The 72,089-nt window shown below is 35.3% G+C and overlaps 1 long non-coding RNA gene across 1 annotated transcript; it reads left to right on the forward strand.

Annotated features, from left to right (window-relative positions):
* Positions 1-25,515: 25,515 nt before the first annotated feature.
* LOC141278946 (uncharacterized) lies at positions 25,516-47,482 on the forward strand. Its single transcript, XR_012332433.1, has 3 exons — positions 25,516-25,621; positions 40,165-40,268; positions 47,431-47,482. It is a non-coding gene; the product is annotated as an uncharacterized lncRNA (long non-coding RNA).
* The last annotated feature ends 24,607 nt before the right edge of the window (positions 47,483-72,089 follow it).

Consider the following 72,089-nt stretch of genomic DNA (forward strand, 5'->3'; position numbering starts at 1 on the left):
TTAGCCTCCATGTGTTTGTATTTTGTACAGATCTTTTCCTGTAATTGATATCTAGTCTCATAGCGTTGTGGTCGGAAAAGATACTTGATGCAATTTCGATTTTCTTAAATTTAGCTGGGCTTGATTTGTGACCCAAGATATGATCTATCCTGGAGAATGTTCCATGAGCACTGGAGAAAAATGTGTATTCTGTTGTTTTTGGATTGAATGTCCTATAAATATCAATTAAGTCCATCTAGTTTAATATATCATTTAAAGCTTGTGTTTCCTTATTTATTTCCATTTTGGATGATCTTTCCATTGGTGAAAGTGGGGTGTTAAAGTCCCCTACTATGAATGTGTTACTGTCGATCTCCCCTTTTATGGCTGTTAGTATTTACCTTATGTATTGTGGTGCTCCTATGTTGGGTGCATAAATATTTACAATTGTTATATCTTCTTCTTGGATTGATCCCTTGATCATTATGTAGTGTCCTTCTTTGTCTCTTCTAATAGTCTTTATTTTAAAGTCTATTTTGTCTGATATCAGAATTTCTACTCCAGCTTTCTTTTGGTTTCCATTTGCATGAAATATCTTTTTCCATCCCCTTACTTTCAGTATGTATGTGTCTCTAGGTCTGAAGTGGGTCTCTTGTAGACAGCAAATATATAGGTCTTGTTTTTGTATCCATTCAGCCAATCTGTGTCTTTTGGTGGGAGCATTTAGTCCATTTATATTTAAGGTAATTTTTGATATGTATGTTCCTATTCCCATTTTCTTAATTGTTTTGGCTTCATTATTGTAGGTCTTTTCCTTCTCTTGTGTTCTTGCCTAGAGAAGTTCCTTTAGCAGTTGTTGTAGAGCAGGTTTGGTGGTGCTGAACTCTCTCAGCTTTTGCTTGTCTGTAAAGGTTTTAATTTCTCCATCAAATCTGAATGTGATCCTTGCTGGGTAGAGTAATCTTGGTTGCAGGTTTTTCTCCTTCATCACTTTAAATATGTTTTGCCAGTCCCTCCTGGCTTGCAGAGTTTCTGCTGAAAGATCAGCTGTTAACCTTATGGGGATTCCCTTGTATGTTATTTGTTGTTTTTCCCTTGCTGCTGTTAATATGTTTTCTTTGTATTTAATTTTTGACAGTTTGATTAATATGTGTCTTGGCATATTTCTCCTTGTATTTATCCTGTATGGGACTCTCTATGCTTCCTGGACTTGATTAACGATTTCCTTTCCCATATTAGGGAAGTTTTCAACTATAATCTCGTCAAATATTTTCTCAGTCCCTTTCTTTTTCTCTTCTTCTTCTGGATCCCCTATAATTCGAATGTTGCTGTGTTTAATATTGTCCCAGAGGTTTCTGAGACTCTCCTCAGTTCTTTTCATTCTTTTTTCTTTATTCTGCTCTGCAGTGGTTATTTCCACTATTTTATCTTCCAGGTCACTTATCCGTTCTTCTGCCTCAGTTATTCTGCTATTGATCCCATCTAGAGTATTTTTAATTTCATTTATTGTGTTGTTCATCATTGTTTGTTTCATCTTTAGTTCTTCTAGGTCCTTGTTAAATGTTTCTTGCATTTTGTCTATTCTATTTCCAAGATTTTGGATCATCTTTACTATCATGATTCTGAATTCTTTTTCAGGTAGACTGCCAATTTCCTCTTCGTTTGTTAAGTCTGGTGGGTTTTTACCTTGCTCCTTCATCTGCTGTGTGTTTTTCTGTCTTCTCATTTTGCTTATCTTACTGTGTTTGGGGTCTCCTTTTTGCAGGCTGCATGTTCGTAGTTCCCATTGTTTTTGCTGTCTGTCCCCAGTGGCTAAGGTTGGTTCAGTGGGCTGTGTAGGCTTCCTGGTGGAGGGGACTAGTGGCTGTGTTCTGGTGGATGAGGCAGGATCTTGTCTTTCTGGTGGGCAGGTCCACGTCTGGTGGTGTGTTTTGGAGTGTCTCTGGTCTTATTATTTTAGGCAGCTTCTCTGCTAATGGGTGGGATTGTGTTCCTGTATTGCTAGTTGTTTGGCATAGGATGTTCAGCACTGTAGCCTGCTGGTCGTTGACTGAAGATGGGTGCTGTTGTTGAGGTGGAGATCTGTGGGAGATTTTCACTGTTTGTTATTATGTGGACCTGGGAGGTCTCTTGTGGACCAGTGTCCTGAAGTTGTCTCTCCCACCTCAGAGGCAGAGCAGTGACTCCTGGCTGCAGCACCAAGAGCCTTTCATCCACACGGCTCAGAATAAAAGGGAGAAAAAGTAGAAAGAATGAATTAGTAGAAGTACAAAGAAAGAAAGAAAGAAGGGAGGGAGGGAGGAAGGAAGGAAGGAAGGAGGGAAGGAAGGAAAAAAAGAAAGGAAGAAGATAAAGTAAAATAAAATAAAGTAAGATAAAATATAATAAAGTTATTAAAGTAAAAAAAATAATTATTAAGGGAAAAAAGAGAAAATGGACAGATAGAACACTAGGACCAAATGATGGAAGCAAAGCTATACAGACAAAATCTCACATAGAAGCATACACATTCACCCTCACCAAAAAAGGAAAAGGGGAAAAAGCATAAATCTTGCTCTCAAAGTCCACCTCCTCAGTTTGTGATGATTCGTTGTCTAAAGGAGGGAAGGAAGGAAAGAAAGAACGAAGATAAAGTAAAATAAAGTTATTAAAATAAAAAGTAATTATTAAGAAAAAGAATTTAAAAAAAAACAGAGAGATAGAACCCTCGGACAAATGGTAGAAGCAAATCTATACAGAAAAAATCGCACATGGAAGCATACACATACACACTCACAAAAAAAGGAAAAGGGGGAAAAATCATAAATCTTGCTCTCAAAGTCCACCTCCTTAATTTGGGATGATTCGTTGTCTATTCATGTATTCCACAGATGCAGGGTACATCAAATTGATTGTGGAGCTTTAATCCGCTGTTTCTGAGGCTGCTGGGAGAGATTTCCCTTTCTCTTCTTTGTTCTCACAGCTCCCAGGGGCTCAGCTTTGGGTTTGGCCCCGCCTCTGCATGTAGGTCACAGGAGGGCGTCTGTTGTTCGCTCAGACAGGACGGGGTTAAAGGAGCAGCTGATTCGGGGGCTCTGGCTCACTCAGGCCAGGGGGAGGGAGGGGCACAGAGTGCAGGGCGGGCCTGCGGAGGCAGAGGCCGGCGTGACGTTGCACCAGCCTGAGGCGTGCCATGCGTTCTCCCGGTGAAGTTGTCCCTGGATCCTGGGACCCTGGCAGTGGTGGGCTGCACAGGCTCTCCGGAAGGGGGGTGTGGATAGTGACCTGTTCTCGCACACAGGCTTCTTTGTGGCAGCAGCAGCAGCCTTAGCGTCTCATGCCCGTCTCTTGGGTCTGCGCTTTTAGCCGTGGCTCGCGCCCGTCTCTGGAGCTCCTTTAAGCAGCGCTCTTAATCCCCTCTCCTCACACACCAGGAAACAAAGAGGGAAGAAAAAGTCTCTTACCTCTTTGGCAGCTCCAGACTTTTCCCCAGACTCCCTCCCGGCCAGCCATGGCGCACTAACCCCCTGCAGGCTGTGTTCACACTGCCAGCCCCAGTCCTCTCCCTGCTTCTGACCGAAGCCCAAGCCTCAGCTCCCAGCCCCAACCACCCTGGCGGGTGAGCAGACAAGCCTCTCGGGCTTCTGAGTGCCGGTTGGCACCGATCCTCTGTGCGGGAATCTCTCTGCTTTGCCCCCCGCATCCCTGTTGCTGTGCTCTCCTCTGTGGCTCCGAAGCTTTCCCCCTCTGCCACCTGCAGTCTCCGCCCACGAAGGGGCTTCCTAGTGTGTGGAAACCTTTCCTCCTTCTGAGCTCCCTCCCACTGGTGCAAGTCGCATCCCTATCCTTTTGTCTCTGTTTATTCTTTTTACTTTTGCCCTACCCAGGTACGTGGGGCTTTTCTTGCTTTTGGGAGGTCTGAAGTCTTCTGCCAGCATTCAGTAGGTGTTCTGTAGGAGCTGTTACACGCGTAGATGCACTTCTGGTGGATCCCCAGGGAGGAAGTTGATCTCTGCATCCTACTCCTCCGCCATCTTCCCGAAAGTCTCAGTATCACTCATCTTATATCAATGTAAGGATAGAATAGTGTTTACATATATTTTATGCTTTCATAACATACATTTTTCTTAGTTTTTTAACTATTTCTAGGCTATGCAATTCATCTGCAAGTCTTTCAAATTGTTGTAAATGTCCACAAAATTTTTCAATTCATTTATTGGAAGAAAGTCCATGTGTAAGTAGGCCTGTGCAGTTCAAACCTATGTTGTTCAAGGATCAACTGTATGCACATTTCTGTTAGAAACGTATCTAGAATCAGGGAACATATAAATGCATCTCAGTTAGAAATAGACATACAAGAGTAATTGCTGAGTCATAGGATGTAAGTATACTGAACTTTAGTTAATACTACTAAAGAATTTTCTGAAGAGTGTATTACCAATTTTCATGCACTACTGCAGTGGCAAAGTGGTCTGTATGTTCAATAGCCTCATCACTACATGGCTGTCATTCTTTTTCACTTAGCTCTTTTGATGAGTGTAATCAGTTTTCATTTTTCATTTTCCTAACAACTAATAAAATAGAAAAAATTAGGTATATGCATACATATACTTGGATATCCTCATTTTTGGAGGCATTTTCCTTTGGGTTGCCACCGTATTGATAAGTAAGTGTTTTCTATATAATCTGTATTTGAGTGTCAGGTGAGGTATAATAATTCCAGATATCTGCTTCAACTCTGTGGCTTGCATTTTCACTTATATAAAGATGACTTTTGGTAATCAAAGTTCCTAATTCTATGTGACCTAATTTATAAATGGTTTCCTTTATGTGTCTTGTTTGTTTGTTTTTTTCTTTAAATACCTACCAAAGTTTGTAAAAATAGTTTCCTATGATTACTTATGAAAGCATTGGTATTTTGCCTCTCATATATGTATAAAATTTATTTGAAATGAATTTTTGAATATGAGGTGAGATAGGAAGTAAGGATCTATATTTTCTATGTGCATAAAAGATAGCTACTATTTTTGAAAAGACCCTATTTTCTCAAAATGGTATCCAATTTTTTATAAATCAGGTTATCTGTGAGTCTGTTTCCGGACTCTGGATTTGGTTCTGCTGGTCTGTATATCTATACTTGTGTTGATAGCATAATAAAATTATTTAGTTTTCTCATAATCTTGGTAAGTGATAATGTACATCATCTGGCTATTTTTAATTTTCTCAAGAATCCCTTTATATTTTCTTTTTTCATTATAATATAAATTAAAATAATTTTGTCCATTAATACACTTACCACATAACCATGGAAAAATCTGGTGGAATTTTGTTTGGAATTGTGTTGATGAATATGGGGAAATTATTATCTTTAAAATATTGAATCTTCGGGCTTCCCTGGTGGTGCAGTGGTTGAGAGTCCGCCTGCCGATGCAGGGGACATGGGTGTGTGCCTCGGTCTGGGAAGATCCCACATGCCACGGAGCAGCTAGGCCCATGAGCCTTGGCCACTGAGCCTGCGCGTCTGGAGCCTGTACTCCACAATGGGAGAGGCCACAACAGTGAGAGGCCCACATACCACAAAAAAAAAAAAAAGAAAAAGAATCTTCAAATTGAACATTCATTTATTTAGAACTTCTTTAATAAATTCAAATAATTTTCTGTACATTTTAGAATAAAGTGTACAATATTACTCTATTTCTAGGCATTTGCAGGGTTTTGATGTTATTATAAATGGAAATCATTTAAATTGATTTACTAGTTGCTCTTTTGTACCGTTATGGCTGATTTTGATTATTGATATTGTATCTAGTGACCTTACTAAATTAACTTATTTTTTTTAAAGCAAGTTTTATTTTATATTGGAGAATAGTTGATTAACAATGTTGTGTTAGTTTCAGGTGTACAGCAAAGTGATTCAGTTATACATATAGCTATTCTTTTTCAAATTCTTTTCCCATTTAGTGTATTAGAGAATATTGGGCAGTTTCCTGTGCTATACAGTAGGTCCAGGTTGGTTATCTATTTTAAGTACAGTAGTATGTATATGTAAATCCCAAACTCCCATTTTATCCCCTGCTCCCATCTTTCCCCTTTGGTAACCATAAGTTTCTTTTCTGAGTCTATGAGTCTGTTCCTGTTTTGTGAACAAATTTCTCTGTATCACTGTTTTTTAGATTCCACATATAAACAATATCATATGATATTCATCTTTCTCTGTCTGACTTACTTCACTTAGTATGATAATCTCTAGGTCCATCCATGTTGCTGCAAATGGCATTATTTTATTCATTTTTATGGCTAATATTCCACTGTGTATGTATACCACCTCTTCTTTATGCATTCATCTGTCAAAGGACATTTAGGTTGCTTCCATTTCTTGGCTATTGTAAACAGCACTGCAGTGAATATTGGGGTACATGAATTCTTTTGAACCATGGTTTTCTCCAGGTATATGCCCAGGCGTGAAATTGCTGGATCATATGGTAGCTCTATTTTTAGCTTTTTAAGAAACCTCCATACTATTCTCCATAGTTGCTATACCAATTTACATTTCCTCTCCATTTTTTTAAGTGATCTGTTGGTTGTTTACAAGCATATTGTCTAGCCTCCACGTGTTTGTGATTTTTATAATTTTCTTTTTTATAGTTGATTTCTAATCTCATAGCATTGTAGTTAGAAAAGATGCTTGATATTATTTCAATTTTCTTAAATTTACCAAGGCTCACTTTGTGGCCCAAGATGTGATCTATCCTGGAGAATGTTCCAGGTGCACTTGAGAAGGATATGTATTCTGCTGCTTTTGGATGGAATGCTCTATAAATATCAGTTAAGCCCATCTGGCCTAGTGTGTCATTTAAGACCTGTGTTTCCTTGTTGATTTTCTGTCTGTATGATCTGGCCATTCATGAAAGTGGGGTATTAAAGTCCCACACAGTTATTGTGTTACTGTTGATTTCTCCTTTTGTGGCTGTTAGTATTTGCCTTATATATTGAGTTGCTTTTATGTTGGGTGCATATATATTTACAATTGTTATATCTTCTTCTTGGATTGATCCCTTGATCTTTATGTAGTGTCCTTCTATGTCTCTTGTAATGGTCTTTATTTTTTAGTCTAATATGAGTATTGAGTATTGCTACTTCAGCTTTCTTTTGATTCCAATTTGCATGGAATACCTTTTTCCATCCCCTCACTTTCAGTCTGTATGTGTCCCTAGGTCTGAAGTGGTTCTCTTGTAGACAGCATGTATATGGGTCTTGCTTTTGTATCCATTCAGCCTGTCTGTGTCTTTTGGTTGGAGCATTCAACCCATTTATGTTTAAGGTAATTATCGATATTTGTGTTCTTATTGCCATTTTGTTCATTGTTTTGGATTTGTTATTGTAGGTCTTTTTTCTTCACTTCCTGTTTTGTTCTCTTCTCTTGTTATTTGATGAGTAACGTTAGTGTTGTTTGGATTGCTTTTTCTTTTTTGTTTATGTATTTATTGTAGATTATTTGTGGTTACCATGAGGTTTTGATATAATAGTCTATGTATAAATAATATTGTTTTAAGTTGCTGGTCTTTTAATTCCAAATGCATTTCCAATACCCTGCATTTGTACCCTCCTCTTCTCGCAGTTGCTGGCTTTGATATCATATTTGTGTGTGGCAGATTTCCTACCTTTACTGTATGTTTGCCTTTACTGGTGAGCTTTTCCATTCACAATTTTCTTGTTTCTAGTTGTGGCCTTTTCTTTTACACATAGAGAAGTTCCTTTAACATTTGTTACAAAGCTGGCCTGATGGTGCTGAATTCTCTTAGCTTTTGCTTGTCTATAAAGCTTTTGATTTCTCCATTGAATCTGAATGAGAGCCTTTCTGGGTAGAGTATTCATGATTGTGGGTTCTTCCCTTTCATCACTTTAAATATATCGTCCCACTCCCTTCTGGCCTGCAGAGTTTCTGCAGAGAAATTAGCTGATAACCTTATGGGAGCTCCCTTGAATGTTATTTGTTGCTTTTCTCTTGTTGTTTTTCATACTTTGTCTTTAATTTTTGTCAGTTTGATTACTATGTGTCTCAGCATGTTCCTCCTTAATTTATTCTGCCTGAGACTCTCTGTGCTTCCTGGACTTGGGTGAATGTTTCCTTTCCCATGTTAGGGATGTTTTCAGCTATTATCTCTTCAAATATTTTCTCAGTTCCTTTCTCTCTCTTCTCCTTCTGGGACACCTATAATGTGAATGTTAGTGCATTTAATATTGTCCCAGAGACCTCTTAGACTGTCTTCATTTCTTTTCATTCTTTTTTCTTTATTCTGTTCCACAGATGAGATTTCCACCATTCTGTCTTCCAGGTCACTTATCCATCTTTTCCCTCACTTATTCTGCTAATAATTACTTCTAATAAACTTTTTATTTCAATTATATTATTCATCTCTGTTTGTTTGTTCTTTAGTTCTTCTAGGTCTTTGTTAAACATTTTTTGTATTCTTGATCTGTGCCTCCATTCTTTTTCTGAGATCTTGGATCATCTTTACTATCATTTCTCTGAATTATTTTTCAGGTAGATTGCTGTTCTCCACTTCACTTAGTTGTTCTTCTGGGGGTTTATCTTGTTCCTTCATTTGATACATATTCTTCAGCCATCTCATTTTGTCTAACTTTCTGTGATTGTGGTTTCCATTCTGCAGGCTGCAGTGTTGTAGTTCTTCTTGCTTCTGCTGTCTGTGCCCTGGTTGATGAGGCTGTCTAAGAGGCTTGTGCAGTCTTCCTGGGACAAGGGACTCTTTCCAGCCCACTGGTGGGTGGAGCTGGGTCTTGTCCCTCTGGTGGGCAGGGCCATGTCAGGGTGTGTGTTTAGTGGGCAGTGTGCTCAGAAAGATTTGAAGCCTTAACTCTCCTATGGGTGGGGCTGTGTTCCTGCCCTGTTGGTTGTTTGCCCTGAAGCATCTGAGTACTGGTGCCTACAGGTTGTTGGGTGGGGCCAGGTCTTGGTGAGAAAATGATGGCTTCCAAGGAGACTCACAGCAATGAGTACTCCCAAGAACTACTGCTGCCAGTGTCTTTGTCCCTAGAGCTGAGCCACAGCCACCCCCACCTTTGCAGGAAACCCTCCAATGCCAGCAGGTAAGTCTTGCCCAGGCTCTTATGAGGTCACCACTTTTTTCCCTTGGTCCTGGTGTATGCAAGAACTTGTTTGCACCCTCCATAAGTGGAGATTTTGTTTTCCCCAGTCCTGTGGAATTCCTGAGATCAAACCTCACTGGCCTTCAAAGCCAGATTCTCTGGGGGTTCCTCCTCCCATTTCCAGACCCCCAGGCTGGGGAGTCTGACATGGGGCTCAGAATTTGCACTCCTGTGGGAGAACTTCTGTGATACAATTATTTTCCAGTTAGTGGGTTGCCCACCAAGTGGGTATGGAATTTGATTTTATCATGATTGCACCCCTCCTACTGTCTCGTGGCTTCTTCTTTGTCTTTGGATGTAGATTTTCTTTTTTGGTCAGTTCCAGGTTTTGGGCTTTTTTTTTGTTGTTGATAGCTGTTCAGGAGTTTGTTGTGATTTTGGTGTTTTTGTAAGAAGAGGTGAGGTCACATCCTTCTACTATGCCATCTTGTCTTTGCCTCCTACCTAAATTCACTTATTAATACTGAACAAGTGTTGTAGATTTTTTTTATTTTCTATATACCCTAATCATGTTGCCTGCAAATAATGATAATTCTACTTTTTCCATTCTAATTATTTGATCTTAATTTTTCTTGTCTCTTTTTATGAATTAAGAATTCTAAGCAATGTTAAATATAACTAGTCATAACAGGAACCTTGGTCTCATTCCTCATCTCAGGAGACACTTTCAACATCTCATCATAATTATCAGGCTTATCATTATTTTCCATAAATTGTCAAATTAAGGAAGTTAATATCAAACACTTGCTTTTTAAAGAATTTTTAATATTCATGAATACTCATTGACTCTTGTCAAGCCCTTGTTTTTCTAGTATGATGATTATACCATATTTTCTATTAGTGTCATGAATTAGGTGGATTGATTTTTGAAGAAAAATTACGCCTGCATAACAGGAATAAATCCTAACTGACATAAATTATCAGGAAATGTATTGTTTATTTCTATCCTTGTAAATGCCTTTTTCAATTTTGGTATCAATACTATGTGGCTTTCTAAAATTAGTTGTAAATAAGTTTCTCTTAATCTATTCTTTGGAAGATTTTATAAAAAGGCTACTGATAATTACATATTTAGAAATATTCAGATAAATACTTCTGAGCCTAGAGTACATATTAAAAACCCAATTTTAATAATGACTTTAACTTTTTAAATATTAAATTATTCTGAATACTTTTTTGCATTTGCTTCAATTTTTTATCAAGGAATGTCAATTTAATATAAATTATTTAAAATATTAGCAATACAATTAATTGTATATTATAATATCCATGAAATTAATAATTGAGGAATTACTGATACATTTGCCAGTAAATGTCAAAGCATAAAAATTAGAGAATATTTACTTTCTCTAGTGCATGAGAGGTAATTCAAAAATAGATGCAAAAAAACTACAGAGAGTAAATTGATAAGTTTTTTCAGAGATTCCAGGGAGCAGATATGAAGGGTTGAGTATGTGATATGAATCACAGGGAATATTTTTATGGAGGTAAAACTATTTTGTCTGATACTGTTATGGTGAGTACGAAAAATTAAGTATTCATCCAAATCCATAAAATTTTATAGCACAAAGGGTAAGCCTTAATGTATGCAAATACTTTCCCACCAGAAAACATTTAGGAAGTTAAGAGGTTCCAGGATTGAGCACAGAATATGATAAAACAATCTAAACATGTTTATAAATGTATGAAACAATCGCACAGAAGGCATGGAGGAGAAAGATGCTGATCTATGTGACAATGGAAATAAGTAGAATCTGTAAAAGCAAAGGCAAAAGACACCGTATATAAACACTACATTCTAGTTGGTAAATTTGTTTTTCACAGGGATACAAATTAACAATTCTGAAACCACTATACAGTACACACCTTCTAGAATTAAATACTTAAGTAAATGTATGGTGGATGATGGGGACTAGGTTTCTCATCATTGAAGTACAGACATGATGAGGCTACAGACATGCCATAATGGGAGGATAAAATTATCCATGTGGTAATGGAACAAGGTTGGAAACAATAGTATGAACACAAGTTTAGCTAACTATATATACAAATGGTTCCATGTAGAAATATTTATAGCTATGGGTACATAAATAGGTTAATGTACACACATATATCTCTTTTTTCAATCCACTGAGAGAGCCTAAATGCAATGACACCCCAATAACAATGATCATACCTAGTGCCCAGATTTTGGTTTCTAATACCATAAATAAAAGAAACCAGGGATGCTTGGAGATGTTCTGGATAGGATATCATACTATCCAGAACAAAAATTTAAAAAATATATATATTATATAATTTTTACAGGATAGTTGTACAAATAGGTAAAGATAATAGATATTTAGATACACAGATCATTTTATTTGTCTGAATCAATGGTTCTTATTGGCAGGTTGCAATCAAATTTAAGTATCTAAAATACATTGGGAAGGATGATAGAAGTTACCAATGGCCATGCTGGAATCTGAAAGATTGCCTATGAAGTTTATGAAATAGCGTGTCAAAAGCAGTTAAAATTGAAGAGTTTCTTGTATTTGGATACTATCAGTCACTTAATTGAACAGAAAAACCTACTTAAGGACCTATTGAAATGAGTACCAAATTAAAGAAACAGTTAAATTTAGTATGAAATTAGCCTGATATTTAATATTTTATAAAAAAATAAAAATATTTAGTACTACTAAAGTTTATGAGATTTTTTCAGAAAGCTGGGAACCATTCTTTAACTCAGAAATTGTTCACTACTTATGTGAATTTGATCAAATTGTAGCCTTAATTGATTAAATAAGAAAATAGGAATTTGGCAAGCTCTCCATCTAAACTCAAAATTACTTAAAAAACATAATAGACTATAAAAATATGGAGTGTCATTATTAATGAAAAGAAGGTTTATTTGTGGTTTTACTGAGTACTGGAGATATGTAAAGATTAACTGTCAGAAACAAGAATAAATATGTTTTTTTAAAAATTATAAGTCACATATTTACGCATCTTGGGATGTCAGAAATAATCTGGTATAAACTTTGCAATTGCCAGGTGAAGAAATGGAATACTACAAAAATTGAATTTCTTTCATTCAAATTCATATAGATTATTAATACTATAATCTGACTAGAATGCAGATCTTTTGATATCCTATTATAAACTTATTCCATTACCTTATCTTGATTTTTATAGTTGACTTAGATCAAAGTAGACCAATGAAGTTTAGTAAAATATCAAAAAAAAAAAAATCCCACCCCACAACTGGTAATAAAATGTAGGGAATCAAATTATTTTAACCTTCTTAACAGTTTTATTGAAACATAAGTTGCATGCCATATACTCACTCCATTAAAAATTTTACATTCCATGGTTTTTAGTTAATTCATAGTGCTGTACAACTATCACCAAAATCTAGTATTAGAACATTGTATCATCCCTAAAAGAAACTTGACAACCTTTAATAGTAATTTCCATCTTTCTCCCCATAGTACTATGCCCACCATCCTACACAACCACTAATCTACATTCTATCTCTGTAGATTTGCCTATTTTAGACAATTCATATACATGGAGTCATTAACTATGTGATCTGTTGTGACTGATTTCCTTCATAATGTTTGCAAGGTTTATCCATGCTGTAGCATATATCCATACTTCATAACATTTCATTGTAAATAATAAGGAACATTTACAACTCAATAATACAAGACAAATTTTAAAATTACAAAACGGTCAAAATATATAATGATCATTGCTCCAAATAAGACCTATGTAGGACTAAGAAATGTAAAAATATACTCAATATCATTAGTCATTAGGGAAATAAAAATAATAGAGATACCACTTCATACACTAGGATGTCTGTGATCAAGAAGTCAGACAATAACACATATTGACTAGAATGTGAAGTGTTTGTAATCCTCATATATTGCTGGTGGTAATGTAAAATGGTGGGTCATTTGTAAAACAATTTGGCAGTTCCTTAAATAATTTAAAATACATCTGGGCTTCCCTGGTGGCACAGTTGTTGAGAGTCTGCCTGCCGATGCAGGGGACATGGGTTCGTGCCCCGGTCCAGAAAGATCCCACATGCCATGGAGCAGCTGGGCCCGTGAGCCATGGCCACTGAGCCTGCGCGTCCGGAGCCTGTGATCTGCAATGGGAGAGGCCACAACAGTGAGAGGCCAGCGTACAGCAAAAAAAAAAAAAAAGATCTACTACATGACTCAGCAATTCCAAACTTAAACATTTGACCAATAGAAAGAAGACAAATACCAAAATAGGTGGACAAATGTTCATAAAAGCATTATTGTCTCACTGTATGGACATAACACTATTTATCCATTCATAATTTGATAGACATTTGGAGAGTTTCCACTTGTCATAATATAAATAATGCTTATGTCATTAGTTCATTTATTTACATGTGAATATGAAGAATAAATCTAAGCAACTCGTCAGCACTTCAGATGAGGAAATAAGGAAAGAAAGTTGAGAAATGCACACTTTTTTACAGAAAGGTGAGGACTGCACGGCCACCAGGCTATAGCAAATAGCAATGATCATTTTAAATAAATTTTAATAAAAACCATTAACTTGGGAGCTGTGAAGGAGGAAAAGTTTCCACACACTAGGAAGCCCCTTCACTGGCAGAGAAGGTAGTTGGTGGGGGGGAAGCTTCACAGTCATGGAGGAGAGCGCAGCAACAGTAGTGCAGAGGACAAAGTGTAGAGATTCCTGCTCTGGCACCTGAGGCTCCATATTCTTCGGAGGTCAGATCCCAAGGAGAGGACTGGGGTTGGCTGCATGAACACAGCCTGAAGGGGGCTAGTGTGCCACAGCTAGCCAGGAGGGAGTCCGGGAAAAAGTCTGGAACTGCCTAAAAGGCAAGAGACAATTGTTTAGGAGTGTGTGAGGAGAGGGGATTCAGAGCACCGCCTAAACGAGCTCCAGAGAGGAGTGCGAGCTGCGGCTATCAGTGCGGACCCCAGAGAAAGGCATGAGATGCTAAGACTGCTGCTACAGCCACCAAGAAGCCTGTGTGCAAGCACAAGTCATTACCCACACCTCCTCTGCCAGGAGCCTGTGCAGCCTGCCACTGGCAGGGTCCCGTGATCCAGGGACAACTTCCTCAGGAGAAGACACTGCGTGCGTGCCTCTGGCTGTGGCATCATGCTGGACTCTGCCGACAGAGGCTTGCCCCACATTCCATACCCCTCCCTCTCCCCGGCTTGAGTGAGCCAGAGCCCCCTAATCAGCTGCTACGTAAACCCTATCCTGTCTGAGTGAAGAACAGTTGTCCTCAGGTGACCTACACACAGAGGCAGGGCCAAATCCAAAGATGAACCCCAGGAGCTGTGTGAGAAAAGAAGAGAAAGGGAAACTTCTCCCAGCAGCCTAAGGAGCAGCAGATTAAATATCCACAATCAACTTGATGCACCCTGCATTTGTGGAATACCTGAATGGACAATGAATCATCCCAAAAGTGAGGCAGTGGACTTTGGGAGCAAAGATATATATATTTTTTTTCCTTTTTCTCTTTTTGTGAGTGTATATGTATATGTTTCTTTGTGTGATTTTTGTCTGTATAGCTTTGCTTTTACCATTTATCCTAGGGTTCTGTCTGTCCTTTTTTTTTCTTTTTTAAGTATAGTTTTTAGCACTTGTTATCATTGGTGGATTTGTTTAATGGTTGGTTGCTCTCTTCTTACTTTCTTTTTTTTTCTTTTTTAAAATTATTTTTTAATTTTTTTATTTTTAATAATTAGTTTTTATTTAATAACTTTATTTTATTTATTTATTTATTTTTTCTTTCCTTTTCTCTCCCTTTGCTTCTGAGCTGTGTGGCTGACAGGGTCTTGGTGATCTGGCCGGGTGTCAGGCCTGTGCTTCTGAGGTGGGAGAGCCGAGTTCAGGACATTCGTTCACTAGAGACCTCCTGGCTCCACATAATATCAAACGGTGAAAGCTCTCCAAGAGATCTCCATCTCAATGCTAAGACCTAGCTCCACTCAACGATGAGCAAGTTACAGTGCTGTACACCATATACCAAACAATGACAGGAACAAAACCACAGCCATTAGCAGACAGGCTGCCTAAAATCATAATAAGGTCACAGATACTCCAAAACACAACACCGGACATGGTCCTGCCCACCAGAAAGACAAGATCCAGGCTCATCCACCAGAACACAGGCACCAGTCCCCTACACCAGGAAACCTGCACAACACAGTGAAACAACCTTAGCCACTGGGGGCAGACAACAAAAACAACAGGAAATATGAACCTGCAGTCTGTGAAAAGGAGACCCCAAACACACTAAGTTAAGCAAACTGAGAAGACAGAGAAACAGCAGATGAAGGAGCAACGTAAAAACCCATCAGACCAAACAAAGGAAGAGAAAATAAGCAGTCTACCTGAAAAAGAATTCAAGGTAATTATCGTAAAGATGATCCAAAATCTTGGTAATAGAATGGAGAAAGTACAAGAAACGTATAACAAGGACCTAGAAGAACTAAAGAGCAAACAAACAGTGATGAACAATAGAATAAATGAAATTAAAAATTCTCTACAAGGAATCAATAGCAGAATAACTGAGGCAGAAGAATGGATAAGTGACCTGGAAGATAAAATAGTGGAAATAATTATTGCAGAGCAGAATTAAAAAAAAGAATGAAAAGAATTGAGGACAGTCTCAGAGACCTCTGGGACAACAATAAATGCACCAACATTCGAATTATAGGGGTCTGAGAAGAAGAAGAGAAAAAGAAAGAGACTGAGAAAATATTTGAAGAGATTATAGTTGAAAACTTCCCTAGTATGGGAAAGGAAAGAGTTAAACAAGTCCAGGAAGTGCAGAGAGCCCTATACAGGATAAATCCAAGGAAAAATATGCAAAGACACATATTAATCAAACTATCAAAAATTAAATACAAAGAAAAAATATTAAAAGCAACAAGGGGAAAACAACAAATAAAATAAAAGGGAATCCCCATAAGGTTAACAGCTGATCTTTCAGCAGAAACTCTGCAAACCAGAAGGGAGTGGCTGGACATATTTAAAGTGATGAAGGAGAAAAACCTACAAGCAAGATTACTCTACCCACCAAGGATCTCATTCAGAGTTGATGGAGAAATTAAAACCTTTACAGACAAGCAAAAGCAAAGAGAATTCAACACCACCAAACCAGCTTTACAGCAAATGCTAAAGGAACTTCTCTAGGCAGGAAACATAAGAGAAGGAAAAGACCTACAATAAAAAACCAAAAACAATTAAGAAAATGGGAATAGGGACATACATATCAATAATTACCTTAAATATAAATGGATTAACTGCTCCAACTAAAAGACATAGACTGGCTGAATGGATACAAAAACAAGACCCCCATATATTTGCTGTCTACAAGAGATCCACTTCAGACCTAGGGACACATACAGACTGAAAGTGAGGGGATGGAAAAAGATATTCCATGCAAATGGAAATCAAAAGAAAGTTGGAGTAGCAATTCTCATATCACACAAAATAGACTTTAAAATAAAGACTATTACAAGAGACAAAGGAGGACACTTACATAATGATCAAGAGATCAATTCAAGAAGAAGATATAACAATTGTAAATATTTATGCACCCAACATAGCACCTCAATGCAGAAGGCAAATAATAACAGTCATAAACGGGAAATCAACAGTAACAAAATCACAGTAGGGGTCTTTAACACCCCACTTTCACCAATGGAGAGATCATTCAAAATGAAAATAAATAAGGAAACATAAGCTTTAAATGATACATTAACCAAGATGGACTTAATTGATATTTATGGGACATTCCATCCCAAAGCAACAGAATACACTTTCTTCTAAAGTACTCATGGAACATTCTCCTGGATAGATTATACCTTGGGTCACAAATCAAGCCTTGGTAAATTTAAGAAAATTGAAATCGTATCAAGTATCTTTTCTGAGCACAATGCTAAGACACTAGATATCAATTACAGGAAAAATAAATCTGTAAAAAATACAAACACATGGAGGCTAAACAATACACTACTTAATAACCAAGAGATCACTGAAGAAACCAAAGAGGAAATCAAAAACTACCTAGAAACAAATGACAATGAAAACACACGTCCCAAAACCTATGGGATGCAGCAAATGCAGTTCTAAGCGGGAAGTTTACAGCCATATAATCCTACCTCAAGAAACAAAAACATCTCAAATTAACAATCTAACATTACACCTAAAGAAATTAGAGAAAAAAGAACAACAACAAAAAAAACCAAATTTAACAGAAAGAAAGAAATCATAAAGATCAGATCAGAAACAAATGAAAAAGCAATGAAGGAAACGATAGCAAAGATCAATAAAACTAAAAGCTTGTTCTTTGAGAACATAAACCAAATTGATAAACCACTAGCCAGACTCATCAAGAAAAAAAGGGAGAAAACTCAAATCAATAAAATTAGAAATGAAGATGGAGAAGTAACTACTGACACTGCAGAAATACAAAGGATCATGTGCGATTACTACAAGCAACTACATGCCAGTAAAATGGACAACCTGGAAGAAATGGACAAATTCTTAGAAAAGCACAACCTTCCGAGACTGAATCAGGAAGAAATAGAAAATATAAACAGACCAATCACAAGCACTGAAATTGAAACTGATTTAAAATCTTCCAACAAACAAATCCCAGGACCAGATGACTTCACAGGAAAATGCTATCAAACATTTACAGAAGAGGTAACACCTGTCCTTTCACAATTTGTATGGAAACACAAAAGACCCCGAATAGCCAAAGCAATCTTGAGAAAGAAATACGAAGCTGGAGGAATCAGACCCCCCCTGACTTCAGACTATACTACAAAGCTACAGTAATCAAGACAGTATGGTACTGGCACAAAAACAGAAATATAAATCAATGGAACAGGATAGAAAGCCCAGAGATAAACCCACTCCCCTATGGTCAACTAATCTATGACAAAGGAGGCAAGCATATACAATGGAGAAAAGACAGTCTCTTCAATAAGTGGTACTGGGAAAACTGGACAGCTACATGTAAAAGAATGAAATTAGAACACTCCCTAATACCATACACAAAAATAAACTCAAAATGGATGAAAGACCTAATTATAAGTCCAGACACTATAAAACTTTTAGAGGAAAAGAAAGGCAGAACACTCTATGACATAAATCACAGCAAGATCCTTTTTGACCCACCTCCTAGAGAAATGGAAATAAAAACAAAAATAAACAAATGGGACCTAATGAAACCTAAACGTTTTTACACAGCAAAGGAAACCATAAACAAGATGAAAAGACAACCCTCAGAATGGGAGAAAATATTTGCAAATGAAGCAAGTGACAAAGGATTAATCTCCAAAATTTACAAGCAGCTCATGCAGCTCAATATCCAAAAACAACCCAATCCAAAAATGGGCAGAAGACCTAAAGAGACATTTCTCCAAAGAAGATTTACAGATTTCCAACAGACACATGAAAGAATGCTCAACATCACTAATCATTAGAGAAATGCAAATCAAAACTACAATGAGGTATCACCTCACACCAGTCAGAATGGCCATCATCAAAAAATCTGCAAACAATAAATGCTGCAGAGGGTGTGGAGAAAAGGGAAACCTCTTGCACTGTTGGTGGGAATGTAAATTGATACAACCATTATGGAGAACAGTATGGAGTTTCCTTAAAAAACTAAAAATAGAACTACCATACAACCCAGCCATCCCACTACTGGACATATTCCCTGAGAAAACCATGATTCAAAAAGAGTTATGTACCGCAATGTTCATTGCAGCTCTACTTACAATAGCCAGGACCTGGAAGCCACCTAAGTGTCCATCAACAGATGTATAAAGAAGTGACACATATATACAGTGGAATATTACTCAGCCATAAAAAGAAACAAAATTGAGTTATTTGTAGTGAGGTGGATGGACCCCTGGAGTCTGTCATACAGAGTGAATTAAGTCAGAAAGAGAAAAACAAATACCATATGCTAACACATATATATGGAATCTAAAAAAAAAAACAAAAAGAAAAAGGTTCAGAAGAACCTAGGGGCAGGACAGGAATAAAGTTGCAGATGTAGAAAATGGACTTGAGGATATAGGGAGAGGGAACGGTAAGCTGGGACGAAGTGAGAGAGTAGCATGGACTTACATATACTATCAAATGTAAAATAGATAGCTAGTGGGAAGCAGCCACATAGCCCAGGGAGGTCAGCTGAGTGCTTTGTGACCACCTAGAGGGGTGGGGTAGGGATGGTGGGAGGGAGACGCAAGAGGGGGGAGATATGGAGATGTATGCATACGTATAGCTGATTCACTTCGTTATAAAGCAGAAACTAACACACCATTTTAAAGCAATTATACTCCAATAAAGATGTTTAAAACAAACAGAAAAAAATTTAAAAAGTGAAACACAAAAACTTTACAAAGAGTACTTATATTTTAAAAAGTATCATATTGCTGCTTTGATGTATATGAAAGTAATGTGATCCAAAGATAATATATTTGTTGTGTTTTATTTATTTTATTTATTCATCTCTTAAACAATTTCCAAGTTCTCTAAGTGGCTAGATGGGAAACAATATTGAAAAATAAAAAAAGAAATAAGCATACCATCAGATAACTATAATTTATTGCTGATATGGGGAGATGTTGGCATAAAATATTCTTGTGCATAAAATAAGTGTTCAAGAAATGTCTTAAATGTTGATAGATGAATTCTCATCTCCATGAAAATTAATGTGTTGTCAAAGCTACAATAAGCAGAAAAGAAATAAATATTGGAAAGAATGTAAAAAAACAAAACAAAACAAAACAAAAATACACCATTTACTTTTGCTAAAGCCATGTGCTTTGAGGGAGACAGAAAACCAGGTAAAGCCACTCTTACGACTCTATCCTTTGCACAAACGTGATTAGGAGTCTACACCTTTAAAAATGCTTTCCTTGATTTCTTAACCATTGATATAGGGTTCTGTTGCTTTGCTGATTATTTCATTAAAATATTGGGAGGGACAGATGCGTTTTGAAAGGTACAGAAAACCAGGTAAAGCCACTGTTAAGACTCTCTCCTTTGCACAAAAGTGATTGGGAATCTAAACCTGGTTGCCCCTTAAAAAATGCATTCCTTTACTTCTTAACTGTTGATATAGGGTTCTATTGGTTTGCAGCTTGTTTCCTTAAAATGGTGGGAGTACTGTTATTTCCTGCCCAGCGTTCTGTTTCCATAGACCTGGTGTGCTTCTACTCATCTAAGCTGATCTCTTTAGCAAAATGCAAGTCAGCTGCTTCATATCGTTTTAAAGCAAGTTTAATTTACTTGATTAAAAGTATGCCTATGTTCAATGTGTCTCCAAAGGCCAGGGAGAGACATTGATGAAGACTTTCCCTTTGAAATAAAATATACAGATTTTGTTTCCCAGCCTTTTCACGTCGATCTTCATTGCTTTCTTAGTTTTCATGTAGTATCCAGTATCACAGAGGTTAGCAGCAGAACGACAGGGAAATGCTTCTGATGGGGGGCCCATTCTCTGGGCTTATAGGCGTAACATATATTTTACAAGAACAATGAGAAATCAGTGGGATTCACTTTTCATCATTCCCCAGAGAAGAAATTCTCTCTGCAGCAGAAGTGGGGGTGATGGGTCAATGGCTGTAATATAAAGCCCTCAGCAGAAAGACAAGCGCTCCTATTTCTGGGAATTTTCTCAGTACAATCTCTTTCACAATGTTCCTTTGCCTAGATTGCTTACACAAACCATAAAAATTTGTGAATAAAATGGAGCTCCATTGACCAGAATTCATTACACTTTTTTTTTTTAAAGTGGAGTGCTTTCTATGTATTTGTATGTTCACATCTTTCAGAGGAAAATATATGACATATATTATTTTTACCATGATGTGCAGAAGTTCCTTAGAAGATGTATTTATAGCTTATACTCACACATTTATTTCTATTTATCCAAAAGATTGAAACTACACTTTCTTGGTCCTTTCTTTGGTTTCCTGTTAAAACATATAATTAGGCAGATTTTTTAATGTACCTAATAGCCCTGGGGAGATTAGGCAGTGATCTTTTTGAAACTAAAAATATTGGTAGGAAGTGGTTCTCTTCTTTTTTTCCCCCAAGTTCAATAGCTTAGCTATTTGTTTCCTGTTTCCAACAGTCAAGGTAATTAGAACATAATAACTCTTTACTCGGAAGATGACATCTGAAAGTTGAAAGTATTTGCTGGACAAAACTTGACACAGAGGGATGGGGCAGGGCTCACCACCTTAGAGGGAGAAAGTTCTGCTACTAGAATGTCACTCCCTTCAGATTATATTTTCCTGAAAAGACTCTAAAGTCCAGGAGGTAAAGTGACATCTGTACTGTTTCTTTATGGAAAGATCACTTTTTCATTGTAGAGGAAACATTTCTAAAAGCTCCAGGAAGAGCCAGAATATGCAGGAAACCTGGTTACCACTTGAAATATCTTTCTTTCTAGACAGAGCACACATACAGTGATGTGCACACATCTGAAAGATATATCTGTGTAACCACCACTGAGATAAAAATATTTCTCACCCCTGAAGGCTCTTAACCTCTCCCTGTCATCACCCCACCCAAGAGAGCCCCATCCTGGTTTCTGTCCTCCAGAATGGTTTTGCCTGTCCCTGGATTTCACGTAAATGGAGCCATGCAGTATACACCTTTTTGTCTGGTCTCTTTCTCTCAAGGTTATATGTCCGATCCATCCATGTTGCCCTGGCTAGTTGGCCTCTGGTATATTCATTGCAGTGTAGTTTTCCTTTGTGTGTATATACCACCCTTGATCTGTTCTACCTTTTATGGATGTTTGTGTATGTCCCAGGTCTTAGGAAGAAAGCTGCTGGGAACATTCTCCTCCACATCTATGGGTGATGGGAACACTCTGGTTCATGTCTTTGGGTGAACGTAAGCACTTGTTTTCCTTGGGTAAGAGTGGAATTCCTGGGGCATCCAGTATGTGCTGCTTTGGTAGATTCTGCCAAACCACTTTCCAGTGAGGTTGTATCAACCAGCTCTGCCACCAGGAGCCCGTTGAACACTTTTTGAACATCAATAAGGGGTGCAATCTCACCATTGAACACAAAGTCTCAACTGCTCCCAAAAAGAGTCACTATGTTTGGGCAGCAGGAGAGGGAGGAAAAAATAATTCAAAAACTGAAAACTACTCCCAGAGAAGGAGCTGGCCCCAGCTTCACAGGCTGTATCCAGGGTCTGATGGATCCCCATTTCCCACCCACTCTGGTCAGGGAGGGCGGGCCAGCGGCGCTGCTTGGGCAGCTCACAGCCTTAGGGCTTTTGGCCATGTGCATGGCCAGGGCTCTCCCAGGACAAACAGGCTTTCTGGGGTCGGGCTGCCTCTAGCACCATCCAGCCCAGTTCATTGCCTCGAAGACTGACATTTGTGTGACTTGCCTACTTGATCCAGTAAGTCACCTGAGCCTTTCTCATTTGGGCCAGATTCCATATGTTCTCTTTTTCCAAAAATCTTTCTAATTATTGACCAAAAAGTAAATAGTGGGACTACTTAAGGAAGACTGCCACCCTCAATGGCCACCAGTCCCCCAACTCACAGTGGCCCTGTTGCCCTCTCTGGGTCCTGCCTGCCCTGGGGACAACACCATATCCTCTCCACTTTACTCAGACCCTCGTGGGGCCCAGAAGGAGGTCTTTAGTCTCTGGGCTCTAACTAGGCCAGAATCCCAAGGGAAATAGGAATCCAAAATGCCACTCCCAAGCAATTTTAGAAATAAAGGAGACAGAGGTTGATACAAGACCATCGTCCTTACCGACAACTTCTCTGAACAGCCACCATGATATCATTTTTAAAACTTAATATTCCTGCTGCTCCCTCTCCAAATTGAAAATCCTCCAACAATAGGATCTGTGTGGGTTGCCAAAGAGTGAATCTAGAGGGCCTCTGACTGGCAGAGGCCAGAGCCTCTAGGTCAAGGCGCTCTGCCCACCTCATGCCCCACTTCCATTGCTCCATTTGCGGAATTTCTCCTACGTTTCCCCTAGAGCTTCTGCTCCTTCCTCTAGACTCTAGTTTGTTTGGTTGAAATCTCTGCTGGGAGTTTCACATGGGCCAGGATGTTCAGCAGGCCCTTGGTCTTTAAAGTTTCATTTGCAACTCAAATGTTTGGGTGCATAGTGGTTCCTAGTTTTGTGGTAGCATAAAGTTGAACCCCGGGCCCTGGAAGCTTATGTGCTTAGTATACGCTTAGCTAGTGAGGGAGCCCAGCTGTCTGTTCACCTTTGCATGAAGGGGCATCTTCAGCTGCCTAGGCAGAGATCCCTGACCCCAACAGTCTACCCACCTGTGGCAGAGTTGAGCTGGGTTAAGCATGAGAAGAATTTAAGGAGAATTCATGGGCTTAAGTATTTTCCTTCTTTCACTCTCTTTTCCCCTTTTCATCAGGAGACTGTTTTGAAAGTTTTGCCCTCCTCTCACCCTCCTCCTGTTGGTGACCAACAAGGAGAGATGGAGAGGCCCAGCTACAAGTGAAGGGTTGTACTGGAGCCAAATGGACTCGCAGCCCTGCAGATTGGTCCCAGGATCTGACAGTTAGCTGGGGAGATCATGCAGGTGAAGAGGTATTAAGACATGACCCCAGATTCTTGGATACGCCTCCCTTTAAGAAGCAGAGCTTATTTCCCCTCCACTTAAGTGTGGGTTGGACTTCATGCCTCCATTTTCACAAATAGAAGAAAGCAGAAGTGATGGTGTGTGACTCCATGACTAGGTCCTAAAAGGCACTGTAGTATCCTGCTTGTTTCTTTTTTTCTCTCTGTCTCTCCCTCTCCTCTCCTCTCCTCTCCTCTCCTCTCTAGCCTAACTCAAAATCCAAGATGACAAAGATATACTCCAAAGTTTTCTTCTAAGGGCTTTATAGTTTTAGCTCTAACAAATAGGAATGTGATTCATTTTTATTTAATTCTTATGTATGATATGGGATAGAGGTCCATCTTCATTCTTTTGCACTTGGAAATCCAATTGTATTGGCACCATTTTTTGGAGATAAAAACCCAAAAATACCTATTACCATGACTACCCTGTTTTGATTATTGTGGCTATGTAATAAGCTTTGTAATCAGGACTGTAACTCCTCGGACTTTGTGTTTCTTTTTAAAAATTATTTTCTAGTCTTCTCGGTAAAGAGCATTTCTGGAAAAAGAAAAGCCAACTGACATTGCACAGACTAAGTTGAATCTATAGGTCAATTTGGAGAGTAATATCTTCACAGTATTGCCTTCTGATTCATGCCTTCCTTGTTTTTGGAGGAATGGATCTTTAATTTCTTTTAGCACTTGTTTTGTAGTTATTAGTATTCAAGTTTTGCAATTCATCTATTAATTTTATTCCTAGTATTTCATTCTTTGTAATATTATTGTACATTATTATTCACATTTCATTTACGGAGTATTTATTGCTACCTTATATAAATACAATTGATTTTATTGACTTTTATCCTATAACTTTTGTAAACTAGTCTATAGTATTTAGTGTTTTCCTTAGGATTTGCTATATAGAATATCATGTCTTCTGTGAATAGAGATTGTTTTCTTCTTTTCTATTTTGAGTGTCTCATATGTTTTTGTGTGTGTGTGTGTGTCTAATTGCTCTGGATAGATCCTCCAGTGAATGCTGGATGAAAGTAGAGAGTAGACATCCATGGATTTTTCCTGATCTTAAGAGGGAAACATTCTTTCACCATTAATGATGATACTAGATTGTTTTCTTAGATGCCTTTTAAAATGTTGATGATTTTTCTTATATTTCTAGTGTTTTAACTGTTTCTTTTCTTTCCATGAAAGCTTTTTGGATCTTGTCAAATGCTATTTCTTCTTAGATATATAACCAATCATGGGTTTCTTGTACTCTATTCTATTAACATAGTGTATTAAATGAATTGATTTTCTGATGTTTAAACAACTTTGCATACCTGGTATAAACCCTACTTCGTCATGATGTATAATTTTTATTATATGTTGATGGATTACATTTGCTAGTATGTTGCTAAGGACATTAGTGTGTTCATATTCATAAGAGATATTGGTCTATACCCCTCATTTCTTCTGCATCTTTTTCTGATTTTGGTAGTGGGGTAATATGGGCCTCATAGAATGAGTTGGGGACTGCTTGTGCCTATTCTGTTTTATGGAAGGATTTGTGAAGGATTACCATTAATTATGTTTTAAATGGTAGAATTCACCTGTGAAGCCATCTAGACCCGGGTTTTTTTTTAATATTTAAATTTACTAATTCATTCTTTGTAAATATTATAAATTTAATCAGATTTACTATATCTACCTGTCTTGTGAAACGGAAGCTTTGTCCTTTCTTTCACAGCTGCCTGAATTACAGCTTCTAAAACTCAAGAGCTAAGGAGGGGGTGAGAATGCTAATGTCCTACTCCTCCTGGGATAAAAATATAGTCCTAGATTTGGAGCTGGGGTAAGTGGGAACCCCATCTTCTTGGTCATATCCACCCAGAGTAGAGCTTCCATCACACTGAGATGGGAGTCAACATGAGAAATAGTTCGTAGCTCAAATGCCACAGATTCTCATTACCCTTACTGAGAGTTAGTAGATTTTCTTGAATAAACATTTCTCCATATACTGCATGCCTTTAGAAAACTTTCCACAGACTTTAAATAGTTGGTGGTTTTGTCATATAATATTACGAGCTAAATGGTTGTTTCACTGGGGAGAAGTTCTGCTGAGCTCTTCTTATCACCATTCTGAAATCCTGCTCTATAACCATTTTTAAAGTCAGAGTATTGTAACATATTAAATTAGGCATATTTCAGAAAATATCAATGAACGTTTCCAGTATGACTCTTTAGAATAATATGGATATTTCTTTATTTCTTTAAAGACCTGTGTATGTGTGAGTGAGTTTAAGATCGTTGGTATTAGAATGCCATTAATTCTAGTTGAAATGTAAACCTATAAAGGAAAGGTTATGTCATGCCTCAATACATTTACTTCCTCTACTGAAAAACTTAATAGAATATTCTTTAAGCATGAATTCCCATTTACAATAATTTTACATAATCAAATTATGATGTTTAAACACTAAAAATATAATGCCAATCAGCATAACAATTAAAACAGTATGTAGAATCCAAAAACTTAATGTTCTAAATGATTACGAAGTGCATAAATTAAAATTCTAAAATCTACATAAATTTATAAAAAAATTTAAGTTATAAATTTAAATCTTCAAGTGATATTAAAAAATCTAAGATAAAGATCATATTGTAGTACACTTAGGTTTTAAATTTAAACTTAGAATTTTCTATATAGTATTACATTCACAAAAAAAATAACTATCCTTCTATTAAAAAGAACAGCAAAAAAATAAAATTATTTTTATAGTCTATATTTTCAAATACTAAAGCAGGCTTATATGTGCAAATAGGTAATAATAAACACAGACATTTTCTAATATTAGATACAGTGGTCTTAAAATTAACTCATATAAGACCTTATCTCATGTTCAAAATACTGAGTGAATGTAGACTATCTGGATAAGAAATTGGAGTAAATACCATTACACATATTTTTGAAATTTAAGCTCATATCCTGTATTGACAAAAAATAATTGCTATGCAAACAATAAATCACTATGAAAATAATAAAATTACAAGTAATACATGTGGCATAATTTTTCTCTAACAGAAGACATGTCCCAATGATTCATGGACTATTATATTTTAAATATTTCATATACAACCACCTCCCTTCCCCACCCATTACAAGCCTATTTTTAAATTTATACTTGAAATAAGGATACTGGTTTGGATCATTGAGCACCTAGGGTTTGTATATTACTATTTAACACCTCAGCCACAGTGAGTGACACATTTTTGAGTATCTCAAATTCTCCAACTCTTATAGAACCAACATCTTTGGTGGTCTGTTCTGCTTGTTAACTCACTGGAAAGAGTTTTATCCCTTTGGAGTTTCATAAGGACACGTATTCCCCTGAGTATTTGAGGGAGCTGTATTCTTGGAATCATCTAATAGCCCCACAAAACAATTTGCCTTGGTCTTAGATTGACATCAAGAGCCCAATTTATACCTAAAAAAGAAGAATCCAACAGTCACACAAAAGTTGTAATCAACTTTGCTGGAGCTGTAGGAATATTTTCTCTGGGTGTTTTTGTGACACATAAATTCTTGCATCTTAATAATTCTAGTGCAAGGAATTTTTGTTAATGTATTCATTGCTTACAAAAATGTATTATTATTGGCAAGATTAATGTATAGGATAAGTTTACATCATTTTTAAAATTGGTTGTACTATCAATAGCTTGACAACTGGATTTATATTTAAGTTGATGATTTTATCTATTAAATCCTAGACTTTGAAAAGTTATTATTATTGGTGAAATGAACAATATAGACTAATTGAAAAGTATGTAAACTTAAATCAGTAAAGAGGAAAAGTATGACCAAATTGATAATTTTAAAATGTATATGACATATAGATGAATATAGTTGCAATGGTCTTGGCCAAAAGTTGGATACTTTGTACAGTAAGTTACTTTTTTTTAAAAAACATATTTATTGGAGTATAATTGCTTTACAATGGTGTGTTAGTTTCTGCTTTATAACAAAGTTAATCAGCTATACACATACATACATCTCCGTATCTCCTCCCTCTTGCGTCTCCCTCCCACCCTCCCTATCCCACCCCTCTAGAGGGTCACAAAGCACCCAGCTGATCTCCCTGTGCTATGCTGCTGCTTCCCACTAGCTATCTATTTTACATTTGGTAGTATATATAAGTCCATGCCACTCTCTCACTCCGTCCCAGCTTACCCTTCCCCCTCCCTGTGTCCTCAAGTCCATTCTCTATGTCTGCATTTACTTTTGATGAGGACTTTTGATTTTGCAAATTAATGCTACACGAAGTGTTCTTCTAAAGGCATTGCAGGGTACAAGGCATAATTTGGCTAATTGTAATTTTTCAAACTGTTCATCAGTCTAGCAGATCTCCAACAATTACCTCTCAGAGACTGTTTGGATTGGAGATTTCTTGGGCCTATGCCCCCTGCTCTTCCTATGGAAAAGTCTCTCCTAAATTCAGCTGAAATGAGACAATCAAGTACAAAAGAAAAATACATGAAAAATGTCTTTATACATACAGAAATCATCGAACCATTGTCAATGAGCCTAACAGGTCATATGGGTTATGCCCTAAGGAAGTTTTTGTCATTTATAAATGTTTGTAAAAATTGCAAAAGAAGAATGTGCACTAGAAATTGTAGTACCCCCCCCAAAAAATGGTAAAATGTTTATCATGTAGCCTTTTATGGTAAAATTTGATAACCAATGATATAGATAAGCAATAGTAATAGCAAAGCATGTGGCAAAAGAATAAGCAGGTTAATGTAAACATATTTACTAGATTTTGTTTCCAAAACAAAGTGTCTAATGACCGTATATAAAAAACAAAGTTTAGTTATTACCAAATATTACATCTTCAAACCAAAAATCATCTCACTTAATACAAAAACTTAGGCCTGATTACCTTATGCTAATAACCAAGTCAAATTATTTACTACATAGTACACCTTAAAACCAAAAGTTCTAATTACTTTATACAAATATCGTTGCCTAATTATATTACACAATGACATAGGTCTAAAGACACCATACAGAGACCTATTTTGTTAGCAGTACTATGCTTAACAAACTAAATTCGACAAAAGCTATGTCACACTACTAATGCTTAGATCATTGTTGAATACAAATCACCTGGTGGCAAAGTGAAAGAAAAAAATGGCATTTAAGCTCAAGAGACTTAGTGAGTGCACATCTTGGCACAAGGAAGCTTTAGAAGGCTGCCAACAAAGAGTGTTTCATACAGTGTATAGATATATAATTGATTTATAGCTGGACTGGAAAAGTTCTGGAGATTTTTAGATGTCTGGGTTTTGGGGATTTTTTTTTTTTAACTTTTGGGCATAGTAAGGGCACTGGGATTCATGATGTGATGCTTAAAATCAGAACTCCACAGATGATAACCTCCAAAAACAATTATTTTGAAATCCAGTTTAATATTTTTGGTAGCTTGAGATTTAGGTGTCTAAGAAAGCTTTGCCTAAATCAAGGTCACTAAACTTCATGCCTTGGGTTCCTTCTAATTTTATAGCTTTACCCCTTACAGTTAGGTCTTTGATCCAGTTTTTAAAATTAGGTACAGTTGATTTATAATATTGTGTTAGATTCAAGTGTACAGCAAAGTTATATGTCCTTTATATATGTAAATATTCTTGTATTCAATTCTTTTCCATTATAGGTTATTATAAGATATTGAATATACTTCCTCATGCTCTACAGTAAATCCTTATTGTTTATCTATTTTATATATGGTAGTGTGTATCTGTTAATCTCATACTCTTAATTTATTCCTCCCCCCCTTTCCTCTTTGGTAACCATAAATTTGTTTTTTATGTCTGTGAGTTTTTTCTGTTTTGTAAATAAGTTCATTTTATCATTTTTCGATTCCACACAAAAATTTTTAATATATAAAATAAAATTATGTATATATAATTTTCTTTCTCTGACTTACTTCACTTCGTATGATAATCTCTAGGTCCATCCATGTTGCTGCAAATGGCATTATTTGATTCCTTTTTATGACTAATATTCCATTGTATCTATCTATATATATATATATCACATCTTCTTATCTATTGATTAACGTTTAGGTTGCTTCCATGTCTTGGCTATTGTAAATAGTGCTGCTATAAACATTGGGACACATGTACCTTTTCAAATTAGAGTTTTTGTCTTTTCCAGATATATGCCTAGGAGTGGGATTTCTGGATCATATGGTAACTATTTTTAGTTTTCTTAAGGAACTTTCCATACTGGTGTCCAGAGTGGCTGCACCAAATTATATTCACACCAACAGTGTAGGAGGGCTCCCTTTTCTCCACATCCTCTCCAGCAATTATCATTTGTAGACTTTCTGATGATGGCCATTCTGACTGGTGTGAGGTGATACCTCATTGTAGTTTTGATTGGCATTCCTTCAATAATTAGTGTTGTTCAGTGTTTTTTCTTGTGCCTATTGACCATCTGTATGTCTTCTTTGGAGAAATGTCTCTTCAGGTCTTCTGCCCGTTTTTTGATAGGGTTTATTTATTTTTTTCATATTGAGTTGTATCATTATGAGCAGTTTGTGTATTTTGGAAATTAACCCCTTGTCAGTCTCTTGGTTTGCAAATATATTCTCATATTCTATAGGTTTCCTTTTTGGTTTTTTGTTGGTTTTTCTTGTTTGTTTTTTGCGTTACACGGGCCTCTCACTGTTGTGGCCTCTCCCGTTGTGGAGCACAGACTCCGGACATGCAGGCCCAGTGGCCACAGCCCACGGGCCCAGCTGCTCCGTGGCATGTGGGATCCTCCCGGACTGGGGCATGAACCCACGCCCCCTGCATCGGCAGGCGGACTCCCAACCGCTGCACCACCAGGGAAGCCCTCCTTTTTATTTTTTAATTTCTATCCTATTTTTTTCTCTCTGAGCTTTATTATTTCTTTTCTTCTTCTAATATTAGGCTTTGTTCTCCTCTTTTCTAATTCTTTTAGGTGGTAGATTAGGTTGTTTATTTGGGATTTTTCTTATTTTTTTGAGGAAGGCTTATATCCCTATAAATTTACTGCTTAGAATTGATTTTGCTGCATCCCATAGATTTTGTGTGGTTGTGTTTTCATTGTCATTTGTCTTGAGGTATTTTTAAAATTTCCTCTTTGATTTCATGTTGACCCATTGGTTTTTTGTAGCATGTTGTTTAGTCTCCATGTAATCATTTTTTTAAATTTCTCTTCCTGTGGTTGATTTCTGGTTTCATGCCATAGTGGTCGGAAAAAATGCTTGAAAAAATTTCTATCCTCTTAAATTTGTTGAGGATTGTTTTGTGTCCTAGAATATGATCTATCCTAGAGAATGTTCCATTTGCACTTGAAAAGAATGTCTATTCTGCTTTTTTTGTTTAATTAGTGTCCTGTAGATATCAATTAAATCTAACTGTTCTATTGTGTCATTCAGAATCTCCATTGCCTTATTGATTTTCTGTCTGGAAGAACTGTCCATTGATGTCTGTGGGGGGTTATTGTATTCCTGTCCATTTCTCCCTTTATGTATGCTAGTATTTGTTTTATGTATTTAGGTACTCCTATATTTGGAGCATATATGTTAATGAGTGTGATATCCTCTTCTTGTATTGATCCTTTTATCATTATATAGTGTCCTTCTTTGTCTTTCTTTATGGCCTTTGTTTTAAAGTCTATTTTATCTATATGAGTATTGCTACCCTGACTTTTTTGTCATTTCCATTTGCATGAAATATCTTTTTCCATCCCCTCACTTTTAATATATATGTGTCTTTCACCTTAAAGTGGGTCTCCTGTAGGCAGCATATTGTAAGTTCTTGTTTTATTATCCAATCTGTGACTATGTCTTTTGATTGGAGCATTTATTCCATTGACATTTAAAGTAATTATTGATAAGTATGTATTTATTGCCATTTTACTCCTCATTTTCTAGTTGATTTTGTAGTTTTTTGTTGCTCCTTTCTTCTCCTTTTTGTTTTTCCTTCTGTGGTTTGATGATTTTCTTCTGTATTATACTTGAGTTCCTTTCTTTTGGTTTATTGTGGATCTATTGTATGTTTTTGATTTGTGGATACTCTGATTTTCAAGTATATTACCCATAAGTGTGTTGACTTGCTTTAGGCTGGTAGTCATATAAACTCAAACACATTCTAAAAGATATACATTTTCTTACTCCCCTCCCCACATTTTGTGATTTTGATGTCCTATTTTATATTCATGTTTATCTTTTTGCTGTTCATTGTAGTTATAATTGCTTTCACAGAATTTTATGATTGTTTCTTAATCTATGTACTGGCTTATTTAAGTGATCTTCAGTCCTTGTATATATGTACCTTTCCTATTGTGATTTTCCCTTTCCTATAGATTCTTCTTCTTTTCTATTTAGTGAAGACCTTTCAATATTTACTTTAGGAGAAGTTTAGTATTGCTGTACTCTTTTAGTTTTTGCTTGTCTGAGAAATTCTTTATCTCTTCTTCTATTCTAAATGATGATCTTGTAAGTAGAGTATCCTAGGTTGCAGGTTTTTCCATTTCAGAACTTTGCAGACCATAGGGGGTGGCAAGATATATTCACTGTTTCTGTAAAGAAATCAGCTGATAGCCTCATGGGGGTTCCCTTGTAACTGACTCTGTTTTTCTCTTGCTGCCTTTAGAATTCTTCCTCTATCTTTAATTTTTGTCATTTTAATTATGATATGCCTTGGCATAGGTCTGTTTGGGTTCATCTTGTTTGGGACCTTCTGTGCATTCTGTACGTGGATATTTGTTTCCTTTTAGGTTTGGAAAGTCTTCAGCCATAATTTCTTCAAATACATTTTTTTATCCTCTTTTCTTTTTATTCTCCTTATGGGATTCCTATTATGCATAGGTCGGCAATCTTTATATTATTCCATATATCTTGTATGTTGCTTTCATTTATTAAATTTGTATTTCTGTCCTGATTTTGTGATTTCCATTATTCTCTCTTCCAGATTACTTATTTGTTCTACGTTATTTAGTTTGCTATTTATTGCCTTTGGCTTGGTTTTCATCTTGGCCATTTAGTTGTCTAATTTTGATTGACTCCTCTTTATAATTTTTAGTTCTTCCTTACTATAATCTGTCTTTCTATCAATAGTCTTTCTTAATTCTTTCAAAAATTTTATTACCTTCTTTTTGAACTTGGGGTCTGGTATACTGGAGAAGTCTGTTTCTGTTTTTTCTTTCAGGGGAGTTCTCTAGTTCTTTTAATCGGGAGTAGTTCCTCTGCCTTTTCATTTTACTTATGTTTCTCTGACTCTATGAATGTAGGAGAAACAGTTGTCTGATGTGGTCTTGAGGGGATATTTTTATGTGGGAACAACATTGTATAGACTCTACGAGTCCAAAATTTTTGGTGAGAGGGCTGTTTTTGGTATGGATGCTTACTACGTCTTTCCTCGGGGTAGGCTAGCCCTTGTCCCCTTGATAGGGTGTGTGTTTGGTGTTGTGGTGTGCAGAGCCTGTATATTGGGCAGGGCCTCCTCTTTGCTCTGTGGTTGTCACAATCCTGTCAGGGACAGGGTCTGCTCTCCAGTTGTTGTAGAAGCCCCCATATCCTGTTCTAAGCTGCAGTGAGTTAATGCTTCATCTGGGAAATTTGCCACTGTGTGTTCTTGCCCAGGAGCTGTCAACCAGAAGTGCAAATCTGTGATGCCACTTCTACCCAGTTTGTGTGTCCACAAAGATCACCGTGGCTCACACAGCCTTTTGGGGCTGCCTCCATTTTGGGAGCAGTGGTAATCGTCTCAGAAGTCCCTTAGGTATGCATATGCAATAACAAAGGCACTGGCATGAAAACATGCCAAAGCTACACCCCTGGAATAAGCTCAGGTTTCAGCCCTGCTTTTCCATGTGTGCACCCACAAATTTAGCAAAACCCATAGTGGGCAGAGGTGCACACTGCTGTGAGCATGCTGATAATGAGGCTGCTGTTGAGGATCCACAGCCCTACCTTCCTGTGTTGACAATGGGGCTGCCATGACAGACCCATACTCTGTCCCATCCCCAGTTGTGACCTGGGCCACACTCCAGGCCTTTTGAGCTGTCTCTGTGCAGCCAAACTGAGCTCTCTCTCCAGGTCTGTCTGTTAAAGCTTGAGTTTCAGCACTCACTTGATGCATACACCAGCAGGCATATGTCTAGGGCTGGGAAGAGTGGCCACATGGCCAGAATCATCTGTATTGGTCTCTTTCCACCCTTCAGGGCTGTACACCAGCTTCCACACTCTCTTCTTGAGCCTATGAAGCTCCCTATCTGTCCCAGAAGACCTCCCAGCCAGTGAAGGATGTTCTCAAGTTGAAGGAATATTTCCTCTTTCAAGATACCTCTCAGGGGTGCATGTCCTGTCCATCTTCCTCTTCTTCTTCCTTTTCCCTTCATCCTACGCAGTTATATGGGGATCATTCTTGCAGCTTTGGTTGTATGAGGTTTTCTACATGTTTTCAGTAGGTATTTGGTGGGAATTTTTTCACATGTAGATGTATTTTTGATGTATTTGTGGGAGGAGGTGAGCTTCATGTCCCTCTACTCTGCCATCGTGATCTCCTCTCCTCCCAAAGAGAATTTTTTTTAAATGATCGTTTTCAACTGACCTAACTGGCTAGATATTCTGGCTTGGTTACATGACCAAAATGACATGAAAATTGTGCCAGAAATTTCTGCTCTGATCTCTTCCAAAAACTAAAATTCTACAGGCAGATATCAGAGATTCAATTTGTAAATATAGGACAGTTCATATATTTATGAGGACCCTGGGGAGCTTGCTTGTGGGCTGTTTCTAGGACCCCCAATGTTTTCCTGCACTCTACTTATTTTGAAGTGCAAAATCCTCTGCCTTCAAATAAAAGGCTTCTGTGAGTATGTCTTGTGAGTCTTATGAGTCCTTTCAATGATCCAAACTTGGTTGTCTTTGCAAAATTTCAATACCACTTCCAGAATTCTCAAAAGATATTGAGATCATAGTTTAATATTTTAAATGAAAAGATAAAGCAGACTTTATAACTTACTATTATAAGTCATGTTCTTGCTATATACAGTTGTATGCAGCTCAATCACAGTATTCCAACCAGTGCAGACTGCTGATTTTTAGTTTTTTGGTAAGCATGTAGATCAGTGAGTGGTAGACTTTTAGAGGTAGAATTAAGTTGGCATTATTTGGTATTCTAAGGTGTGCTTATTGGAGTGTATACTTTCTTGATTGGCTGACTTCCAGAAATAGGAGGATGACATTGATTTATGTTCACTGACACAATTAGCCTTTCAGTGTGTGTGTGTGTGTGTGTGTGTGTGTGTGTGTGTGTGTGTGTGTATACACATATAAATTAGACCACTACCAGGAGACCAGAGACCTAATTCTTAACCCACCGTTAGCTAGCAGGTTCAGATACCACCCTGAGAATTTTTCCACATTTATAAAAATTTATAAAAATGGCATCAGGACTAAATAAGTTCTAATTTCCCTGTAAGATTTAACACAAATTAATCCTAAAATCAATAGAACTGAAGACACAGTCAGAATCTGGACCAAAATGTATTATAACTTTAAAAATAAGGGGATATGTTTATGGGAACATATGTTTATGTATGACTGATTCACTTTGTTAAAAGCAGAAACTAACACACCATTGTAAAGCAATTATACCCCAATAAGGATGTTAAAAAAAAAAATGGGAAATTTCAAATTTATAATTAAGGAAGAAGGGAAGAAAGAAAGAAAGAGAAAACAGAATTAAAAGAAGAAACAAGGAAATAAAGAAAGAAGATGATTTATTTGCCCAGATGCTACAGGGGAAAAAATGAAAAGGAAGCACACAAAAGTGAGCTATAATGGATTACTCAAAGGTTATCTGTTTTTATACTATTAAAAATATCTTCAACCAGCTAACTCTGTAGAATTAGCTGCTCAAAATAAGCCCTGGAATCAGCTTAGTGCTGTGCTTAATACATTTAATACATTTTCCACATGAAAAAAAAAAACCTCTTTGAATCTGCATTCTTAAACAATATGGTTGTTAGAATGTAACAGCCATATTGATCTAAAGAGAATGATTGCTATTACATTTCATATTAAATTTTATATAGGAATACAATTCTCAATATTCCATTTTAACAAAGGGCTTTCTCCCTCCTTCCACCACCCTGCAATATCTCTCTCTCTCTCTATCTCTCTTTCTATCTCTCTGTCTCTTCCCCTAGCATACTTCTTGAGGACTGTTTCTGGGAAGTTTATATAAAGCAAACATTTCTTTGAATCTTGAACAGAGTATTATACAAGAAAGAAAATAAGTACTGAACAGTTTATATAGTTTATTTTATGCCATTACTATGACATACTAACCAGCTTTTAGATTCATTGATCTTTTCTATAGCTTTCTTCATCTCTATTTCATTTATTTCTGCTCTTATCTTTATGATTTCTTTCCTTCTACTAACTTTGAATTTTGTTTGTTCTTCTTTCCCTAGTTGTTTTAGGTGAAAGGTTAGGTTGTTTATTTGAGATTTTTCTTGTTTCCTGAGGTGAACTTTTCTTGCTATAAACTTCCCTCTTAGAACTGCTTCTGCTGCATCCATTAGGTTTTGGATCATTGTGCTTTTGTTTTCCTTTGTCTCTGGGTATTTTTAAATTTCCTTCTTGATTTCTTCAGTGATCCACTGGATATTAGTAGCATATTGTTTAGCCTCCATTTGTTTGTGTTTTTTTAGTTTTCTTTTTTTTTTTTCTTGTAGTTGATTTATAATCTCATAGCATTGTGGAGAGAAAAGATACTTCATATGATTTCATTTCTTTTTTTAATTTACCAAAGCTCACTTTGTAGCCCAGCATGTGATCAATACTGAAGAATGTTCCATGTGAACTTGAGAAGAATGTGTATTCTGCTGCTTTTGGATAGAAAGCTCTATAAGATTCAGTTAAGTCCATCTGATCTAATGTGTCATTTAAGGCCTGTGTTTCCTTATTGATTTTCTGTCTAGATGATCTGTCCATTGATAAAAGTGGGGTTTTAAATAATTCCACACTGTTATTGTGTTACTGTTGATTTTTCCTTTTATGGCTGTTAGTTTTTGCCTTATATATTGAGGTGCTCTTATGTTGGCTGTATATATATTTACAAGTGTTGTATCTTTTCCTTGGATTGATCCCTTGATCATTATGTAGTGTCCATCTTTGTCTCTTGTAACAGTCTTCGTTTTTAAGTCTACTTTGTCTGATATGAGTATTGCTACTCCAGCTGTCTTTTGATTCCCATTTGTATGGAATATCTTTTTCCATCCTCTCACTTGCAGTCTGTATGTGTCCCTAGATCTGAAGTGGGTCTCTTGTAGACAGCATATATATGGGTGTTGTTTTTGTATCCATTCAGCCAGTCTGTGTCTTTTGGTTGGAGCATTTAATCTGTTTACATTTAAGTTAATTATCAATATGTGTGTTCTTATTACCATTTCAGTAATTGTTTTGGACTTGTTATTGTAGATCTTCTTTTCTTCCCTTCCTCTTTTGTTCTCTTCTCTTGTGATTTGATGACTAACTTTAATGTTGTGTTTGGATTGCTTTTTCTTTTTGGTATGTGCATCTATTATAGATTTTTGATTTGTAGTTACCATGATGTTTTGATATAGTAGTCTATGTAAAAACAAGATTTTTTAAGTTGCTAGTCTTTTCATTTCAAATGGATTTCCAATATCCTGCCTTTGTCCCCTCCTCTTCTCAAGATTGCTGGCTTTAATATCATATTTGTGTGTGGATGATTTCCTACCTTTAGTGTAGGTTTGCCTTTACTGGTGAGCTTTTCCGTCATAATTTTCCTGTTTCTAGTTGTGGCTTTTTCTTTTCTGCTTTAAGAATTTCCTTTACCATTTGTTGAAAATCTGGTCTCGTGTTGCTGAATTTCACATAACTTTTGTGTGAAATCTTTAGGGTTTCTATATATAATATCATGTCATTTGCATATAATGACAATTTTACCCTTCTCTTCCAATTTGGATATCTTTTACTTCTTTTCCTTTTTCTTTTCTGATTGATGTGACTAGGACTTCTAATACTACGTTGAATAGAAATTGTGATAGTGGGCTATTTGTCTTGTTCCAGCTCTTAGTAGGAAGGCTTTCAGATTTTCACGATTGAGTATTATATTGGCTGTGGGTTTATCATAAATAGATTTTATTATGTTGAGGTATGTTCCCTCTATACACACTTTGGTAAGAGTTTTTATCATGCATGGATGTTGAATTTTGGCAAATGCTTTTTCTTCATCTATTGAGATGATCATGTGGTTTTTGTTTTTTCTTTTGTTGATGTGGTGTATCACATTGTTTGATTTGCATATGTTGAACCATCCTTGTGAACTTTGGATGAATCTCACTTGGTCATGGCATATGATCTTTTTTATGTGTTGTTGGATTTGGTTTGCTATATTTTATTGAGAATTTTTGCATCTATACTTATCAAAGATATTGGCTTGTTATTTTCTTTTTTGGTTGTGGCTTTGTCTAGTTTTTGTATTGGGGTGATGGTGGCTTCATTGAATATCCTTTGGAGTGTTCCCTCCTCTTCAATATTTTGGAAGAATTTGAGAAGGATCAGTATAAGTTCTCCTTTGTATGTTTGGTAGAATTCACCTGTGAAGCCATCTGATCTCGTATTTTTGTTTGTAGGGAGTTTTAAAATTATAGCTTCTACTTCACTCTTAGTATCCATTCCTTCAAATTATCTATTTCTTCTGATTCAATTTTGGTAGGCTGTATGTTTCTAGAAACTTGTCCTTTTCTCTTAGATTGTCGAATTTTTGACATATAATTGTTCATGGTATTCCCTTATGGTGTGCATGTCTGTGTGTGTGTGTTTTGTATTTGTGCAATATCAACAATTTATCTGTCTCATTTCTACTGCCTGGAAATTTATCCATACAATATTTAGAGAGCACCTGTTAAAGACTCTGTCCTATCTCTTCTGTATGGTCCTCAATAGAAAAAAGCTATAATAACTTTGGCTGGAATATGAGGTTCATTGTAAAAATAAAACCATAGAAATTAAAAAATATATATAAATATAGAATATATACATTAAGATTTCTATTTTATAAGTAAATCAATATAATTGAATTCTTATTTGTCTATATGAAAAATACCCAAAATATTGTTTAAGGTATATAATTTGCATTTTTCTAAAATTTTTGAAATGACTACACTTCACTTTTTATATTTAGAAAAAATCAGTATCAATGACAAGTGAATATAATAATTTTAAGTTACCTTACTTTTAAATAGTTAAGAATTCAGTAGTCTCTGACAAAAAGAAGTGTAACTTCAAAGAAGCCTTTCTATATATTTAGGATATATTTAGGATATATATATATATATATATATATATATGTAACATAGCATATGCTTATTATCTGAGTTTTAGCTAATTAAAAAAATATATAAAGATCCCTGTGAAATGGTTTTGTTTCTCAGATAGATAGATAGATATGGATAGGCAAATAGATATTTGGGAAATAATCATTATTATTTATTTGGAATGTATATGTCAAAAGACACACTGCTTTATCTTAATTATGGTGATTCAGAAAATTATCCAAAAACATTTTATAGTTATTTATTAGTGTATTTACAAATAATGTATAGATGTTTCTAAAGAAAAAGTAACATAGATTTACTAGAGAAAACTGGGAATAGACTGAGAAAATGTTTTATTGTTGAAAGAGTTACATTTATTAAAATCTCTCCCCCCTTCCTGCCTCCCTCTCTCCCTCCCTTCCTTTCTTCCTTCATTCCTTCCTCTCCCCCTCCCTCCCTCCTTCCCTCCTCTTTTCTTTTTAGTTGTTTTCCATCTCTCTCCCCATGTCTGCAAGTAAATTAATACCCAAGAAAAGCCACTAGAGTATGATTTGGAAAATTATGTCAGAGAGAACAAATGCCTTCTAAATGGCACTCTAATGGCCCCAAAGAGTTAATGAACCTGATATTCTCCATGAACCAGATTCATTTTAAAGACACCCTTTCACAGATGAGGTGTGTGGCTAATTATATTTGCACATTTGGCTAGCTGCTTAGTCACGCAAAATGATCGATATTTTGTGCCATGAATCACCACCGTCTTGCCATATGGACATAACTTTCTGAGTATCTATCTTTTCAAGATTTTATGACAATAGTATCTTATCATTGCTAAAATATGATTACTTTTGGTAAAATTGTTTCCCTGTATTAAATGTGCTAGGAGTTATCATTTTAAAAAGATTTTAAATGAAGGTAACTGTTTAAAAATTTCTCTTTTAATGCTATACTTTTTGAAATGAAGTTAAACAACATAATTGCCCTACTTTTTACATGGCAACCTCCAGCAGGAACTTCATGCAGAGTACAGCGAAGGATTGGAGGGATATTCATGAACGAGAAATCAATGGAGGACAAGATGACTCACATTTTTCCCCAAAGTATAATGCAGGTATGAGGTAATTTTTATAATAATACTGTGTCAAGTTCTGTTTGATAGGCAAAATGATCTGAACAGGATTAACAGTACATTCATATTACATTTTGAAATAGAGAATTTTTATGTCTGATGCTGACTTTAGTGGCAAAATTTAACATTCACTTAGTTAACTTGTTAGATTTCACATAAACTGATACTGTGACCATTAACATTACACCAGCATATAGAAAATATGTAGGATAATTGATTATATCATTTAATTGAAACCAGGGCTATTTATAAAACCCAAAAGGTGAAAATCTAAGTCTAAATTAGTGGTGTCTTGGGCAGATAATATAATGAACAAGACGCATTGTTATTACTTATTATTATCAGAAAAGTAGTGTGCAAAAATCAGAATTATTGTAAAATTTCTAAGAAATTTTTTGCATATTCCATAGATATTTATAGGTCCATGAGATCTTAAAGACACTCATGCTGAAGATGAGAGCTGTTCTTTTTTTTTAATGCAAGGATAGTTAATTTAAAATGTTGTGTTAGTTTCAAGTGTACAGTAAAGTGATTCAGTTATACATGATATATATATATATTTCAGATTCTTTTCATTATAGCTAGTAACAAGATATTGAATATAGTTCCCTGTGCTATACAGTAGATCCTTGTTATTTATCAATAATAGTGTGTATCTGTGAATCCCAAACTCCTAATTTATCCCTTCCCCCTCCACTTTCCCCTTTGGAAACCATGAATTTGTTTTCTATATATGTGAGTCTGTTTCTGTTTGGTAAATAAGTTCATTTGTATCATTTTTTTTAGATTCAATATATAAGTGATATCATATGATATTTATCTTTCTCTGACTGACTTCACTTAGTATGATAATCTCTAGGACCATCCATGTTGCTGCAAATGGCAATATTTCATTATTTTTATGGCTGAGTAATATTCCATTTTATACACACACACACACACACACACACACACACACACTCACACACCACCACCACCACAACCACCACCACTTCTTTTTCCATTAATCTGTTGATGGATACTTAGGTTGCTTCCATGTCTTGGCTATTGTAAATAGTGTTGCTTTGGACATTGGGGTCCATGTATCTTTTCAAATTAGAGGTTTTTTCTTTGTGGATATATACCTAGGAGTGGGATTGCTGGATCATATGGTAACTCTACTTTTAGTGTTTTAAGGAACCTTCCTTACTGGTTTCCATAGTGGCTGTACCGGTTTACATTCCCACCAACAGTGTAGGAGGGTTCCCTTTTTTCCACACCCTCTCCAGCATTTATTATTTGTAAACTTTTTGTTGATGGACATTCTGACTGGTGTGAGGTGATACCACATTAATTTTGATCTGTGTTTCTCTAATAATTAGTGATGTGGAGCATCTTTTCATGTGCTGTTGGCCATCCATATATCTTGTTTTTGGAGAAATGTCTACCTAGGTCTTCTGCCTACTTTTTAAATTTGGTTATGTGGGGTTTTTGTTTGGTTGGTTTTTGGTTTTGGTTTTGATATTGAGCTGTATGAGCTGTTTGTTTATTTTGGAAATCAAGCCCATGTCAGTCACATTGTTTGCAAATATTTTCTCTGAATCCATAAGTTGTATTTTTGTTTTATGGTTTCTTTTGCTGTGCAAAAGCTTAAAAGTTTGATTAGATCCCATTTGTTTATTTTTGCTTTTATTTATCTTGCCTTGGAAGCTGAAATAAGAAAGTCTTGCTACAATTTATGTCAGGGAATATTTTGTCTATTACTGATCTAGGAGTTTTATGGTGTCCCAGCTTATATTTAAAATTTTAAGGCATTTTGAGTTTATTTTTGTGTGTGGTGTGGGGGTGTGTCCTAACTTCATTGATTTACATGCAGCTGCCCAGATTTCCCAATACCACTTGCTAAAGAGACTGTCTTTTCTCCAGTCTCCTTTGTTGAAGATTAATTGACTGTAGGTATGTATGGGTTTATTTCTATGCTCTGTATTCCGTTCCATTGATTTATATGTCTGTTTTTGTGCCAGTACCATACTGTTTCGATTACTGTAGCTTTGTAGTATTGTCTGACATCTGGGAGGGTTATGCCCCCAGCTTTGTTCTTTTTCCTCAGGATTGCTTGGCAATTCTTGTTTTTTTATTGTTCCATATAAAGTTTAGGATTATTTGTTCTAGCTCTAAAATGTCATGGGTAATTTGATAGGGATTGCATTAAATCTATAGATTGCTTTGGGTAGTTTGGCCATTTTAACAATATTAATTCTTCCAGTCCAAGAGCATGGGATATTTTTCCATTCATTTGAATCATCTTCAGTTTTATCAATGTTTTAGAGTTCTCAGAGTATAGCTCTCAGTCTTTCACCTCCTTTGTCAGGTTTATTCCTAGGTATTTTTCCTTTTTACACAATTTTAAATGGGATTTAAAAAATTTTTCTATTCTGATATTTCATTATTAGTGAGAATAAATTCAACAATTTTCTGCATGTTAATTCTATTTTTTTAAAAACCTGTGGCTGTCTTAAAAATTTTTTAGTTTAATAACAGATTATCAGATAATTTGATGTTTATGGAAAAATAAAATTTGTTACACTTGGAAAATATCCCTAAATTTCTTATTTGAGTTTGTGTGCATTCTTCACACATATATGTGTGTTTACAATTGCATATTTATGTGCCATTTAGGACTCTTGAGGTTTGAACGGACAGACTTTTTGAAGTATAAGGGAATATACTGACTTAATTAAATTTAAAAAAATTAGTGGAGGTCTTGTATTAAGTATGGTTTAATTCCAAAGCTTAAACAATACCATATGGCTTGGCTTTCTTTCCATCTCTAGGATCAGCTTTCTACTGCTTTCAGTCCAAGGCTCCTAGTCTCACATGAACCTTATTTTGATGGTACCCAGCAGAAAACACAGAATGGTATCTATGTGTCTCCTTCTAAACAAGCAAATAAAAATATTCCCTTTCCTTGGTAAGATAAGATTCCCTATCTGTTCTCATAGCCAGAAGGATGTGATTCTTGACTTTGGCAAGCCTGAGTTGGGCTGATTATTCCTAAACTCAGGGATGAAGCCAATTATCCCGATTGTATAGGTAATAAGTGAGAGAGTGAACAATTCTTCAGAAGAAAATTGACATACTATTTCCAAAAATACAGTGAATGCATGTTGAAGTGGCAAATAACATTTCCACTCTTAATCATAACATAATACGGATACTGTATAAGTTGCACCCCAATCTAGACCCCTTCTCACCAGATAATTGATGGAACCATTTGACAGGTTGTGGACACTGACATCTGTTCTTTCTTTTTCCTCTTCTTTGATATGCTGGTCCTCTTCTGTCTACCTATTCTTTCCTATAGAGTATTGATGGTTGATGTCTGCTGCTTTTTAATATATTATCATTTGTTTAATTATTTGTTGGTCAGGAATGACCCATTAATCATAGAAAATTGTTACTCTGTCTGCAATGGTTCAACTTTCAGAAGACAAATGTATGCAATTCTGAAATTTTATGTGGCCTCACTTTTTAACATAGTGCCTTCTGACTGGGTTGAATCTTCATTTTTATACATCTGTTGTTGGATTAGTTCTTATTGTTCTTTGTTTTTGTTTTAAATAACCCTGATTTTTGGACAAGAGGAAATCATAGAGGCTAAATTACTCCTGAGAAATTAATGCCATTACATTAAGAAAAGATGGCAGGGAGGGAGGGAAAGAGAGAGAAAGGGAGGGATAAATGAAGGACTAATAACTAAAATAAACCAAATAAAAATACTCTTCCTGTTCTCCTCAACTTCATGGAGTAGGTAAGAAGAAATATTTGTCTTTAAAGTCTGTAAGGATGCCAAACAATAATAAACTTTCTTTCATATTTGAGTATCTTATGGGCCTGGAACAGATTGTGTTGTTTTACACAATTACATTTTTGTTTGATTTTTTAAAATATAAATTTACTTTGGTACAACAATAAATTAATATGGTTATATTTCACATAAAATAATCTAGAATATGAAAACCCAAAATTATCAAAGACAGGGGATCATCACACCCCATCTTGAGTTCAGAATTAGAACTTTTATTTACAAAATATTTACATTACATTTTATCATTCAAACATTTAAGTTAATATAAAGTGAAGAAAGTAAGCCTTTTGCATTGATGTGAAACAACTCTAATATGTAAAACAAAGATATGTGTTCCATGAACCAGGACTTAGAAAAATACTTGCATGTTGATAAAATGAAAAACCACACCTTCAACCATTTTTGCATGCCTAGATAGTTAGAAATATAGTTTGCCAATATAATAACAAATTTTTAAATTTACTATATACAAGATTTTATACTAAGCCTTCTATGGACATAAATCCATTAAACCATTTAAACCCTTTTTTTTTAAATGAAGAAACCAAGCTAGATGATTTAAGCCAGGTGTCCATTTAAAAAATTTTTTTTGATTTATTTTTGGCTGTGTTGGGTCTTCATTGCTGCATGCAGGCTTTCTCTAGTTGCAGCGAGTGGGGGCTAATCTTTGTTGTGGTACACAGGCTTCTCATTGCAGTGGCTTCTCTTGTTGCAGAGAGTGGGCTCTAGGTCTGTGGGCTTCAGTAGTTGTAGCATGCAGGCTCAGTAGTTGTGGCTTGGGCTCTAGAGCGCAGGCTCAGTAGTTCTGGCACATGGGCTTAGTTGTTCCACGGCATGTGGGATCTTCCCAGACCAAGGTTCGAACCTGTGTCCCCTGCATTGGCTGGAGGATTCTTAACCACTGTGCCACCAGGGAAGCCCCCAGGTGTCCATTTTAAAGGTATCAGAAATCAGAGCAAAGTGAAGCTCTGACATCTAAGCATTCTCTTAACAAATATAATTATCATTTTATGAATAATTTATTAATTATAAATATTTATACTCTTTTATACTAAGGGAAAGTTGCTAATAAAGTCAGTATTAGTGAAAATTATTTATAGTAATATGATTTTCATTCTTGTCTAACAATTCTTAATAATTATTCTAAATAATGTTTATTAAAAGATTGAAAACATCCACATAAATGAAAGCCAATAATCTATATAGCAAAATATATTTCTGGTTTATAACCATATTATATACCTTGTGTAAAATAAAAAAATTATTTATTGTTTTCACAAAGGCTGTGATAACAAAATAAATGACCATGTTGAAGAATGTAAGACATGAATCTGCTTTTCTCACTTTTGATAATTCAACTGTGTTGTTCAAAGGTTTATTCTGGAAGTTTGGGACTATTCAAATAGATAATTGAGTTTTGGGGTACTCTAGTGATAGATGGAATTGGTGTTAATTAAAGTAATTGCCTGGGGCCTTTTCAGTGCTCTCTTAAAGAAAATAACATCCACCCAAAGCAGCCATTACCAAAAATTTTTTCTAATATCCTCTTCTAAAATATAGAAAATAAACTATTTTTCTCTATAAAAATGATTCACAAGTCCTCTTCTTCATTTTTAAGTATGCTATAATATGAACTATCTCCAGAAAAAGCTTAAATAAGATTTGAGTGGACCATCTGAAATTAGGGAGCATTAAGACTTTAAGTTACAGTTCCAAGAAGCATTGTATTTTTATCTAATTTTGGAAATTTTGGAGTTTAGCCTTAACATTCAGTTATATTTAAACACATTATTTTAAATAATAAAATAGATTTCCATCTAAAAACAATTCAATGTTCTATATTAGGAAGATCAAAAAGGCTGATAAAGGAGTATGTATACAATGCATACTTGTGATTCACTGATGGATAATGTAAGTTTTCTATCAAATATTTTTAATATTTACTGGAGATGAATTCTAGCTAATTAGATTTAAAATCATCACACATAACAAAACAAAATGTTTATAGCTAAGTCATTCCTTAAGTCATACCCAGAAGAGTTTGCCAATAGTGACTGATGCCTGGGTTCCTGGAGAGGCTCTATCCAGGCTGTTAAGGATTTGTTTCAGTTCTATAAACTACTCCTTCAGTAAACTTTTTTCCTTTAAATGATCTAGTTGTCTACATTTCCTGACACAAATGAATCTTAACTGATATGCTTCTTTATGTCTTGTAAACTTTGAGATTATATTTTTTCTGAAATATTCAGTTTTACCCTGCTCCATTTGGATCAACTATACTATGTATTCATATTTTCTACTGGAAAAAAATAGTTCAGTGGTTAATATTTTTGCATGTATCATACTTATTTATTCATATTAAAACTTGTTTTTGGTTAAGTCAAGTAATACCATTACAAATATCACTATAACATGTACGGTTAACCAAACATCTATAACAAAGTATACTAATGATAATGAAACAAAACTAAAACTAACTAATAAATATAAAGCAAGACAGGGAATATTGCTAATATTTTATAACTTTATATGTAGAATAATTTATAGAAATATCAGATCGTTATGGTGTACATCTGAAACTAATATATTGTAAGTGTACTTCAATAAAAATAAATAAAAATTTTTAAAAATAAAGGAAAAATGACCACAGTTGAAAACCATAACCATGTCATAACCAGAAAACCATGAATAACCAATGAGAAGTATATTTCCAAAAAGGTCACCCACAATTGAAACTTGTGCTTCATATAGAAGAAGCTTTGCAGCTTAGCCAGCCATTGTTTGGCATGTATATTATCTATTAGACTACTGAGTAGAGGTTTCCAGGAAATTATGGATAAGTTAATATTTTATGAACACTAAATGTTGGTTTAATTACTCATTTGGTTACAGGGAATTACATCTTAGTCATCACAAACATGAAACTCTGAGATTGTATTTCATTTTTCATTAGGAACAGAAAAGAGGAATATTTTGAGAATTTTTATGATTAAGAAGACTCCACAAGGCTCTGCTGACAATTCTTGAAATAATAATGCCTTAGTTATACATTTAATTCTAAGTTTGGTCATTTTTTCTTTGTCTGTGGTTGATTTCTAGTTTCATGTGTTGTGGTCACAAAAGATGCTTGAAATAATTTCTAAACTCTTAAATTTGTTGAGACTTGTTTTGTGCCCAAGTATGTGGTTAATCTTAGAGAATTTTCCATGTGCAGTTGAAAAGAATGCATTCTGCTTATTTTGAATGTAATGTCCTAAAGATATCAATTAAGTCTAACTGTTCTCTTGTATCATTTAGGATCACTGTTGCCTTATTGATTTTCTTTCTCAAAGACATGTCCATTGATGTGAGTGGCTTGTTAAAATCTCTTTCTATTATTGTATTCTTATCAGTTTCTCCCTTTATGTCTGTTAGTACTCGTTTTATGTATTTGGGTGCTCTTATATTGGGTGCATATATGTTGACAAGTGTAATATTCTCTCCTTGTATTGATCCTTTTTCATTATACAGTGTCCTTCTTTATCTTTTTTATAGCCTTTGTTTTAAGGTCTATTTTGTCTAATGTGAGTATCACAACCCCTGCTTTCTTGTATTTCTGTTAGCATGAAATATTTTTTTCCATCCCCTCACTTTCAATCAATGCGTGTCCTTTGCCCTAAAGTGGGTCTCTTGTAGGCAGCGTATTGTAGGCTCTTTTTTTTTTTTATCCAATCTGCCACTCTGTGTCTTTTGATTGGAGCATTTATTCCATTGGTATTTAAGGTAATTATTAACAGGTATGTAATTATTGCCATTTTAAACTTTGTTTTCCTGTTGATTTTATATTTATTCTTTGTACCTTTTTCCTTTGTGGCTTGATGAATTTTCTTTTGCATTATGCTTGTTTTCTCTTCTTTTTGTTTTTTCTTATAACCTATTGTATGTTTTCGATTTGTGGTTATCCTCTTTTAAGTATGTTAACCCCTTCCTATATCTATTTGCTTTAGACTGGTAGTCATATAAGCTCAAACACATTCTAGGGGGGAAAAAAATCTACATTTTCTTATTCTCCTTCCCTACATTTCATGATTTTCATGGCCACTTTTTCATGTTCATCCTTTTGCTGTTCATTGTGGTTATCATCTCTTTCACAGAAATTTTTTGATTTTTTAAAATAATCTGTGTACTGTCTTATTTAAGTGATTTACTTTCCAGTTGTGATCTTCTCTTTCCTATAGATCCTTACCTCTTTTCTATTTATAGAAGACCTCTCAATATTTCCTTTAGGATAGTTTAGTATTGCTGTATTCTTTTAGTTTTTGCTTATCTCAAAAATTCTTAATCTCTCCTATTTGAAATGATAATCTTGCTGGGTAGAGTATCCTAGGTTGCAAATTTTTCCCTTTCAAGACTTTCAGTATATCCCACCACTTGCTTCTTGCCCACAACGTTTCTGTAATCAGCTGATAGCGTTATGGGGGTTCCCTTGTAATTAACTCTGTTTTTCTCCTGCTACCTTTAGAACTTTCTCTTTAACTTTTACCATTTTAATGATAATATGTCTTGGTGTAAGTCTGTTTGGCTTTATCTTGTTCAGGACCCTCTGTGCTTCCTGTATCTGGGTATCTGTTTCTTTCATTAGGTTTGTGACGTTTTCAGCCATAATTTCTTCAAATACATTTTCAATCCCCTTTCTCTTTCTTCTCCTTCTGTGATCCCTATTATACATAGATTGGCACATTTTATATTATCCCATAGATCTCTTACATTGCCTTCATTTTTTTTTTATTTGGGTTTCTGTCTGCTTTTGGAATTGGGTGATTTCCATTATTTTATCTTTCACATCACTTATTCATTCTTCTGCATTATTAATTCTGCTATTCTTTGCCTTTAGTTCAGCTTTCATCTGTTCAAATAAATTCTCTAATTTTTCTTGGCTCCTCCTTATAGTTTTTAGTTACTTTTTATAGCACTCTGCATTTCTATCAATAGTTCTTCTTAATTCTTTCAGTATTTGCATTATCTCCTTTTTGAACTCAGTGTCTATTAGAATGAAGAAGTCTCTTTGTTCTTTCAGGGGAATTCTTTTGGTCTGTTAATTGGGAGTGGTTCCTCTGCTTCTTCATTTTACTTATATTTCTCTTGCTCTATGAGTTTAGGAGAAAGAATTACCTACTGTGGTCTTGGAGGCTTACTTTTATGTGGGAACATCCTGTGTAGCCTGCGTGGGTTTCATATTTGTTGGTGTAAGGACTGTTTTTAGTAAGGCTGCCCACCACCTCTTTCCTCAGTGTATGTTGGCCATTATCCCTTTGATAGGAGGTGTGACTGACGTTGTGGTGACCAGAGCCTGCACTGGATATTGAGCAGGGCCTCCTCTTTGCTCTGTGGTTGTCACTGCCCTTTCCAGGGCAGGGTCTGCTCTCTTGTTGTTGGAATAGAAGCCCCAGCTCCATTCCTGAGCTGTGTTTCTGATCTGTGGCATGAGGCGTGAGGTAGGTGGGAGTGTTCCCCCTGGAGAAAAACCACTGAGTATTCCTCCACTGGTGCTGTTCACCTGTGAGTGTGCTCTGTTGTGTCACCTTTCAACCATTGTGCAGGCTCACAAAGTCCACTGTTGTTGGCACTGCCCTCAGCCCCACCTCAACCATGGGTATACCAGCAATTGGGCTGGTGCCTCTTAGGCTTTGTTTTCACAAGGCCACCAGTCCAGATCCGTTGAAGTCAGTTCCCAGGACCGCAGTATTCATGCACCTGAACCCACTGTGGGAGCTCTGAGGCAGCTCAGACCCTGGCTCCGCCCCCATGTGTACATGCCCACAAAACCCGCAGCTACTAAGGCCAGACTCATCCCAGCTGTGGGAGAACCAGTTGTCCACTTAGATGTTCTGCAGGTGCTGAATTTACAGCAGCAGAGGTATAAATATGTGGTTTGCACAGCCACAGGGAGAGATTTCAGCTCTGCTTCCTAAGCTGCAAGGCCCCTGAGCCTCAGCTGTGATTTCATCCCTACCTCTGCATGTTGGCAACCCACTGGCATCTGCTACCAGGGCCACCAAGACAACAGCCAGAGTGAGCAAGCCTGCTGGGTGGGTAGGGGGCTGAAGCTCACCAGGCACATGAGCCTGCCTGTGTGGGAGCCTCTCCTGGAGCCCACAGAGGCAGGAGCCAGGGGGTGGGGAAAGAGACTGCAATGGCAGCCCTGCCCCTCCCTTCACAGGCCACTTAACAATGGTGCTTAGCTTCTATGGAGGCCAGGGTTTCTTCCATAAACACTCCTGGTTGCTAAGTCCCACACTCCAGCCCCTTCAGGCTGTCTCCATGCAGCCAACAGCAGTCCCCTCCCTGGTCTGTCCTCTGAACCCCATGTTGCAGCACCAGCCCCTGCCCATACTTGCAGATATGCATCTCAGGCTGAGTTATTGCAAGGCAATGGCATGGACCGTCTGTACAGGTCTCTCTCTGTCCTGTCTGCCACTAACTGTTTGTTGCACTCTCCTCTGAGCCTCCGAAGCTTCTTTTCTGTCCCAGATTATCTCCCCACCAGTGAGGAACCTCTCCTCTCCTTCAGTTTCCTCCCAGGGGTGCAGGACCTGTTTTGCTCCCTCTTTTTTTCCCCTTTCATCCTTCCCAGTTATGTGGAGACCTTTCTTGTCCTTTCAGGCATTTGAGGCCTTCTGCTAGTGTTCAGTAGGTGTTCTGTGAGAATTTTTCCATTTGTAGATGTATTTTTTGATGTATTTGTGGGAAGAGGTGAGTTCCACATCCTACTACTGTGCCATCTTGATTCTGATCTGTATAGCATATTTTATGTAAAGGAAAAATCAACATGCAGTATTAGTTGATTCCAACTAAATTTTGTGTGGCATCAGATTTTTTTCCTACTTTGCATATAAGTAAATTGAAGTTCAGAAAAGGACTAGCTCCAGCTAACCCCAGTAGGATGCATGAAGTAAGAATTTGAGTATAGGTTATGTAAAAGATCTGTGTTCTTACAATTTCACATTTTCTGAGGTAGGTTATCTTTGTAGACAGATACAACAGGTTTGCAAAAGACACAAGTGAGGAAAAGCATAAGTAATAAAAGGAAAATTGATAAATTAAAAGAGAAAATGACATTTAGATGAGGGAGTATTTGAAGACAATACTTACTTAGTTTATAACTTTACCAAGGTCAAACCTGCATCAATGTCTTGTGCATTCTTTACAAATTTTCTTTTAATCACCTGGTAGGATCAAAGGTTATTCAAAGAGATCATATGATTAACCAGCCTGGGCTTTGGGAAAAGGAAGTATTAGGAAAGCATTTTAATAGTGTGCTTGATAAAAGGAAGGTCATCAAAGTACATTTATATTTGAACATTTAAAAGCACTTCTTTGAAGTGCTTCCTGATGAGAGTCCACTTAAATATTCTTCTAAAATGCTTTCCTTTCATTATATCCAAATGGAGAGAGGGGGTGGGGACAGGTTGGTATGGAGTTCCTGAACAGCTAGAGAGCTTTATGCTTCTGTTAGATTTGGAATCTTGTATTTATTTTTAAAGTTATGTTAAATGGTATATATGTCAGTTCTTTCCATGACAACAATGATATTTTATCTAGCCCATGATCTTTATGGAATTGCATGCTCTTTTAAATTAAGCAAATACATCAGAAATGTATGAATTCACCAGTGCATAATTATATTTTAATTGATTTGAATGGATGATTTGAGATTATTGATTGGGTCATAAAACAACCACTCAGGTAACTGAGTTAAAACTTGTCTTCTCAGGAATATTTCCTACTTAGGGGAGATGTGCTTCACACAATAATGATTAGTAGGTTTCCTTTTGAAAACAACCACTTTGATGCTATTTTAACATAGGTCTACATAAAATATACCTGTATTATATAGGAGAACCAGCTTTCAAATAGTTTCACTGATCTTTTTAATTGTTTTTTTTTTTTAGTTTATATTTCTTTTATTTATAAGTTTATTCCTAGGTATTTTATTCTTTCTGATGTGGTGGTAAATGGGATTGTTTCCTTTATTTCTTTCTGATAGTTTGTTGTTAGTGTGTAGAAATGCAACAGATTTCTGTACATTAATTTTTTATCCTGTACCTTTACCAAATTCAGTGATGAGCTCTATTAGTTTTCTGGTAGTGTCTTTAGGTTTTCTCTGTATAGTATCTTGTCACCTGCAGTTTTACTTCTTCCTTTCCAATTTGCATTCCTTTTATTTCTTTTTCTTCTCTGCTTGCTGTGGCTAGGACACCCAAAGCTATGTTGAATAAAAGTGGTGAAAGTGAACATGCTTGTCTTGTTCCTGATCTAAGAGTAAGTGCTTTCAACTTTTTACTATCGAGTATGATGTTAGATGTGGGTTTTTCATATATGGCCTTTATTATGTTGAGGTAGGTTCCCTCTATGCCCACTTTGTGGAGAGTTTTTAAGATACATGGATGATGAACTTTTTCAAAATCTTTTCTGCATCTATTGAGATGATTTGTTTTTTATCCTTCAACTTGTTAATTTGGTGTTTCACATTGATTGATTTGCAGATATTGAAAAATTCTTGCATCCCTGTGATAAATTCCACTTGACAATGGTGCATGGTCCTTTAAATGTATTGTTGGATTTGATTTGCTTGTATGTTGTTTAGGATTTTTGCTTCTATGTTCATCAGCAATATTGGCCTGTAATTTTCTTTGTGTGATGTCTTTGGTTGTAGTATCTGGGTGATGGATGGCCTCATAGAATGAGTTTGGAAGTGTTCCTTGCTCTGCAATTTTTGGAATAATTTCAAAAGGACACGTTAACTCTTCTCTAAATGTTTGGTAAAATTCACCTGTGAAGTTATATGTTCCTGGATGTTTGCTGGGAGTTTTTAAATTACTGATTCAATTTCATTATTCATCATATTTTCTATCTTCCTTGTTCAGTCTTGAGAGATTGCATCTTTCTAATAAGAATTTGTCCATTTCATCTAGGTTGTCCATTTTATCAGCATATATATATTTTTGCAGTAGTTTCTTATCCTTTATTTCTGTGGTGTCAGTTGTCATTTCTCCCTTTTCATTTGTAATTTTATTGATTTAGGCCCTCTCCCTTTTTTCTTGATGAGTCTGGCTAAAGGTTTATCAATTTTGTTTATATTTTCAAAGAACCAGCTTTTAGTTTCATTGATCTTTTTAATTTTTTTTTAGTTGTTTATTTCTTTTATTTCTGCTCTATTTATGATTTCTTTCCTTCTACTAACTTTGGGTTTTGTTTGGTCTTCTTTCTCTAGTTCCTTTAGGTGTACGGTTAGTTTGTTTATTTGAGATTTTTCTTGTTTCCTGAGGTAAGCTTGTATCACTATAAACTTTCCTCTTAGAATTGCTTTTGCTATGTCCCATAGGTTTTGGACTGTCCTGTTTTTGTTTGCATTTGCCTCTAGGTATTTTTTGATTTCTTCAGTGATCCATTGGTTGTTTAGTAGTATATTATATAGCCTCCACATGTTTGTGTTTTTTGCATTTTTTTCCTCTCGTAGTTGGCTTCTAGTCTCATAGTATTGTGGTCATAAAAGTTGCTTGATATGATATCAGTTTTCTTAAATTTACCAAGGCTTGTTCTTTGGTCTAGAATGTGATCTATCCTGTAGAATATTCCATGTGTGCTTGAAAAGAATGTGTATTCTGCTGCTTTGGATGGAATGCTCTCTCTATATATATTAATTAAGTCCATCTGGTCTAATGTGTCATTTAAGTCCTGTGTTTTCTTATTGATTTTCTGTCTAGATGAGCTGTCCATTGATGCAAGTGGGGTGCTAAATTCTCCTAGTATTATTGTGTTACTGTCCATTTCTCCTGTTATGTCCATTAATATTTGCCTTACATATTGAGGTGCTCCTATGTTGGGTGAATATATATTTACATTTGTTGTATCTTCTTCTTGGAATGCTCCCTTGATCCTATCCTATGTAGTATGCTTCTTTGTCTCTTGTAACAGTATTTATTTTAAAGTCTATTTTATCTGATACTAGTCTTGCTACTATGGCTTTCTTTTGATTTCCATTTGCATGGAATACCTTTTTTCATCCCCTCACTTTCAGTTTGTGTGTGTCTCTAGATCTGGAGGCTCTGGTAGGTAGCATATATATGGGTCTTGTTTTTGTATCCATTCTGCCACTCTATGTCTTTTGGTTGGAACATTTAGTCCATATACATTTAAGGTAATTATCAATATGTGTGTTATTTCCAGTTTGTTAATTGTTTTGTAGGTATTTTTTTCCCTTTCTTCTCCTTTTATCCTCTTCTCTTGGGATTTGATGACTACCTTTTGTGTTATATATGGATTGTTTTTCTTTTTTGTGTGTACATCTATTATAGATTTTTAGTTTGTGGTTACCATGAGGTTTATATATATATATGGTTCAGTTGTTGTGCTCTTAATTTCAAATATATATTAAAAACTCTGCATTTGTACTCTCCTCCCCTCATGATTACTGTTTCTGATATATTTTACATCTAATTTTTCTGTGTATCTCTTAACTGCTTATTGTTGATATATTTGATTTTACTACTTTTGTCTTTTAACCTCCCTTCTAATTTTGTGTGTGAATGATTTCCTACCTTTACTGTATGTTTACCTCTACCAGTGAGCCTTTTCATTTCATAATTTTCTTGTTTCTAGTTATGGCCTTTTCTTTTTTGCCTAGAGGACTTCCATTAACATTTTTTGTAAAGATGATTTAGTGGTGCTGAACTTATTTAGCTTTTGCTTGCTGTAAAGATTTTGATCTATCCATCAAATCTGAGGGAGAGCCTCGCTGGGTAGATTATTCTTGTTTGTAGGTTTTTTCCCTTTCATCACTTTGAATATTTGGTGCCACTCCCTTCTGGCCTGCAGAGTTTCTGCAGAAAAAATCAGCTGATAGCCTTATGGGATTCCTTTGTATGTTATTTGTTGCTTTACCCTTGTTGCTTTTAATATTCTCGCTTTATCTTTAATTTTTATCATCTTAATTACAAGGTGTCTTGATGTGTTCCTCTTTAGATTCATTCTATATGGGACTCTCCACACTTCCTGGAATTGGGTGACTGTTTCCTCCCCCAGGTTGGGAAGTTTTCAGCTATTATGTTTTCAAATATGTTCTCAGCCCCTTTCTCCTTCTCTTCTCCTTCTGGGACCCATATAATGCAAATATTAGTACACTTGATGTTGTTTCAGAGGTCCCTTACATTGTCCTCATTTCTTTTCATTCTTTTTTGTGTTTTGCGTTCAGTGGCAGTGATTCCACTACTCTGTCTTCCAGCTTACTGATCCATTCTCTGTATCATTTAGTCTGCTATTGTTTCCTTTTAGTGTATTTTTCATTTCAGTTATTGCATTCTTCATCTCTTTGGTTGTTCTTTATATTTTCTAACTCTTTGTTCTGTGCATCCATTCTTCTCCTGAGTTCTTTCACCATCTTTACAATCATTACTCTAAATTCTTTCTCAGGTAGATTACCTATCTCCACTTAACTTAGTTCTTCTAGGGTTTTATCTTGTTTCCTCTTCTTGAACTTGCTCTTCTGCTGCCTCATTTTATCTAAGTTGCTATTGGTATTTTTATGTATGTAGTAGGTTAGTTATGTTTCACAACTTTGGAGAACTGTCTTCCTATGTGTCCGTGCAGTGCTTTCCTCTCATTACCCAAGCTATATGCTCTAGGGAGTCCCCTTCAGAGGTCTACATGGGTCCTCCTGTTGTGGTGGGATGACTATGTGGGCTTCTGGTAGGCTTGCTTTGCCCCTGGCCCGTTTGGTTGTCTGGCCCTTCCTTGTGTGGATGCTGTTGGTTAGTGGGGTCTGGTCCTGAAGTGGCTGACTGCAGAATGCCAGGGGACACTGGAGCTAGTGCTGCCTCACTGCTGGGAGGAGTCAGGGTTCTGAGACTCTGGTGCTGTTTCCTGCTCCACTGGTGGCTGAAGCCAAGTCCTGAGGCTAGTGCCAGACTATTGGCAGGCAGAGCCAGGTCTAGAGTCTGCCTGCAGGGCCCAGTGATCCCTGAGCTGGTGTCAGATTGCTGTGGTAGGGGGCTGGTTCCTGACACATTTGGATATGGTGTCTGTGGTGTCCCAAAGCTTATGTTGGACTGGTAGTGGTCAGGGCTGAGGCCCAGCTGGTCCCAGAGTAGGGCCAGGCCTGCTGTATGTAGCCTGGGCCTATAGGCTATAGGACTGTGATTTTCTTGCATCTGGTGTCTGCCCTCTGGTTGGTTAGACTGGTCTAGAGGCTGGTGCAGCCTTTCTGGAGGTCAGGGCTAGTACCTGCCCATTGGTGTGCAGAGCTTTGTCTTGGTCCTCTGGGGGGCAAGGCCATGAATAGAGACATGTTTAGATGTGTGTGTGGGCTCAGGAAGTCTTTAGGATCCCACACAATGGCACCTGCCAGTACTGGCTTTCATGTGGTAGAACAAGCTCCCAAATGTGGCTGCTGCCAGTGTCTATGTCCCCAGGGTGAACTGCAGTCACCCACCTCCACTTCTCCAGGAAACTCTCCATGACCAGCAGGTAAGTCTGGCCCAGGCTCCTAGCAAATTAATGCTTTTTCCCTCCGTCCTGGTGCACATGATGTTTTGTGTGCACCCTTTAGGAGTGAAGACAATGTTTCCCACAATCATTTGGGACACTCCTTCAAAGCCAAATGCTCTGGGGGCTCATCTTCCCAATGCAGAACCCCTGGGCTAGGGCACCTGACATGAGTCTCAGAACTCTTATTCCTCAGGGAGAACCTCTATAGTATAATTATTCTCCAGTTTGTGGCCCACCCACCTGAGGGTATGGGATTTCACTATATTGTGAGTCTTCCCCTCCTACTTGTCTCATTGTGGTTCCTTCTTTATATCTTTAGTTGTAAAAGATCTCTGTTAGGTTTCAGTCATGGTTGTTCTGCAGATAGTTGTGGTTTTGGTCTGCTTGTGAGAGGACGTGAGCTCAGGGTCTTTGTACTCTGCCCTCTTGGATGATCCCCAGTATCTTCTTGTCAAATTAGTAAGATGCAGGATTTACTTTTACTTAGTCCTGTATATCAAGTGGTAAAGCCTTAATTATTATACATATACATATACATATACAACATGTATACATATGTATACATATACAACAGTCTGACTACCTCTGGAGATGGAATGATGAAAAAGCTGTTTTGAGACTATTGACTTGATGGGGACACTCTGTAATTTTTCAAAGCTCCTGCTCAGTGTAGCTCTCTTCAGTTTAGTTGCCCGCCCTGAAATCTCTAACTGTCTTGCTCTTTTTCTCCCCAAATCTGCGTCTCCACTCAGTGAAGCACCATGCTCCACCAGAGTTCTCTCTACCTCTGCTGTGGCCTAAAAACTCTTTCCAGGCAGTACTAGGGCAAACAGGGTTTCAACTTGTTTGTTTGTTTCCCCACCTGCAGGTATCATTATCCTGCATTGTCTTATGTCCAGTGTCTTAAAATCATTGTTATGTTTTGTGTTTTAGTTGCTTCATGCTAGAGGGTAAACCTAGTATCTATCTCTTTCTACATCTGGGCTAAAAGTAGAACTCCATTTGTCAGCTCGTAACAAGAAAATAAAAATTTCTGAAAATAAAAAGCTAAAATATATCTTGGGTAGATATACATATAAAGAAAATAGGCACAATAAATTCATACCATACCTTAAGAATGAAATAATAATTGATGATTAAGAGACAGATACTGTGTAATCATAAAATGAAAAAAGACATCAGGAGGATATAATAACTTTTTGGTAGATGGATATAATTACATATTCTCAAATATGTAGAGAAAAAACAAAATTTTATATATCCACAGTCAGTATAAGAAAACTATTCAGTAAATCACTATTTTGGTAGTTGACATATCATGACTAGCAAAGTCTTAGAAAGGGCTGAAATTAATAGGCTTTGTATAACATATTGAAAATCCAATACACATACAAAAATAAAAACGTTTCAAATACATATGGAACTAAAATCTGACTGTAGAAGTCTTATTTTAGTTAACATTTTTGCTTTTGTTTTTTGTAAGAGCAACAAGATTGCCTTTGGGCTCAGTGGAATGCCCTCTTATCATCACCTTAATAGAAGTTTCAGTTTACTACAAGATATTATGAGCATATGTACCTTGGTCTGAGTTTTTGGCGCAGAAATATCCATGTAATTGGCAAGTTGCATCAGCTCATTTAACGTTGGTGTCAGAGCCATTGGCAATGTTCCAGGTGTATCTATGAAAGCTCCTCAAAACAGAGCCAGTGTCACTCTAATTCACAACTGAAAGGCTCAGTGTCCTTGGTACCATCTTGGCTTATGATAGGGATTGGACAACAATGAAATATTAAGTAAATGGTGCTTTGAAATTGAGTATTCTAACTAATATCATACACATATATGAATTCCAGAAAACAAACTTTCCATAAATTATTCCTCATTAATTCTTTTCTGATATTCATACTGAAAATATATATCTCAAATAATCTCAAAATACATGAAAGTGTTATTTGGTTATATAAAATATATGAAAAGATATTTATAGATTTACTATAATAAAGGATTCCTAATAGAAGACAATAAGTGATACAAGCCATTCAAAACACATTTTAAACTTCATGTGACATAATATTCCTCAAGATTTAGCAATTCTCTCATAAGGAAATATTCTAGAAAGGTATGTGCATGTCTCAAGAATATAAAAATATTTTTCAAATAGGATTATTTATTATAGCCATATTTGAAATATCTTAAATGTACATTAAATTGGAAATGAATAATAAATATTTACATATATGTATAACTTAAGAATACATATATATCTGAATATATATACACATATGTACTTATCTAAATATCAGATGACACATAAATTGTATATAAAATAAACACTAGAAATATATGTATTTATATACATATATATAGAAATATATTAAAGTAATTCAAATCTATACACAGATACTATATGCAAAATGCATATGGTAAAATGCAAAAAATCTTTGTTGAATATAAAATGATATTTATGGAAGTAAATATTTATTTCATGTTTTATCCCAAGAAAAACATTTTTCAATCTATTGTTTAAGAATTTCTAAATTCATTATAAGTTTTACCTCTGGAGAAAGGAGAAGGTGAATAGATTGTGGAGAAATACATAAAAATCTTTTTTACATGTAAGTCATTTTTGCTTAAGATGATAAAATAATATTTGGAGCAAACCTGACAAAATGATAAGATTTGACAAAGTTGCACTTTTGAGTTATTTTGTCTAGTCTGTGTATACAAGTAATATTTCAAGTAAAATTAATTTAAAAAAACTTTATCCCTCAGACTGAATGAATTTCACTATTGAATTATAGACAGGAATGATAGGAAGGGTATTAATATGAGTCTTAGCCTCATAAAATTTCTTAGCTTAAATAATCTACAAAGTTTTCAGAGACAGTGAGGACATATGACTCACAAATGATTAAAAGTTATCCTGCCAGTATACTTATCTCCTCAGTAGGTGCTAGAATAGTGGGGAATAGCAAATGCAAGCCTCTGAGAGCAAAGACCACAGCCCCCAAGTCTTTGCTTATCCAAGATATCATTCACACACATGAATTTTTTAAAAGGCCACATTTTCAGATATTAAAGATTTCAGAAAAACTGTTTACCCCATTTAAAGAAAATAAGAAAAGAATCCAACTAAAAAGTTCAAGCAGAACATAAATATCACAGTAGAAAGTAAGTAGAACAATGAATTTCACAACATATTTAAAGTATATTTTTCTAAGCTTTGCTGATGGAGAGAAGAACTAGAGTACAATGAGTTGACAGTATATAATGAAGTGAATATGGTATATTTATATCAATATAGTACACTTATAAATATCAATGGATAGTTGTAAAATACCTGAAATTTTGTAATAAAACTTTAAAAACAAATGAATATTCTTAAAATACAAGTGGGAAAAAATTAGCAATAATTTGAAATTTTAAGTGTGAAATAATCCCACGAAAGTCTAAGCATTTAGATGGGGCCTTGTTAAAAAAAACTAAATATCACACTAAATGGAATAGAAGTGGTTTAATTAATGGGTTTTTCAATGACTATGTTATTGTAAAAAGAAGGAAAACGTTAAACCTAAGAACACATATTATTTTTATGTGTACTTTTAAAATCTTACCCCAAAAGATCATATATTTGGTTATAAAATAAGTCACAACAAATTTCAGATTTTGAAACTAGGATATTTTACAGATCACAGTGAAGTCATGTCAATATCACCAATAAATGAATAGAACATGGAATTTTAAAATCATCCGTGATAACATCAAACTATAGCAAATATTAGGAATGAATGTGTAATATGTGTAAAATATCTGTACTTAAATATAAAAATATTGAGAAAAATAAATAAAACCTTAATGAATTATTAAGATTATATACCATAGTCACTGAAGGAGGAATTAGTATTGTAATATAAAAAATTTTCCCCAATTATTCTATAGATTCAACACAACCTCAACCACAACCCCAAGTCTTATTTTTTGTGACTATTGATAAGCTGATTCTAAAACATATATTGAAATACAACTGACCAACTTAGCAAAGTCAATTTTTGAAGGAAAAAGGTGGTAACTTGGACCACCAGGTATCAAGATTTATTACAAGGCTATGGTAATTTAGATCATTTTTGATATAAGAACATACAGATGAATGGAAGGCACCTAAATGTGCAGAAATGAATCACACACATACAATGACCTAAATTATGGCAAAGGTCACACTGCAGTGTCATGTGGAAATGACAGTCCTTATAATAAGCAATGGGTCAATTGGATATTCACATGTATAACTTTGTTTGCCTGATGGTAGATTTTAAAGCTGCAATTGTGCAATGAAATTCTTATGCTAACTACCTAGAGTTAGTAGATTCCACAAGTTTAAAGGCACAGTTTCCAAAAGACCATCCTCACTACTAATGACAGCCACAAGTTTGGGGATCTCCAGGGCACAGGCACTTCTCACCAACTGAATGCAAATTCAGAGGTTGCATATACCTTCAGGTTTGATAATTCACTAGAATGGCAGAACTCAGAAAATTATAGTTTTATATTGAAGGATACAAATGATGAGCCAAATGAATGGACACATCAGGCAAGTGTAGGAGGGTCTAGAAAGCAGAGCTTCTGTGTTCTCTCTTCATGTAATCAGAATGTATCATCTTCCTGGCACAGCAGTATGATCTTCAACAAGTCAGCTCATCCAAGCCCAGAGTTTTTATTGGAGTTACATTACATAGGCATGATTGACTGAATTATTAGACATGTGGTTGAATGCAATCTGCAGCTCCCCTGCCTTCCCAGAATGTTGGGCTGATGTTATCTGGTTTAGAAACTCGACACTATAACTACATGGTTGGTCTTTCCAGCATAGTAAGTCCCAATCCTGAGACTGTCTAGTGGCCACCATTAGACACTAGCATAAAGTTAGAAGGGGTGCATTGTGAATAATGAAGACAGTCCTACCACTTTGAAAATCAGAAGAGTTTACAGTTGTATCCCAGGAACTCGGGAAAAGAAAGACAGGAAAATTTGTTTTTTTAGAAAACAAAGTTTCATACCTTCTCTTTTCCAACAGCAATGCAATATTAGTAGCAGACTTGACTATCTCACTTTCAACAATGGATAAGGAAACATTGGACTTAAAGAACACATTATACCTGATGGACTTAACAGATACTGAATACATATAGAAAATGCCATCCAACATCAGGATATTCTTCTCAAATACACATGGCTATTCTCCAAGATCATAAGTTGGACCACAAAACAAGTCTTGATAAATAAAAGAAGATTGAAATCATATCAAGCATGTGTTCTGACCATAATTGTATGAAACTGGAAATCAATTACAAAAAGAAAACCTGAAAATTCACAGAACTGTGGAGAGTAAAAAACATGCTACTGAACAACCACTGGATCAAAAAAGTCAAAAGAGAAATTTAAAGAATATATTTTGAGACAAATAAATATGAATACAACACACCAAAACTTATTGGATGCAGCAAAAGCAGTTTTGAGAGTGAAGTTCATAGTCATAACCTATATTAAGAAAAAATATAAACAACCCAAACTTATGCCTCAAGAAAGTAGAAAATAAAGAAGAAACTAAGGCCAAAGTTAGTAGGAGGAAGGAAATATAAAATATATTAGTAGAAACAAATGAATGGAGACTAAAAAATAATAGAAAATACCAGAGAAAGTAAGAGGTAGTTATTTTAAAAGATAAATAGACAAACTTCTACCTAAACTTACAAGGAAATAAAAAGAACTCAAATAAAATTATAAATAAAAGGGGACACAATCTAAATAATACCACACAATACAAAGAACCAAATAGACTATGATGAGCAACTATTAGTCAACTAACTGATTAATCTAGAAGAAATAAATACTTAAACACACTATCAAGACTTTCTTGAAGAAAAAAATTTTAAAACAATTGCTAGTAACACAATTAATAACCAAAAACCTCCAAACAAAATACCTTGACCAGATGGTTTTACTGATGAATTTTATGAAACATTTAAATAATTAATGCCAACCCTTCAGAAACTCTTTTAAAAATTGGATGAGGAAGGAACCTCTCAAAAACTCATTTTTGGAGTCCAGCATTACCCTGACAAGAAAAACAGTCTAGGACACGAAAATATAAGAAAATTTCAGACCAACACACCTGGTTAACATAAATGCAAAAATCCTCAAAAAAATATTAACAAATCAAATACAACAATATAGTAAAAAGATCATACACCATTATCAAGTGGGATTGATTCCAGGGATGCAAGAATGGCTCAACATCTGCAAATTAATCAACACGATAAATCACATTAACAGAGGATAAAAATCACATGATCATCTCAAAGATGCAGAAAAGTCTTGACAAAATTCAGCATCCATCCATAAAAATTCTCAACAAACTGGGTATAGAGACAACATACCTTGGCAAAATAAAGGCTGTATATGACAAGCCCACAGCTAGCACCATAATTAATGTTGAAAGGTTGAAAGCCTTTTACCTAAGAAAAAGTACTAACCAGGGTGCCACTCTGACCACTTTTAATCAACATAGAATTGGAAGTTGTGGTATGGAACCACAAAGGATTTCAAATACCCAAAGTAAGCTTCAGCAAGAACAACAAAGCTGGAGGCATCATGCTTCCTGATTTCAAACAATTTATAAATCTGTAGTCATCAAAACAATATGGCACTGGCATAAAGACAGACACATAGATCAAAAGAACAGAATAAAGAGCCCAGAAATAAACCCACATATATATGGTCAATATAATTCACAACAAAGGAGCCAAAAATATACAATGGGGAAAGGATAAATTCGTCAATAAGTGGTGTTGGGAAATTAGACCACAACATGCAAAATAATGAAATTTGGCCCAATCTTACTCCATACACAAAAATCAACAGAAAATAGATCGAAGATTTGAACATAAAACCTGCAAACATAGAACTAGAAGAAAATATAGAGGGTAAGCTCCTTGACACCAGTCTTAGCAATAATTTCTTCTCTTTTTTGATTTTACATCAAAAGCAAAGGCAACAAAAGCAAAAATAAACAAGTAGAGCTACATCAAACTAAAAAGCTTCTGCATGGCAAAGGAAACTTTCAAAAAAATGGAAAGGCAACCTATGGAATGGGAGAAAACATCCCATATCTGATAGGGTGTTAACATCCAAAATTTACAAAGAATTCACACAACTCTAGCACAAAATAAAAAACAATCCAATTACCAATGGACAGAGCAATCAAATAGACACTTTTTCAAAGAGGACATATGGATGGTCAACTGGTACATGAAAAAGTGCTCGACATCACTAATAATCAGGGAAAAGCAAATAAAAACCACAATGGGTATTGCCTTATACCTGTTAGAATGAGTATCATCAATAACATGAGATAACAAATGTGTTGAGGATGTGGAGAATAGGGGACCCTTTTTAACTCTTGGTGGGAGTGTAAATTGGTGCAGCAATTGTAGAAAACAGTGTGGAGGTGCTTCAAAAAATTAAAAATAGAACTACCATATGATCCATCAATTCAATTTTTGGGTTCATATCTGAAAGAAAGAAATCATTATCTCAAAGAAATATCTCCACCCCCTCTATGTTTACTGTAGCATTACTTACAGTATACCCAAGATATGGAAACAATCTAAGTGTCCCTGGATATATATATATATATATATATATATATATATATATATGTGTGTGTGTGTGTGTGTATATATGAATATTTTTCAGCCTTAAAAAAGGAGGAAATCCTATGTCCATCAACAGAAGACTGGATAAAGAAGATGTGGTACATATATAAAATGGAATATTACTCAGCCATAAAAAAGAATGAAATAATGCCATTTGCAGCAACATGGATGGACCTAGAGATTGTCATACTGAGTGAAGTAAGTCAGACAGAGAAAGACAAATATCATATGATCTTACTTATATGTGGAATCTAAAAAAAAAATGGTACCGAAAAACTTATTTACAAAACAGAAATAGAGTCACAGATGTAGATAACAAAGTCATGGTTACCAGGGTGGATGGGTAAATTGGGACACTGGGATCGACATATATACACTACTATATATAAAAGAGATAATTAATAAGGACCTACTGTACAGCATGGAGAACACTTCTCAATACTTTATAATGATCTATATTGGAAAAGGATCTAAAAAAGAGTGGATATATGTAAATGTATAACTGATTCACTTTGCTGTACAGCAGAAACTAATACAACATTGTAATTCAACTATACTACAATATAATTAAAAAAAGAAAAACAAGGAAATCCTGCCATTTGCGACAATACAAATGGACTTTGAGGGCATTATGCTAAGTGAAATAAGTCAAACAAAAACAAATATTATGTGATCTCACTTATGTGTGGAATCTAAAGAACCAAATAAGCAAGCAACAACAAATGAATGAACTCATAGAAACAGAGAACAGATTGGTGAGTGCAGAAGAGGGGGTTGGGGGTGGGGAAAATGGAAGAAGATATTAAAAAGGTACAAACTTACAATAATAAGACAATTCTAGCAATGTAATGTACAGTATGATGACTATAGTTAATAATTTTGTACACTGGAAAATTCTAAGAGTAAATCTTAAAAGTTCACACCATGCAAAAAAATGTGTAACTATCTGAGGTGATGCATGTTAACCAAACTTACTGGGGTAATCATTTTGCAATATATACATATAAAAAATCAGTATGTTGTATATCATAAATTAATAGAATGCTATAGGTCAATTATATTTCAATAAAACTGGAATAAAATTAACAATTGAAAAATAGAGCAAAAATTAATTCATAAAATAAAGTCAAAATTAATTTTAATAGAAAATTCAAATATCCAGGAGCTTCAATAGCAAGATAAAATTATTAAACAAACCAAAGAGAAGAAATAAGCAATTTAAAATATTTTTAAGAAATAAGAAATATGCCAATTTTATTAAAATGAGAAATATTAAGTAAGTTAATAAGGTAAATTTTGTGAATATACTATGTGGATATTACTAAGAATCAGAATACTTAAGAACGTGGGTACTTTTGGGGAAAATATTATTTAACTTAATGAAGATGTAAAAATGCAAGTATATTAAAGAAAGAGATTTTAATCATGTTATAAACCTCATATTTGTCATTTGCCTAAATTAATTTGGTTCTAATTAGTCAACTTTAAATATATTAGAGTACTATCCTATCCAAGATAATTTTCAAAAGATACTGAGAGCAATAGTATCTTTCCGCACTATAATTTCTAACACCTTGGTATGTTTGCAGATTCAATGAAAATATTAAATCCCAAAAAAGTGTGCCTTTTGATTTTACCTGTTTATATCCATGTAGTTGTTTTTCCATATAAAACAGTCATAACATTAAAAAGAATGATGGAAAGATAAACCATGTTCTTGGATTGGAAGAATCAATACTGTAAAAATGACTATACTACCAAGGCAATCTACAGATCCAATGCAATCCCTATCAAATTACCAATGGCTTTTTTCACAGAACTAGTACAAAAAATTTGAAAATTTGTATGGAGACACAAAAGACACCAATTAACTAAAGCAATCTTGAGAAAGAAAAGCAGAGCTGGAGGAATCATGCTCCCTGACTTCAGACTATACTACAAAGCTACAGTCATAAAAACAGTATGGTACTGGCACAAAAAGAAATATAGATCAATGAAACAGTATAGAAAGCCCAGAAATAAACCCATGCACATATGGTCACTTAATCTATGACAAAGGAGGCAAGATTGTACGATGGAGAAAAAGATAGTCTCTTCAATAAATGGTGCTGGGAAAACTGGACAATTACATGTAAAAGAATGAAGTAGAACATTCTTTAACACAATACACAAAAATAAACTAAAAATGGATTAAAGACCTAAATGCAAGATGGGATAGTATAAAACTCTTAGAGGAAAACATAGAACACTTTCTGACATAAATCACACTGAGATCTTTTTTGATCCACCTCCTTGAATAACGGAAATAAAAACAAAAATAAACAAGTGGGACCTAGTTAAACTCAAAAGCTTTTGCACAGCAAAGGAAACCATAAACAAAACGAAAAGACAACACACAGAATGGGAGAAAAAATTGCAACCGATGCAATTGACAAGGGATTAATCTCCAGAATTTACAAACAGCTCATGTGGAGAACAGTGTGGAGTTTCCTTAAAAAACTAAAAATAGAGCTAACATATGATCCAGCAATCCCACTCCTGGGCATATATCTGGAGAAAACCATGGTTTGAAAGGATACATGCACCCCAATGTTCACTGCAGCACTCTTTACAATAGCCAAGACAAGGAAGCAATGTAAATGTCCAGTAACAGATGAATGGATAAAGAAGATGTGGTACATATATATAATGGAATATTATTCAGCCCTAAAAAAGAATGAAATTATGTCATTTGCAGCCACATGGATGGACCTGGAGATTATCATACTAACTGAAGTAAGAAAGAAAGACAAATATCATATGATATTGCTTATATGTGGAATTTTTAAAAATAAATGATACAAACATACTTATTCACAAAACAGAAACAGACTCAGAAAACAAACTTATGTTTACCAAAGGGGAAAGGTGGGAGGGAAGGGATAAATTGGGAGTTTGGGATTGACATATACACACTGCTATATTTAAAATAGATAACCAACAAAGACCTACTGTATAGCACAGGGAACTCTACTCAGTGCTCTGTAATGACCTAAATGGGAAAAGAATTTGAAAAATAATATGTATATGTACATGTATCAGTAACATCTTACAGAAAAACCCAAACGAAATTTTGGCCAACCCAATATAACTGAATCAACTTTGCTGTACACCTCAAACTAAAACAACATTGTAAATGAACTATACTACAATATAAATTAAAAAAGGAAATGAATGCAAATTAAAGTAGAACATTATTTTTTTTTAATTTCCATTTCAATTTGACTCTTTCCTAACTAGCAGTATTTTTGATTCCAGGTATCATCAACATTATTTTATATGGCATGGCATATAAACTATTTCCTAAGGCAGTTTTGCATAGTGTTTGAAATATAAAGTACTAAACTTTAATATATTATCATTTAAAAATACAAGTTGATGCAAAGAGTACCTTTTCTGCAATATTTGCTTGAACTAAAAATATAAAAATTTATGGTGTAAGATACATTTATTGTTAAAATAGTTGTTCATTTACATATACCTATTTTGTTTACAGAAATTTATTTTGTAATTTAACTTTTGAGTTTTTTAGTGATAGAGAAACAAAAGTGAATCAATTAAAGGATGAACTTATAAAATAGTCAGATGAAAGTGCGTGCATATTTAAATAAGTGTATTCAATCAGATAGCCACCTCTTCATGATAGTAATTATACCTAAGTGAGGATAAAAATCTGTAAAATACAGGTGAATTCTGATCAACCCCTAAAATTTTATAGCATAATAGGTTTAATTGCTTTTTTTGTTTGAAGTTTCTTCCTTATGTTTCTGTGGAATTAGGCATCTGTCCACTGTTCTTAGAGATTTAGAATTATTTGACTCAGAAGAGATCCTTCTTCCTTTTCACAGAGTGAGAGTACTTATTTCCACTTATGTAGTAGTGTCCCACACCTACAGTGATCATCCCTGTAGATAAAGGATTATTTTATCAATGGATTGAACTTGTGTTCTGCCCTTGAGTTTCCAGCTGGCTGCTGCAATCCTGGTTTACATGCTCTAGTTATCTTGTCACTTGAGGTGTTTATTTTACATTTACTAATTATTTTTTTGCATGGATGTGCTGTTGTTGGGACCACTTTTTGGAGAGAAAAGCAGATGAGCAGAGATAAAGAATCCAAAACCATGTAAAGTCTTAAATAAAACTGTTAATCTTACAGAACTTCTCTCCAATGTTGTACAGACATTGCACTATTTTGGAACAGTATATTTATCTGTTTGTCTTATCCAGGTAAACTCTGAGTACTTTTAGGTAAGGGATTTTATGTATTTTTTTTTCCATAGCATGCAGAATGGTTCCCAAAACTGTAGGTACTTAACAAATATTTCTATGTGCAAAAGTATTGATACAATTCCCTACAGAATGTGGGAACATACTATATCTCTTACTTGGCATTTTTAAGTTATGATTTATTGCTAATTGTATGACTGGATTTTTTCATGACAATAGAACAGAGTATTACTTTTGTCACACTCTGACAAGTATTGAACAAATTTCAACCAACTTTCCATAACTGTATATATAAGCATTGTCACTTTCCCTTCCTTGTTCTTTCTCAAAAAAGGCATATTATTTAATGACAAAAATAACAAGGTAGAATATAAGAAAAAATAATAACTCATCTTGGCTTCCCTATTTGTATTTAATGTGTTTTTGAAAAACTAAAATCACAATGAAATATTCTGTCAAATTCTGATTATCTCCTATCTATAATTTCATTTCTCCTACTTTAGCTTAACAAATCCTTCTCAGATCCTGATTTATTATGTTCTGTGAAGAAAGCATTTATACCTCTTCCATGTTACAATGGGTCCAGAGATTGACTGGTGTCATTGATTAAACATTGATCACTACTGCTGCTGAATTAGTATTCAGATTGACAGTGTCCTCATCAGCCTTCATGAAATTAAGTTTTTTTTTTTTAATACACAAATTCTATCACTGCCACCCTAGACATTCGATCATGAAGCCATGGAGGAAACACTGGGTTGACTGGGAAAGAGGCTCAGTGACTTCATGGAGTAGATTATCCTTCTACCAGATAAACAATTGTCAAGGCAGGAGGGTTTTCATGAGCAATACCCTGAGAGAAAAGCATCTTCACATTCAATGTCTGTTCTGAAAGCTCAATCAAAATATTTTCCCCCAATACCTTTTTTTTTCAAAAATCCTCCAATATTATTTGTTTAAATCCTTGACCATCCACTAGCTCAAACAATACCATTAACCACTGCCTATACTTTGGAATGTATCTCTGCTTTTTAGAAGATGGCATCTGTGCTACCAGGGAAAGTGGACAACAATAAGTGCTGATAGAAGCATTTCCACAAGACATCTCTACCCCTACTGTCCTTCTTATCCAACCCGGAATTCGTTTGTAATACTAAAATCATTCATTTCCTCTGTGTGGAAGCATCTTATGCAAAACCTTATGTAAACTAGATAATCTAAAAGGGGAAATTTTCTTCTAGTTATAGAGGAACTGAGATTGGCTCAGAATCCTAAGAAGCCACTAGTGTAATTCAGGAAATGATAGGCTCTATCATGTATTTCAATCAAAAGCATCCACTCACAGCCACCCTACTCCTTGGCTATAAATTCCCACTTATCCTTCTTGTATTTGGAGTTGAGCTCCACTTCTCTCCTATACTGCAAACCCCCATCGTGTTAAACCTCCTGAATAAAGTCTGCCTTATCATTCTTCAACAACTATCAGGAATGTTTTGTTTTTATTATTTAATAAGACATTTCATTCTTCTCTGATGGCACCAGTCAAGATCTGGGTTTCCTATTTCCCAATCAGATTTCTAAGTCTGAAACAAACAAATGAACAAAGACTTGGAAAGTTATATATTAAACCTGTATTTTAATTCTCCAACCTACAAAATTAGAAACTGCTCATTAATTTCAGTTGTGTCAGCCCTTAGGCTTTTGATATAATAGCTTTTTAAAGTAAATTATAGAAACTATCTGTGGCTTTTTTCTCTCCCATGCCTTAAGATAAAAATTTTAAAACATAAGCCTATTAGCTTTCCAAGGTAAGTAGAAGCAGGCAGTTAAATAGCAGGTAAATAGATCCCTACAGTTCTTACATTTTTTTATGATGCCTGCCTCATGCTAGTCTACTGTTTTCAGTCAATCAGTCTGTCAAAGCTTTGCTTCAGTAGACACGTTATTCCAGATGACCACAGTTGACTGTATAAATATCCCACTGATTGACCACTGAGTGCCATCATTTACCAAGTCTCTTTACTGAAACTGGATCTTCATTTCCAACAAAACTAACAGGTTGGAAACCAATACAGATCCCTATTCCTTAAATGTTTATTGTCTCAATTACTGTATTGATCAATATTCTTAGTCACTGATAACATATATCACTCTTGAGAGATAAGGGGATTTTATGAAAGAAAGTGTGTGTGTATGTATGTGAGGGTATACATATAAACATATACATAATATACATGTATAATCTTCCAGGATCATTGAGAGGATTAAAATATCACTAGCCTAAGTCTCCAGGAATAACACCTCACAAACAAACGAACAACAACAATAAAAATCTGCTTTCCAGTAAGCTACTTCCACTGCTGCAATCTGGAATCCTGAATCAGGAAGCTTCCCTTTAAACTTTAGATATCAGAACTATGCTGATTTTTTCCAAAATCAATACAAGCAAAATTGATGTTTTCTTGAATGCTCTTCTCTCTGAATACTTCAGTTGCAAATCAAAACCTGTAAAAATTCATCCTACTAACAGACCTTAAAATACTAACTTAATCCCAAATATCAAAGGATACAAGCCTCTGCATGTTAGAAATAGTTTAGGAGGAAACTGAACAAAGTAATAAATAGTATCAGTCATACTTACGTACTTGTGATTTTTAGATGTATGCAATAGATTTCCAAGATAGAAATTACTGATTACTTACTTAGCACTCACCCCAAATACTGTAACAATTTATATTTCCACTAGCAGTATGTTAATATTCCCTTTCCCCACATTTTGTGTGATATAGCTCATTTTATAATGTTCAAAATCCTGGTGGTTATAAATTGATGCTAAAGTAGTCACTGACTTTGTTACATATTTCTATTATAGATACTTTTAACAAAATGTTTGTGTTATTTATGAAAGTTTAAAAAATCCATTTGTCAAAGCTCTTTGATTAGTATAGATATTAATAATATATCAGTATATGTGTGTAGACCTTTAAAAATCTGTAATTTATCTACAAAATTATTTCTTGCCTCATTCGTATTTAAAACTGAGTTGGTAATTTTTTTCTTTATATATTTGTTTTATTTTCTCTTAGCTAAAAATTATTTTCTCCTACTTTTAGACTTGGCAGACTGAGTGGAAATGAGAAGACATCCCTCCTTTTTCTTTTGTAAGACAAAGTTTTTGGTTAAAATATAACAAAAAATAAATACATAAGTGGAATTAATATCAAGATAGAAGTCTTGAGATTTCAGAATAAAAGGCAAATGTAGAATAACTAAGCCATGGAAAATATTGGTTAAAACTGTGGACACTGGAGATAAACTATAGTTTTAAAGCCTGACTTTCCCACTAATCAGCTATGTAATAATGGGCAATTTACTTAGCCTCTCTGTGTCTGGTTACTTTACCTATAAAAAGAAAATAATAATAGGATTACCATTTTAAAATCCTGTTGAGTA

Source organism: Tursiops truncatus, chromosome 1, assembly GCF_011762595.2.
Source record: "Tursiops truncatus isolate mTurTru1 chromosome 1, mTurTru1.mat.Y, whole genome shotgun sequence".
NCBI lineage: Eukaryota > Metazoa > Chordata > Mammalia > Artiodactyla > Delphinidae > Tursiops > Tursiops truncatus.